The sequence below is a fragment of the Adiantum capillus-veneris genome, chromosome 16, assembly GCF_014529385.1.
Source record: "Adiantum capillus-veneris isolate H3 chromosome 16, ASM1452938v2, whole genome shotgun sequence".
Lineage (NCBI taxonomy): Eukaryota > Viridiplantae > Streptophyta > Polypodiopsida > Polypodiales > Pteridaceae > Adiantum > Adiantum capillus-veneris.
The window spans coordinates 19,206,297-19,278,385 of record NC_140946.1 but is presented as its reverse complement, the minus strand read 5'-3'; the positions used below and the strand labels follow the sequence as shown (position 1 = coordinate 19,278,385).

At 42.8% G+C, this 72,089-nt stretch overlaps 1 pseudogene; it reads left to right on the top strand.

Moving 5' to 3' along the window:
- Nucleotides 1-20,852: 20,852 nt before the first annotated feature.
- On the top strand, nucleotides 20,853-53,168 carry LOC147438661 (uncharacterized; annotated as a pseudogene).
- Nucleotides 53,169-72,089: the final 18,921 nt, after the last annotated feature.

Genomic DNA, 72,089 nt, shown 5'->3' with positions numbered 1-72,089 from the left:
ATTTTCTCACCAATAAATGCATGGAAAGCATCAAAAATCCCAACTATGCTCTCAACTGGTTGCCAATCCGTCCTATTCGATGGATAAATATCTGAAATATACCAAAGATGATATCCACCACTTAACCTTCAAATATAATCATGCACTAAGTGAGATGCTCAAAATAACTTACAGTTGGGTCGATGCCATGGAAAACTTGAAGGAGATGTTTGCAACCTTAAGTCTGCATGCTGGAAAGCATGTTGTATGAGGACCTCTTTCACCTGCTTGCTTTGTGCACACACTTTGAACTCTTTAACTTGTCCCTTGATGAAGACCTCCACAAAATCATTGTGTTTCCTCCTCTTCCTCCTCCTAGTTTGCAGTAGAACCCAGCTTTCGATAGTTATTCGAGATGATATCCATGCTTGATCATCTGTAGTATAGCTCTTAAAAATGCTAACAGAGTCAATGGTAGTGCTAAGTCTTTGAGAAGTAGTCATGGTGTGCACTAGAATACACAGAAAGGTTAGCGCAAATATGAAAAAGGAAAGAAGTTTTGAGAGGAAACTAGAGCTACTCAAAGTCATATTTGGGCAGGAACATAGATACTAGATAGAGTCTTCAATGAAAGTTCTGAAATTCGTCGATACAGAGTTAGTACGACTTATGGCATTTATGCCTTGAAAGCATGAAATTGTACAATTTGATGAACAAAAATAATATTTTCTCCCTTTTCTCTAAAAGAGCTTGGCTCCAAAATGTCGATTCTCAACGTAACATTAGCCTCTTCCTCATTGGTCGAGCGCCACTCTCTCTAGAAGTGAAAGGCCTAAAAGTGAGTCTAACTTTCTTCTAATGAGTCAATACAAATTAAGAGGCATAGTGGATAGTTTTGTGACAAGTGTCTCCCTTTTCCCTTTTGTGAGAGATTTAGATAATTAAAATAATTTATTTAAACTCTCATTGGACCTTTTAGTCTTCTGGCCAATAGGAATCAAGCAAGCCATTGGGTTGCTTGATGCTCATTGGACCCCTTGGTAGACTATCCACAATAGTCTTCTTGGGAAAAATGCAAAAAACTAGCAAAAGTAAATAATTGTAATTATTTACTACTGCTATCCACAGACATCAATTTTGACTTTTGAACTTATGCAGTGTTAGACCAACATAATATAAAGCCACCGGGCAATTTTGGGTTCAATCAGATTAAAACTGATACATGTTCACTTAGTTTCCAGGTTGTAGATTAAACCTTTGATTTTTGCTAAAGTCGGATCTGAAAGTCAATCTTTGACTCCCATAGCTCGATTTGAAGTGATACACATAGACCAATTGTAAGAGTTAGCAAAAATTCTACTGTCTTTATAGAAGAATAGCTAACTTGATCAAATTTGTACAAGAATCAGGTTGCAGAGGAGGAATCAGTGGCTTGACAACATAGATTGCAATTGAATCAAGTGGAAATTGACGACAAGTCAATCCAAAGGTGAGTACTCTATCCAGGGTTTCATAAGCCTATATGAACCTTAGATCTCGTCGTGTACTAGGAAATCAGGGCATACTTGGAGAAACCTCCAGTAGAGTATCCACCAAAGAAAGCGTGAATCAAGGCAATTCCTTATACACAAATCATGAAGAAGTCTCAGATACTTTTTTAGATTCAACATCTGAAATGTCTTCTTACTCGACTCATTCGGAAATCGGAACGACAATGCGCTATAATCATATACTCTCTTTTTACAAGACTAACCGCCATGGAGCCCAGATTTACTTGGACCCTAACAAGGAGTATGCTATGCACATTGATGACCATGGTATTGAGTTTGAAGAAGAGATTACGGAAAATAAACAAGAAAAAATGTACATGGACAGAAACGGAACTCAGTATGTACAAGTAAAAAACCCTGATGTGGTAGACAAATGGGGGTTAGAAGTAAACACCATAATCCCAGATATGTCAGCAAAAGAAGGACCACCAACTTTAGAATTCAAGGGATACGATCAAGTAGATTTGAAGCCTTTGAAACGGCTAAGTACGGATAATCCTAGGATCGGAGTCTATTGTTGGGAAGATAGAAACATAAAAGATCTTCTGTGGACTTTGAATGCCAAACCAAGACAACTAAGGGCCATGAAGAACATCTATATCTTCAAGATCAAGGATAAGGGATCGGCGGACCTACCAACCTACATGTTTAGGGATTATTATAACAACTTTGTTATGATGACTCCTGAGGAGGTAGAACAAACCAAATACCAAGGGTATTACATAAGGGATTGGATATTGGGGCAAGTACCAGAAACAATTCCAAGAGATGAACACCGTGAGAGATCATCTGAGAGTAATGTAAAGAAACCAAAAACCACCTCATCACGAAGAAAACCGGGTGACACTAAGTCCAGTCCAAGGCTACATGAGTCACTATTTCCAACAGACTGTTTTGAAGGACTCGGAATAGGACCAATTGCCAGGAGACCGGGAGCTAAACCAAATAGACGCGTCAGACCAGCTAATTTTTAGAAATGGGTCAAAAAATACAGTGGATCAAGGGATCCATATCACCACTTGGCAAGCTTTAAGCAAGTGCTAAGAGTAGAATGTATATTCGATTTCCATACTCAATTCGAGGGGTTTGGAATGACATTAGAAGGAAAAGCATTGACACGGTTCCAAAATATTCCACCAAGGTCAATTATGAACTTGAACACATTAGCTCAAGGATTTGTAGCTACTTGTTCCAAAACGGGGATCAAACATAATACGGTAGCTCAAATCTACAGCTTTAAATAGAAACATGGTGAGTCTATTAGGGATTGCGCAACTCAAATAAAACAATACATTGCCAGATGCTCAGGGCTAGAGATACCTGCAGAAGAACGACTCGTATCTTTGTTTCTAGAGGGACTGCTAAACAAAGAACTTCATGCTATACTCTATAGTAAAAAGCATACAACCCTAGAAGAGTGTGTGTCAGATGCTATTGACTTAGAAGACAATTGTGATATTTTCAACGAAGAAGATGTCCCTAAGGATAACCAAAGCAAGAAAATAGCATCTACTAAACCAGTACAAGTGGGAACGGCTGCTACAACACCACTTTCAGCCATAGAGACATGCTCAAAGGATGAACGACATGATGAACAACATGCAAAAAGCACCTATGAGGGGACCAGGACAAGGGATACCTCAACAGAGACAACCAATTAGGACACAAAAATGGTGTGCAATTGAGGGTAAGTGGACCAACCATGAGACCCACAAGTGCTACTTCAGACCAAAGTATGATGGGAATGTTCAGTACGTGCCCATGAGGCCACAAGGACAACCCATGTACAGATATCAGCCTAATATGGCCCAAGCTCAAAGACCACCAATGGGTATGGAAAGACCTCAACCTGTGTTGGGACAACAACCTTCGTATCCAGGACATAATGTAGTGCCTGTAAAGTACAGGCACTACAAAGGAGTCATAGATGAACAAGCATTAGTGCATGTTACACCCTATGCGGAGCCTAGTCCATCTACAATAATGGTAGAAGGAGATTGGTATAATTCACATCCACCACCAATGGAAGAAACTGTGAATTATGCTCCACCAGAGCTTGCACCAATGTATTATGTAGCTAATCAAGGTGTTAGACCTCTTATGGCAAGACCCATGATTAAGCCAAGAACAAGAAACTGTCATTGTGGTGTTGATGATTACTGAAAAAATGAATGTCCAAAGCTTGACAAAAACCTCAAGCCAGTTGAAGCCTAGTGCATACAATGGTTCAAAAAGGGAGGACACTTTTCGGAAGATTGTCCCAAAAATCCTTTAAACAAGGGTAAAACAATAATAAACGTAGTCCAAGTGATACCTAGTAGCTCATTAGAGAGTGAACAGATTGTTCCAATCAAGGTAATCACTAGAGCCCAGGCCAAGAAAAAGAAACACAACTCCTATGATGATTTGAAAAATACAAAATTTTCCTCTCAAAGAATCAAAAGAAGCAGAAGTAAAAGATATGAGATGAGAAAACAAAAACAACAGGTTGAAATTGAGGAGAAAGCAAAAAAGCTATTCCAAGAAAAGTGGAAAGAAATTGGAAGTGAAATCAAGGAAACAACCGTGACATCTGGAGGATCCATTCTGGTTGATAAAATTTTTGAGCCTATTAATGCCGCCTTGGAAGCCTACCAAGCAGGATTTAAGCAGACCAGAACATGGAAAACATATGGAAAAACTATCCTTCTCCAGACATGGAAGCAGCTAAGATGGAAGCTGCTTATCAAAATTTGGTAAAAATCACGCAAGAAATGCTGGAAAAACAAAAACCCAAGCTTGAAAGTATTGCAAAACCTAAGGAGCTTGTGGTAAGAGACACTAAAGAAGAGCTTGATGGTGGCAGAACCCCACCTTGAAACAAAAGAACCAGAGCTTATAGTGCCTGATAGCGAAGATGCGTTAGACGGAATTCCATTCGTAGAGGAAGACTGGCCAGGACATTTATGGTAAAAGGTTAGAGAGATCAATGATGGGAGCCTAACTTTAAAGTCAGCTCCTATAGAGAATGTCTGGTTAGATAACCTACCTTCTGATATGAACATGGATGTACAATCCTTGTATGGAGATTGTAGATCTGAAGCTTCAGGAATGTCGAAACCATTGACCTTGAAAACATTACCCTCTTACTTGGGAGATAATGAAGATGAATCCATAGTGTGTAAGACCACTCAAGTAAAAAGAGCTGAACAGACCCTAGAAGTAGACAACTTTCATTCAATCATGTCTACACCCATCCAATGCACTCTTACCTTGCGAGAATTGTTAAAACTCAGACCATACTTATGGAATGATCTACAGAAAACCCTAGAGAAGGTGGGGATAACGGGGCTAATCTCAAAAACTTTGGAAAATTTGAAAAATAAAATGGACAACAAAGAGATTCGATCTGTTCCCATGAACAAAATCGGAGAATATTACAAAGAGGAAGAAGGAAACACCACCCTCCCAATGAAATACAATGACATTGAAACCATGGCGATACTGGAGAGTGGAGCAGGCATAGCCATAGCCACAAAAGGAGTATGGGAATCCTGGGGACAACCATCCATTAGACAAACTTGAATGAAATTGCAATTGGCTGATGGACACATTGAGAGACCATTAGGGCTGCTTGAAAAGGTGATAGTTAATTCCTGTGGAATTCAATATCTACACACTTTTGCCATAGTAGACTTTGGAAAAAAACTCAACTATGAAATCATATTGGGAAGACCTTTCATGCGACAGGTACAACTTATCCAAAATTGGGGAAACAATTATCTGTACTTGAAGAAAGTGCGATCTATAACAAGAGTAAATCTAAAAGATCACACTTATAGAGATGTCTTGAAAACACCCATACAAGAGTTTGATTCAGTCTCGTCGGCTGAAACTAAGCTTCCATCCTGGTTAAACAAGGACACTCCTATTTGGATGTGTGGAGCTTCAAAAAATGGAAGTTTAAAACAAGAAGAATGTATTCTAAAAAGGGACTATACAAACGAAGCCTATGTACCTGAACCCTTTCTAGAGCATTTGTTTGAGCCATTTGAGTGGACTCAAATTTTAGCGACCATGGATGTATGTGTGAATACGTCTATGCCTACTCAATTTTGCAATGAGGATGGCTACGATATAATTCCCATTCAAATGATTTCAATCCTCAACATTGAAGACAAAGATGAGGAACCCAAGGACTTGATGAAAGCTCAACAAGTCTTTTCAAACCTCTATTATGATGCAACTGATGAGTTGGATGAACACTCAACTACCTCAGAAGGTTCGGGGTTAGAAAAAGAAAATATGAGAGCTAAGCTACTCTTGAAAGGAGGGGAGGAAAAGTTTTTTGACTTGCCAAACCAGAAATCAAGAAGACAAAAATGGTATAGACAAAAAAGAGACACCAGAATTGTGAAAACATGACCTATGCCATCAGTCTCCAGTAGAACGCAATTCCTGATGCAGATAGATGCAAATAATCATGTCAAGGACAAAATCATTGGCAGATATCCTTCAAACAAAAATTTAGAAATGTGTCAAACATCGAGAAAAACAAGGAAGGGTACTCAAGAAAACCCACAGGATAAGAAACCACTCATGACCCAAATCGAGTGGAAAAAGAAATATCAAGAGCTGAAAAATGCTCTAAAGGAGATGTATACAACCGAATTGGAAACCACGAAAGAGGATGGTAAGGATGTAATGAGCGTTCCATCCCATTACAAAAAGTATACTCTCCAAGATCAAAAAATTATAATCGGACAACCTGTTAGGGAGCTACGGAAACAAGGCGAGTCTTACGAAGGGCCTGAAAACGCTAAAAAGATAGACTTGGCTGAACTAGGAGAGGAGCTTAGACCTGCTTACATTGAGAATGACCTAACAGAAGAAGAAGAAGAGCTCTTGCTGAGCTTGTTCAAGGAATACTGAGATATCTTTTCTTGGTCTTACAAGGATCTCAAGGGTGTTGATCCAGAAATCTGTCAACATACCATACCCATGAGAGATGATGCGAAACCAAGTAGACAAAGGCCATACACGTATAATGAAGCATTTGCCAGGAAGAATAGTGAGGTGGTTCATCATTCTTCTGGATTTTGATTTCACTGTGGTTGTAAAAAAGGGCACTACACATCAATGAGCAGATCATTTGTCAAGGATTGTTTCAGGAGAATCACCTAAAGGGGTAGACAATGATCTACCAGATGCCTATTTGTTCTCCATGGAAATGATACCTTGATGGTCGGAAAACATTGTATCATTGATGACAATAGATCAAGTGGATTCACAAATACCACTTCCTATCACGATTAGATTAATCGAGAAATCGACTATGTATCAATTACTAGCTGGGAGGCTATATAAAAGAAATCGAGACGGGATATTTCTCTTATACATTAATCCTGAAGAAAAACAATAGTACCTAAGTCAAGCATATGTTACCATATTAGGACTTCACTTTGCGGAAGACCAAACTATACAACAAATCTTGAGACTTGGAGTATTTTGGCCGACTATGAGGAGTGATGTTCGATATTTTGTAAAGGATTTCCCTCAATTGCAAAAAAAAACATTGTTTCAAATGTCACGTGTTCCTAAGTGGAGTAACTATCTAGTTACTTACTTATCAAGCCAAACATTTCCTGAGGATACGAGTAAAAGCCGTCAAAGAGCAATTGAAACTAAAGCAAGAGACTATGCTCTTATTGGGAACCAATTGTATCGAAGGGGTAAAGATCAACATTTGCATCTTTGTGCAAATGAAGACAAGTATATTCCGATTATAGAACAAGCACATGTTGGATTAGCTGGAGGTCACTTTTCTAGTGAGACCACCGCAAGAGCAGTCTTCATGGCAGGCATATGGTGGCCAACACTTTTTGTAGATGCTAAAGAATATGTTCGAAGGTGTGATGCTTGTCAATGAGCAAACCTGCCAACGCTAGTAGATAGCATGCCCTTAAGACCAATGATGGGGGCTAGAGCTTTCGCAAAATGGGGTATAGATTTTGTTGGGCCAATACAGCCACCTGCTTATAGAACCCAAGCTCAGTATATCATTGTAGCTACGGACTATTTGACCAAGTGGACCGAGGCTAAAACAACTCAAAAGAATGATACCAGGACCACTGTTGTATTCTTATATGAGTATGTATTCACGAGATATGGAATACCAATAGAAACTGTCAATGATCGGGGAACTCATTTCCTCAATGAGGTAATCAAGTATTTGCTTAATGAGTTTATGGTCATCCATAACAAATGAGCTCCCTATCACCCACAAGCAAACGGACAAGCTGAGCATACAAAAAAAATTCTTAACTTGGTGCTTACTAAAGTGGTTAGTTGAGGAAGGACAGACTGGGAAATGAATCTCCATGCTGCTCTATGGGCTTATCAAGTTTCATTCAAAACAACTTTAAATGCTACACCCTTTAACCTTGTTTATTGTCTTGATGTCATACCGCCAATAGGATTTCTATTGCCGACATTAAGGGTAGCAAGAAATCTTGAGTGGACTGGACATGAATTGTCAGAAAGACTTGAAGATCTAGAAAGGCTAGATAAGCAAAGGCTAACTATTGTAGCTCACATCTATGCACAAAAGAGGAAACAAAAACAATTTTTTGATTCTCACTTAATCACAAAAATCTTCAAGAAAGGGGACTTAGTTTTAGTCTATTCCCTTAAGCAACACATTCCCAAGTTTAAGAAAAATGGAAATGGACCATTTATCATTGAAGATGTATCTCCAAGTGGAACCGTAAAATTGTCCACCCTAGATGGTGAACCAATGGCTAATTGAATTAATGGATGTCGTTTAAAGAAATACAATTTGCCGCTAATCAATGAATTGCTAGAAAGAATGCATGTAGCCAAGAAAAGAAAGATTAAACGATAGCAGGTTATTGATGAAGCCCAAGAGGAAGCTTGGCTTTGGGTACTCAAACGAAAAGCTTCTCTCAAGAATCAACAGATACCAATTCCCATCAACACTCTAGAAATAGATGATCAACAATGGTAATTACCTAAAGATTCAGTTTCAGCAGATGATGGTTGGTTAGACGGAATGAACCTGTGCATCAAAGTACAGCTCAACAATCATAGCACCAATGCTTTGGTCGACACAGGAGCTAGAGTAAATGCAGTAAGTTATTCCGCGTATAAGAAGGCAACAAGTCAAGCATTGACAGCAAGAATAATGACAATCAAAGGATGCAACAAGAACCCAATCCCAACATTGGGAGTAGTCAACTTGAACTTGATAGTACATGGATGTTCATGTCCTCATCAGTTTGTATGCTTACCATATGAGCACATCAATGAGACGATGATTCTTGGAATTCCCTAGATGCAGACATACAAAGCAGTTATAGATTGGGATAGAAATCAGATAAAGCTATCAGCTAAAGGCGGGCAACTCATTGTTCCAATTGCACCAAGCAAAGAGGAATAGAAAGTAAGCAATCAGTAGACCAAACCACGAAGTAGTCAATTTTCTCCATCCCCTCGACAAGAAAATGCTACAAGTAGCATGCAAGAAGTCAGGCAAATTTGGGTACCAAAAGCACAGCTTAAGGATAAGCTGATTCAAATTTGGGTGCCTAAAACTTCACCGACAAAACAAAAGAAGGTTCCAAGGGTGAAAACACAAAGACGAGCAGCTCCAAGCAAGGAACCTAACAAGAAATTGGTTTGGAAGAAAAAGGAGCACTTATCTTCTCCACAAACCGTAAAACCAATCAAACAATGGTGAGTGAAGTCTCAAAAGACTCCACCATACCATACAACAACGAGCAAATCAAGCTACCAATGGCGAGAAAAAGCTTAACAACAGTCAAACGTGCTACCAACAACTCAAGCAATCAGTGTGCTGAAGCATCCTGATGGTACAATCAAATAGAGAGCACACAAGCTACAAGATTTTCTCTTTGGAAGACATCAGCAACAAACCTTGACATCAGAAACCCTTGAGTTAATTACTCAAGACCCAGCTCTTGCATAGTATAGTGGTTTGAATTGCATTGATCTTCAAAGCATGATAGAGCCAACCATGGCTATGCATAGACACAATGGTTCAACCCATGCACACAGTCGTCCCGGAGTACGCCATCTAGGAGGGGTGGAAGGACACTAAGTACTAAGTAATTAAGGACAATGTTTGAAGAGGGAGGAAAAAAGTTCGATGTTAACGTGTGATTTTTTGCAAAATTACCTAATAATGCCCTTATAATTCATCATCAAGGGAAAATTCATTGATAATATCGATGAGTGTAAATAGTGTATATACTATCAAAAAATCATCAAAAAAATAGTCCTTTTTGCGTATTTTTCGTCATTTTTATTGATAAGGAAATTTAAAAATAGAAAAATCCAACAAAAAGCAATAAAGCTTTGTTTTTCAATGGATTTTCTTAATTATTGGATTTTCACTTTACTTTTTAAGAGCATTTTGCTATTTTCTTTGATTTTTTCAAATAAACAGGTCAAAAATTAATAATAAATAGTAAGGAAGCTCATATGGAAAAATAGAAGACACGATGGTGATAAAAAAGAAAAGGCGGACAAGCATAAAAATTTTCAATGAAATCAAAAGATGGAAGCGGGAAGCCTAAAGTAGGCGGCCAAGCCTACTTTTGCAAAATTCTTGCACAATGAGCTACAGGAATCCGATCAGGAAATATTTTGAGTCTAACATAGATTTCACGGCCTAGTAGGACTAACGGGAGAATCTAAGGAAAATTGGTTCGGGAAGTCCGGGTATAGATATCCAAGATAAGCTAAAACCACATCATTTCCACTTGCAGCCTTTGCAGAGAGAGCTTTCGACCTCTTTCGTGCATCTTTTTCGGAGTCCACTTCAGCGCCATCTCACACGAGACATGAGGGGCAAGTTCTTTACTCCTCAATGATCCATTTTGTACGGCTGGTAGCTAGTCTAAACCCCTAGAAATCGAGCAGTGCACGAAGACCTACGACCAAAAACTGACCATAGCGGCCTATCAGCTCGACCAAATCAGATGGGATTTGAACTGCATCATGCCCTAACATAATAGAACCTTTCTATATCATCAGTTGATCATTCGGCAGGGGTTGAGGGGTTCCCCATTAGAAAAAGCTAGAATTTTGGCAAATGCCAAAATTTCGATCTGACTTCACAGATAGCTTGCCTACGAGGTTCATATACAATGTATATGATTGGTTTAGTGAAATCAATCAAGCAAAGCCCTCGAAAAGCAAAAACGGCTCGAAGGCTACAAAGCGTCAAATTCAACATACGAGGGTCAAACTGACTCCAAATGAGCCAGAGTTGGATGAGTTGCTTCACGACCATGTTGCGAACAATTCCAAAGCCTCGAAGTTGACTGCCCAACCCAACAGGCAGTGTAGTCACAAAAAAAATGGTGATTTCAGAGTCGACATAGCACAAAGTGATGTCGGCATGACCAAACTTGACCAAATTCGATTTAGGACTTGTTTTAGGTGTATAGAATGTGTCTAGGTCAAAAGTTGTAAGTTTTGCAAAAATTTGTCATTGTTGTAAATAATTGCGATTATTTATAACTTTTGCACTATTTTTGCTTAGAAATTGTATCATCACCTCACCTATCATGTGTACACACCTGTTACATGCCAAAAATCAAGTATGAGCCAAAATGGGCACCTATAACTTGGAAAATTGCCAAAAAAACGCAAAGAAGTCTTTGCAAGCCAATTTTTGGTTTATAGACAACATTTCTTGATCCAAATCACCTCATATCTCATACATAGGGTCTATACAATGCATAGAACCAGTTTGTACCAGAAAATGTTGATTTTGGTAGAAATGTTAATAATCGCGATTATTTACTTTCTAGCCAAATTTGGGGAGTTTTGATATTTTGCCATCATACATCCAAAGTACATGATGTGTTAAGCCCACTAGCCAAATTTGAACCAATTTGGAGCTCAAAATCTCAAATTTCCACTATATCTACTGTTTCAGAGACCTAAAGACAAAATCTGGTACCATTTTCACCCTATGCATCCAAATGAGCCCATATCTCACTTAGAGTATGTATTTGGTATATACTTTAAGCCTATGAAGCCAAGTTTGCAAAAAGTTGAAAAAAATACTCAGCTGTAAATAATCGCGAATATTTACTTTGATTGCAAAAAAAAAATTTGACTTTACAGTTTTGTTTCTTGTATGTTTTTATGCATCTATGCTTGTTCAAAAATTGATTTGAAGCAAATTGGACCAAAAGTGTCAGCATTTCAGACTAAAGGACATTTCAGAGAGAATTCCGACAAATTTGCTAACTTTGACACTCTATTCACTGAACAGGAGCCATGCAAGCAGTAGAGAGGGCCAAGAAAAACCTCAACCAGAAGGAAAGGTTACAGGAACTGCCCACAAATCAATTGGATCCAGATTCAGTCAAAGCCGCCAAGGCAGCTTATCTCTCCAAAGAATAGCTAGAAGAGCGTCATACCACAATCTTCACCGGCAGATTCAAGAGTGAAGAGGGACATCAGGTGGAGTTGCAACTCCTACCTAAAGAAGTATATGATTTTGCCGCAAAGCCTGAGACCAAAGAATCCAACCGCAAGCTAGGACTCAGAGATTTCTACGAACAGAGCCTTGCAAAGTGGATTTTCAGAAAGCTTACGAGCTTTTATCCACGATCAAAGAAGATGGAACCGCACAAATTTCTAACACGCAGGGAAATAAGGTTGAAGTGGTATTAACCAAAGATATAGTGGCAGAAGCACTCAGACTGCCCACATAAGGAATGACCATGACAGCAAGGGATAGGAAAACAACAGAAACTTTTACCAAAGAGACTGCTACAGCTACTGACGGGAGCAAAGCGAACCCCGAACCCCCGACGGCCTCTAAAACACCGGGGACCGAATGGCGCGCCTCGAGCCTGTCACGGTAAAGCAAACAGGGGGCACCACCTAGCTTCAGCGGCTAGGACGCAAACAACACACCACTATAACAAAGTTTTCATCCAAGAGAGATGGATGCTTGGGAGTAATGATGAAGAGGAAAGGGAATGAGATCAAGTGAGAGAGAGAGAGAGAGAGAGAGAGAGAGAGAGAGTGAGGGAGGGGGTATAGCGGCTTAGTACTTAGGCACCACAAAAGGATGGCGAATCCGCACACCCTTCACACATACACAAGCTCACTCCAAACACAAGACTAGGTGGCGATTCCGCACACCTCACATGGGAAAAACATTGCAAGAAAACATACTCACAAAACCTCAAGCTTTATTTAGAGAATAAGGCGATGAAATGGGGAGCATAGGGTAGGGGAATGAGAAGGGAGAGCGTGGTAGAGCACATGGCGGATAGGTGGGAGTTGATGGCGAAGACTCGCACGAGGTTTATGGCCATCATCCTTCATTTAGTTGCCCTTCATCTTCCATAGCCAAGAGTGTAGAGGTCATGCTCAAGATGAGCATGGTGATTGCGGTGATGGTGATGGTGTGGGTGTGTGTGTGTGCACTAGGCACACACAGTGCATAGTGTGTTCTTTGGTGATGTTGTGTGTGTATGTTTAGTGTGATGGTGAACCCTCTTTATATAGGGTAGGAGGGGGGAGAAATTCTAGAATTTAGAAATGAAGAAATCATTTTCTACACAGGCCATGTGACTATGGGCCCCACTTGTCTAGCTGTGTGTATATGTGCCAGAACAGCAGTCTCATGAGAGAGAGACTAAGAGAGAGAGATGGGTGAATGGAAAAAAGAGAGGTGACATGGAGAATAAATTAACTACAAGAGGGGAGAGAGGGGAGTGTGTTCAGAGGTGAATCTATGTGCAGATGTGTGTGAACACAAGAAAATCAGGTAACCACTAGGTGGGGATGGGTCTGTGGGCACCTTTTTCAGTGAAACTGAGTGTGTGTGAGTGTGGGGGAGGCCATCTGGCTACAAGACAAGAGAGATTTCGAATTTTAGAGAGAGAGGGGGGTATTTGGATCATGGGAGAGTGTAGGAGAGAGAAAAGGGGGGGTGGGGTATACTGTTTTGGAAGATAGGAGAGGTGGCATGTGAGTTAGGGTGCATTATTGGTAAGGACAGGGGGTGGGGTAGGTTCAGGGGAGAGAGAAAGGAGAAAGGACAAGGGAAAGGGAGAGGGGGTTGACCTTTTGAGTGGAGGAGAGGAAAAGGGACACACGGTGGGACAACAGTGAAGAAAAAGGAGGGAGGGTGGGGATGGGCTGCCCTGCAGGCCCACGGTGGCCCATTTTACCTTTCTCCTTATTTACATACCCATACTTTATTTTTTTTCCTTACTTTCCCAATGTCTTTTATCACTCCCTCCCTAAGAGGGGGTTTCCATGGGGTGGGGAAGAGAGAAGAGGGGTATGGGAGCCTGGCTTGTGAAAATCCCCCATCATTAGCCCTCCCATTTTGGCTAGAGGCATTCATGCTTCTAGCTCTTACTATGATTCTTCTTCCGCTTAGCTGTAGGAGCCGATATCGAGTTGCCTTTTGAACTAGCCATTCCATTTGACCATTGGTGAGATTTCTGGGATATTCATGAATCTGTAATAGGTCCGGGTGATAGCATGTTCCTTGGAATAGTGTCGGTTGATTAAACGGGAAGCCCATGGCTTCCAGAACTTTGTGTCAGTGTCCTCCTGGATCCCAAGTGAAAAATAGGATCATTGTCTGCAGTGTTAGGACAATAAAATTTGCATGCCAAATTGGACCAAATTTGTAACCACCAGTAGCGAGAGGGGAAATGAGCATCTTGGCTCCTGCAAAGACAGAACTAAAAATTATGATTCCCAAGATTGTACCAAGAATCCACCATATATGGCCGCCTTGTTGGTGTGGTGAGCTCAAGTTGTCTTCAGAATCCTACTTACTGCCATGACTGGAAAAAAATGCAAGCATATCATGCTTCTTTTGGGTGTGCTCAAACATGTCAGCTTCCTTTACTGATGCTAATAGCAAGCCACCTACCTTGCGGCTTAAATACAATCGTAAACCACTTACCTTTCTCCAAAGAGAGGATGCACTAATTGTAAAAAATTGTACCAAATTGGGAATGAGGTCTTCATTCTTGAATTCTATCAGCCTTTTGTCTATCCATGGCTCCTTAGCTCTTATCTTCATGCTGATCTTATCTCTATATGTTATAGTGGCTAGCCATATCCATAGGTCTGATGCATCCCATGCAAAAACAATGTTGTGTTGTGGAGGAGTTTGGAACATCCTTAAAAGGTTGGCAGCATATTGATCATCAAACTTACTCTGAACACCCTCACATAAACTGGAGGCATTACCCATCTCCAAGTTTATAACACCCTTCAGTAGACTATAGGAATTACCCATCTCTAAGTCTATAACACTACACAATAAAGTCTTGCTCGGCTGCCAAGCCTCTGGAGCAATAGCCAACTCCAAACCTTCAGTCATACTTACCTCTTCGTTATGGTCCTCAAGTGAAACTACCTTGATGCAAGATTCCTTTAGCTTGCTATACTGTCGTGGGTCCATGCTGGGGCACAGGCTTCCGTTTTCAAAGCCCTCCCCTTTGCTTGATATGTTGCCCACCTTCTGCAAAGCCTTGCTAGCAGGCTGGTTTTCCTCTTCTCTTGTATCTTTCATGCCCTTTGCATTCCTCTTACTCTGACGAGGCCTAATCAACACTTTACACCTTCTTACGCTTACTGCCCAATGCTGTTGATTGATTGCTTTGGTGCCTATTTCATTCAAGGTTAAAGATGTACTCACATTTGTAACACAATTTTCTTGACTTACCTCCCCCACCTGGGTAGAATTTTTTGATTCTTTAACCTCTTGTCCACTGCTTCAGTTCTTTGAATAAACTTCTCGCTTGATCCTTCTTCTGTTACACTCATCTTGACCTCTTCTGCAAGACCAATGATACTTGGTGTGCGGGTACCAATTGGTGGTGGGCGTAGGATGATTGTAAGTAGTGATTGTGGCGGTGGTTGTATTGGTGACTGGCGTTGAACTGGTGTGGCTAGCTGTGGTTGCACCGCTGGTGGTGGGATTTGAACAGGTGGGATTGGTTGCTTGAGTGGCGGTGGTGTTCTTGGTGGAGAGATCTGATTCTGTCTCCCCCCTCTATTGAAATTCTGCCTCCTCGGGTGTGGGCAGTAGTACATTCCACGGCCATCTTCCCCGTAGTTGTAACAATGGTACTCTGAGTTCTGCCTTCGTTGTCCTCTTCCTTGTTCTGGGTTCCTTCCAGGTGTATGCCCTTGCTGCACCAGATGCACAGATAAACTCTCTAGTTGGGTGGTGATGCGACTCAGCAGGTCTTGCTCTTCTGATGCCTCCTGTGGTTGGACTCTATGTTGGCTGTTGCAGTCACTGGGGTTTTTTGGGCCGAGCTTGTTTCCTTTGACTCGTTTACTCTTGCTTGCATGCGTAGCTTCTTGTCTTTAAGGCGGGCTACTTCGACTACCAACTCATATGTTGCAGGAAACCTTCCCTTCACCTTCTCTCTAAGCGGCGACCATAGACCAGCAATGAAACGGTCCTTCTTTAGGAAACTAGGCGCTCCTTCACCTTCCTCCAGCGAGGCAACCCATCTCTCCCATAAGTCCACAAATTTAGACTCGTAGGTGGCATACTCCAATAGGCCTCCCTGCTTTAATTCTGTCAGTAACTGCCATAGCCTCTCCGAGGTTGTGCCTCCACCAAACCTCTTTACAAAAGCAGCCATTAACACATCCCATGCATTCTTGGTGGCCTGGGGCAATGCATTATACCAGGACTTGGCCTCTACTTTCATCAATAGAGGAAAAATTCTAAGTCGTGAAGCGTCGTCATCTTTGTTGGAGACGATACAAGCAATGTCGAAATCATCCAAAAAGTCGGTGGTGAGATCCTCTCCCTTCTTTCCACTGAACGTGGGGAAAGAAACACTTGCCATGGTAGTGACTTAGGAAATTACAAACCTCTGTTTCTTTTTTTTCTTTTTTCTTTTTTTAACATTACATTAACAGTAGCGGCTCATAGCAGCTTTTTACAGGGGTGGGTGGATAGGTTAAAACAAGATAAAGATAGAAACATTAAAGGAATGATGGTAATCTAATATGGGGAGAATAATAGGGTTCAGGGAATTGAGGATTTCTCCTAGTACCGCCACACCGAATAGGTGTACGATCTTCTGTTGGTAGAAGACTTTCCTATCTACATAGATATTCACATGCATATGCTGCAAGAATGTGAACGGGAATGCCGTTGGCCCGTTTTCCATCATGCACAGAGGATGAAATACTTACTTATACTCTTACCGTGCCAGTGTTGATGAGTCGGCACATCCACAAGAGGTCGTCGCCTTTCATGGGCTCTACCTTTCCTTCGTTGCTCAGTACGTACGGGGTGATGGCGACGCATCTGACCACTCCCAGAATCTTGGCTAACAGCAATTGCAGGTAATTTCCGTAGTCGACGTGTTGCATGAATTCTACTCCATTCAGTTGCAACTCGTCCCCAGCCCACTGGGTTTCTCCCGTGGTAGAGAGCTTCTTTAGGATAAGTTGTACAGGGAGAGGAGGAAGATCCTCCACTCTCTTTCCAAAACAGCGAGAGCAGTAGCCGAACCACTCTTCTCTAGGACATGGGAATCTTCTTACCACTTCTTCTTCAGGATTGTTGAAGTGGATTGGTAGCACTCGCATGCGTCGTGCAAATTGGTAGGCGACCTTTCGCCGCTTAGCTTCGGATGACTTCCTCTTTGGCAAACTGGGTACAACCCGGCTTTCTGAGCTTGAAGCACTTGCTTGGCCAGATGCTTCTCCCTTCAGGGTCATGTGTTTCCATACTGGCTTATCTTCTCCTTGTCTTTGGCTCGAGCAGCCCCTTTAGGCCACTTTGGAGTTATAACTTTGACTGTAGTTTCTTTAGGGAAAAGAGGTCTCACCGTTTACTTCCCTTCCTTGATGTGAATGACTTCTTTGCGATGAATGTCGATGTAGATGACTTCAGCCCTTTCGCTGCCTTCGTTGCTGGCACTCATTGACAGTGTGCCTTGGTTGACAACAGTGATGGCACTTCACCGACCTCCCACCTGATGCTCTCAATTTATAGTTAGAATGAGTGACATGAGATGGAGAATTTACCTCTTGAATGCTGACGACACTACAGCCTGGCAGTAGCACCTCAATGAAGGCGGCTAGTGCCTCCTTCGTCTCTTCTTCTTCCGCCCTCAAGTTAAAAAATTCCTTCAACCATTCGTCCATGATTGATAGTGGGCGTCACTTTCAGCATTGTAAACTGAAGGGTCTTAGAAATCCCTCCTCTGTGGGGGCACCAAATGACGGGAGCAAAGCGAACCCCGAACCCCCGACGGCCTCTAAAACACCGGGGACCGAATGGCGCGCCTCGAGCCTGTCACGGTAAAGCAAACAGGGGGCACCACCTAGCTTCAGCGGCTAGGACGCAAACAACACACCACTATAACAAAGTTTTCATCCAAGAGAGATGGATGCTTGGGAGTAATGATGAAGAGGAAAGGGAATGAGATCAAGTGAGAGAGAGAGAGAGAGAGAGAGAGAGAGAGAGAGAGAGAGAGAGAGAGAGAGGGTATAACGTCTTAGTACTTAGGCACCACAAAAGGATGGCGAATCCGCACACCCTTCACACATACACAAGCTCACTCCAAACACAAGACTAGGTGGCGATTCCGCACACCTCACATGGGCAAAACATTGCAAGAAAACATACTGACAAAACCTCAAGCTTTATTTAGAGAATAAGGCGATGAAATGGGGAGCATAGGGTAGGGGAATGAGAAGGGAGAGCGTGGTAGAGCACATGGCGGATAGGTGGGAGTTGATGGCGAAGACTCGCACGAGGTTTATGGCCATCATCCTTCATTTAGTTGCCCTTCATCTTCCATAGCCAAGAGTGTAGAGGTCATGCTCAAGACGAGCATGGTGATTGTGGTGATGGTGATGGTGTGGGTGTGTGTGTGTGCACTAGGCACACACAGTGCATAGTGTGTTCTTTGGTGATGTTGTGTGTGTATGTTTAGTGTGATGGTGAACCCTCTTTATATAGGGTAGGAGGGGGGAGAAATTCTAGAATTTAGAAATGAAGAAATCATTATCTACACAGGCCATGTGACTGTGGGCCCCACTTGTCTGGCTGTGTGTATATGTGCCAGAACAGCAGTCTCATGAGAGAGAGACTAAGAGAGAGAGATGGGTGAATGGAAAAAAGAGAGGTGACATGGAGAATAAATTAACTACAAGAGGGGAGAGAGGGGAGTGTGGTCAGAGGTGAATCTGTGTGCAGATGTGTGTGAACACAAGAAAATCAGGTAACCACTGGGTGGGGATGGGTCTGTGGGCACCTTTTTCAGTGAAACTGAGTGTGTGTGAGTGTGGGGGAGGCCATCTGGCTACAAGACAAGAGAGATTTCGAATTTTAGAGAGAGAGGGGGGTATTTGGATCATGGGAGAGTGTAGGAGAGAGAAAAGGGGGGGTGGGGTATATTGTTTTGGAAGATAGGAGAGGCGGCATGTGAGTTAGGGTGCATTATTGGTAAGGACAAGGGGTGGGGTAGCTTCAGGGGAGAGAGAAAGGAGAAAGGACAAGCGAAAGAGAGAGGGGGTTGACCTTTTGAGTGGAGGAGAGGAAAAGGGACACACGGTGCGGCAACAATGAAGAAAAAGGAGGCAGGGTGGGGATGGGCTGCCCCGCAGGCCCACGGTGGCCCATTTTACCTTTCTCCTTATTTACATACCCATACTTTATTTTTTTTCCTTACTTTTCCAATGTCTTTTATCACTCCCTCCCCAAGAGGGGGTTTCCATGGGGTGGGGAAGAGAGAAGAGGGGTATGGGAGCCTGGCTTGTGAAAAGCCCCCATCACTACCTTTGCAGATTTAATTCACAAGCAAGTGGAAGAGCCAGCCCGGTTATACCACCAACACTTCCACTTCTTGGCAAAAAGGCCACCAAGGTACACTACGCCAAATCACGCATTTGCCACCACTTTTACACAAGTTCTCAAGTCAACAACCAGGCAACCGGTGGACCATGCTCAATACGTCTTGACCACTCTAAAGGGCACGAAGAAAGAAGGGAAAATCACTTACTTGGGTGCACCAAAAGTCTTGACAAGGATTGCGTACCATGCCATCGGCATGGCCAACAACCTACCGCCTGCCCCCGACCAAAACACATGGATATTGGCAACACAACCATCTCCTAGAGCTACAAGATCAGCAAAGAGATCCTACAGATTTGATGAAGAGTCGGCTGAAAGCTCACCAAAAAGGCACACCAGCGAGAGCTTAGATAATGAGGAGAAGAGAGCAGGAAGAGAGGAGATGAAGAGAAAAGCTGTGGCCGCACACCAAGAAGAGCCAGTGCAAAAGGAAGCTCATTTTGAAAGAGAAAAACATGCCTACTAGCACAATCGACAAGCACAAGGGAAGGACCCAGAGAAATGGGTGCCTAGTGGACTTAAAGGCCCAAGGACAAAGAAAGCATCACACTAGAAAGGAAGCTGAAGATCCAACAGAGTCTTTGAAAGAAACGTGCCAAGAAGCAAAAGCCCTCAAGCTGAAAGAAGCCCAAGAAGAGGCAAGGAAAGAAAAAGAGGCGGAGGAACAGAGACAAGCCGAGGAAACGGCAAGGGAAGAAGCACACGACGAAGGTCAAGGGTCTCCTTGACCCACTTCACCATTTACTGAACAACAAGAAAATTCTATGCCAAGCCCACCACCATCACCTATAGGTAAAGACACCACCAAAGATACAAAATCTGAGTCAAAAGAAGCAAAGACAGAACAAGAGAAAGCCGCTGAAGCTACGCAAGATCTTGAGGAGCAAAAGGTAGATGAATCTTCACAAGAGGCTACTGCTACACAAGGGTGGCAACAAGAGAAAGAACGTGAGCCAGAAAAGGAAGTGAGTCCCGCACCAAAAGAGACCACAAAGTCTGTGCAAACACCCTCTACTTCCACACAACAAGAAATTGGTCCTGCACCAAAAGAGATTACAAAGTCGGAGCAAACACCCTCTACTTCCACACAGCAAGAAAAAGCCGAGGGATCCCCAAAGCCTCAGGATGACAAAGAAGAAGAAGGCCATCCCTCTACCTCCACGCAAGAAGAACCAGCAGCCACGACACAGCCAAAAGACACACAAGCGGCTGCAGGCACATCAACTCAACTAGCAAGATAGGAGGACTGGCAGTCTAATGACAAGGTAATCTTGCAAGTAAATGAATATGCAAGGCAAATGCAGGATATGATGGAGAGACTCCGATCAGCAACACTTAGCCGCAACACAAAGGCTAAAGAACTCGAGATGGTGATTGAAACTCTCCAAGGAGAGTTAGAAGACAGAATGAACATCATCACCATTCTTCAAAGGCAAGTGCAGGAAATGAAAGCCGAAGCTGAACAACTTCAGCTAGCAAGAGATCGACAGCAGAAAGAGATGGAAGAGCTAGGTGATCTGCTCACAAAGTTATCAGATGCTTGCAAAGCGAAAGACAAACACCTGACAGACATTACAAACGAGCTTCTGACAACAACCCTGTCAGCTCAGAAAATTCAAGTGCAATTGGATGTCGCAAATGCTTCTTTACAATATTCCGAATAGAGAATAAATGATCAGGCAATCTTCTTACAGCAAATAAGAGAGAATTCAGCCGTGGCCTCCATCAAAGGAACAGATGAAGTCTGCAAAGCATTGGAGAAGAAGAACAAGGACCTCGAGTTGGAGTTAAAGCTGGAGCAATCTCAGTGTAGGGACCTGGCTTTGATGCGGGTCCAGAGGGAAGAAGAGATCCTAAAAGAAATAGCTGAGCTCAAAAGAGTTAACCAGCTCCTGAGAGAAGGAAAGCCGGAAATGCAGGAAGAGGCAGGCACTTCAGAGCTGCCACAAATAGATATACCCTCGATCTCATTTGGTGAATTGGAGACACAGTCCACAGCAGAGCTGAGTGGTGAAGATGATTTTCAAATAAACATTACAGATGCAGACACAGTGCCCATGGTCCAGCTATCAAAAGTTGAAGAAGATGCACTGAAAGAAAAGATCACACAGGAGTTGGATGAGCAATGGAAAGCCGCGATGGATTGGGAGTTGTGAGCTCTTCACTATGTCAATGTCACTCAACTCACTCCCAATCAGATCAATGCGCAATGGCATCAACAATCCTTGCCATACCCCTTGATAAAGGTGAAGTTACTCCAAGTAAAAGAAAGGATGTACGCAGACATGCAAATAGATGGCGCAGATAAAGACCACCCAAATTGGAGGTTGAGCTGGTTGAACAAGAATCCGAGGTATTTGATTCTGTTCACAAGAGCACCTGCAGCCCTGCAAAGAGATCCCACTTTTTGTCCTATACCAAGAGTAAGGACTTGGGAAGAGCATGAGGCACTAACAAAGAAGAGGCCAACCTGGCTGAACTACCCAAGACTACTAGCTCCAGAGAAAGGACAAGCCCCAGAGGAATACATGGTGAAAACCCTAACGGGTGCCATGTCTTTCTTTAAAAGTCTACCGGATCTGTCTTGTGAAATGTTATATAAGATATGCCAAATGTTGCTCACTTGTATTGAAGTATTTCATGAGCCAGAGCAAGTAGGCGCCCCGTGGATACCATTCCTCAAGGGAAATAAAGGGTTATGGTATGATCTCAGTGGTCAGCCTTCTAAAGAGGTCCTCTATGGCTTCTACGCCCGGTGTATGTTCTTACCATCACATAATATGTTGGCATTCGAGGAAGCTTTCTACACGAGATTCTTCACTTGGCGAACGAAGATATTTGCAAATCACGAAAGTGGTTTGGTAGTAATTCAAGAGCCAAGTACTCTAGGGCTACTCCGCTCTTTTTGAAATGCAATTGTCCTCCTTGTAGAGTCCGTTGCAAGGGGAGGTGAAGAGTGCATCATATGTGGCCATCCAAATTACATGGCAATCTAGTTGAGGCCACCAACAAAGCCACCCCTTCCTATCTCATGCGAGTCACCCTAGAGGTGACAAAGGTAACCCCTCGCACCTTGGAGGTTATAAAGACCCCGTTGGTGAGCACTTCAAGTAGAAGCAGCAGAGAATAAAATTGAGCCCGATGTGACCATTGTGAATAGTCTTCTACCCACCTTCTCTCCATCACACACCTTCCTTCCTCCCCTCTCCCCTACTCTTGCTACGATGCTCGCTCTTCTCCATATATGGCTATTGTAGTGGTTGTAGCAGGCAGAAACATGACAGAACTCTCTAAGCTTCTCTCTCTCTCTCTCTCTCTCTCTCTCTCTCTCTCTCTCTCTCTCTCTCACAGTGAATGCAAATGAGATTTACTTGCCCCATTTTGATTATATGTTCCCCACCTACTTGGATTGCCCCATTCATACTTACCTCCATTGCTCATATCTTCCTATTCATGTTACCTGTAGTTCAAACCATTCCTCATTGGGGTATTCAATCAACCAATGGCCTTTAATCTGCAGTTTTGATCCTTCAAAAGTTGGCTCAAAATCTGTTTTGTACCAAACCTTTCCATATTTGCCATGTTTGAATCCCTTGCTTTGAAGATTCAGTGTTTTCTTTCAGAAGTCAATTTCGACTTTTTTTGGCTCACCTTTTTTTAAAATTATTATGCATGGGGTAACAAAATGAGCAAGCATGATAATGAGCCATATTGACACCATTCATGAAAAATAAGATGCCAGGTTGAGAGTATGTGTATATGAGTGATTACAATAATTATGGTAAAATTTTGGCCAATTAATAATAATTATGGGTAATTTTATTTTATTTTTAAAAGCTAAAAAACTAAAAAGGGAAGATATACATGGGGTAACAAAATGCAGTGCAACATGTGGGTTGTGAACTGTATGTTCAGGGGTTGTTGATGGTGAGGTTGGTTTGAAGCTTCGTGGTCCAAAGAAAAGAAGTTAAAGAAGACGTGCCCTGTCTTTGACGGTGAAATCTCAAAGTTGTGACACTGCATCTTCTTTAGATTGATGGCTCTTTTTTGGACTCCACTAAAAATGCTTTGGTGTGGAGTTTGAAGACTGTGAGTTATTCGGCTAGCGAGTTGGTTTTGGTCTCCGTTCCAAGTGACTTTTGTGGGTTGTTGATGATTTGATTGTATTGGCTTTGTGGTCTTAACAAAAGTTGTAGCTTTTTTTGTTTGGGTTTGGTTTGGGTTATTGGGGTTTGGTGGATTGGCATGGGTTGAATTTCAATACAACGTTGTTTGGGTATCCATATTTTCTTTGGATGGGCTTGCATAATGGATTTCTTTACCCATATTTTCCTCATTGCCTTTGTAGAACATTGTGGTATAAGTTCAGGTGCTGGTAGAAGAGGTTCCCATAGGTGATCTTTCTGTGCAAATGGGGTGGCGAAGGATGTGTCATCTGACGTGAGTTGTAAGGTATCATCCTACCAATTGGGTGTGTCTTTATATGTGTGCATCCAAGGCACTCTCAGAATCACTGCCTCATTAAGATCAGTATCCATGGCTACATGAAATTGATGAGGATAAGCATTTCCATCAACATTTATTGATAAATTGACGTGACCCAAGCCATTTTCTCGTGCTCAAGTGTCCACTAATACGCGCTCGGTGGAACCATCATGAAGTCGAAGAAAAATTTGTAGATCTATGCCACCTAACCATGTAGGCTCCATTTGAAGGGATGCAATTAGAGGAGGATGCGTCCTTGATGCTTTGTAGTTATCCTGTTCTTTTCTCTTTAATACTCATAGTTTGGCCTCCTCTTTTGCATGTGACTGAATAGCAGTAATTTGTCATTTCCTCTCATTGGCATCCACTTATTCAATTAGGCATTTCCTCTCATGCTAATGTTGCAAGTTTAATGGCACCGCTTTGTGATATATCATGGATCACAAATGGTCCCTTCCCTCACTTTTTGAGCTTGGTGGAGTGTTGCTTCAGGGTATAAACAAGTACGGAATCCCCTTTCTAAAACTCCTGATCTGGTGGTCATGGAAATAATTCATTTTTTGTTTGTGTGCATAGATCCCTGCGATTGCCTTTAAGCATGTTTCATCAAATTGTTCTAAGATGTTTAACCTTTTTGAAAATTCATGCCCCGTCCAACCTAGTTGGGTTGCAACTCGGAGGGCTGGTATCAAGAATTTCATAGGTAGTATAGCATTTATTTGGAACATAATATTAAATGGAGTGGTTCTAATGGACGTTTTATATGCTACCATGTATGCCCACAATGATGTGTGAAATTGTAGATCCCAATCATTTCTTGAGTCACTAATGATTTTAGTCAACACTGTGGATAATATTTTATTCATACTCTTTGCTTGTCCGTTAGCTTGGGGGTGATAGAAGGAAAATTTTTTATGGATCACCATGAATTCATCTAACAAACTCTCAATGATAGTGTTCAAAAAGTGTGTTCCCCGATCACTTACTATCTCAATAGGTAGGCCATATCTAGTAAAAACGTTTTCAAATAAAATTTGTGTTGTCATGCGTGCATCATTCCTTTGTTTTTCTTTGGCCTCTTCCCATTTGGTCAAATAGTCTGTTGCGACTATAATATATTGAGCATGTGTGCGATATGCGGACAGTATTATAGGGCCCACGAAATCGATGTTCCACTTGGCAAAAGATCGGGCCCCCATAATTGGTCGTAATGGCATTTTGTCCCTACGCATGCGTGTCTTAGGGCGTTGGCACTCATCACACCATTTTACACCGTTTGAGAACAAGGTTGGCCGTCGTTATCCCCGCATGAAGTATCAGCTTGGCTATTTTGTCAGGAGAGAAATGTCCACCTGTCTGGCCTGCATGTGCTTGTTCTAGAATGGAGTAATATTCACCTTCGGTGGCACATAGTCGCAATTGATCGTCTTTTCGTTGTTTGCGTAGTTGATTTGAAATCAGCACATAGTGTGTCGTTTTCTTTTCAAAGTTATTAAGTTGTGCCTTAGACAATCCCCCCCAGGGTTGTTTTGTCTTGTAAATACTCCATAATGAAAACACCCCATTTCTGAGCTACCATTACTCTAAAGAGTGTTCTGTGCTCCACTGGTGGTTGTTTTATACACGTTTCACATGATTTTATGTAATCATAGACTCTTTGTTCCATGTCTGGCCAGTAGACCCCAAGTCTTATTAGGCTTTGGAATGTTTGCACTTTCCCATGATGACATTCCGTGTTTTGTATGTGAGCAAGTCTTACGTATTGATTTTACTTGCTCGATTCTATACATAATCTCATGATATTATCATTTCCTTTCTTGTAAAGTCGTTCACCCAAAAGCTGTAGAGTTCTGATCTGATGAATAATCGAAAATTGCCTATCTGTAATGATCAGAACTTGGAAGTTCATCATCAATACCTATGGGTGCTTCTCCACGGAGCAGCCTTGAAAGGTGATCTACTCTTTGATAGGTTGTTCCTTTCTTGACAAACACTATGAAATCAAACTCAAGCAATATGATGAACCAACAAATGATCCTTCCCGCATTGCAAGGTTTGTTTGCTATTTATAGTAATGCTAGTCTACAAAAAAATTTAAATTTCTTTGCAAGTAGGTAATGTCTAAACTTTGACCTTCCGTTTCCGTAGTGGTATAGTTCTTTTCTGCCTTGTTTAGCTGTCTGTTAGAGTAACAAATGGGAAAATCCATGTTGTTCTCTCTTGGTTGTGCTAATATGCATCCTATGGCATAGGTTGAGGCATCTATATGGACGTGAAAGATCTTATTCCAATCAGGGGCTCGAAAAATTGGAGCAAAAATTAATCCTTGCTTCAATTTTTGAGAAGCCTTTTCACATTCTTCTATCCACTCAAAGTTGGTGATGAGAGTGTAAAGAGGTTTAGCTATAATGATGTACATGCATATGAGTCACCGGTAATATCCGTAGTGTCCCATAAAAGCTTGTACCTCTTTTATTTTGGTTGGTCTCGGAAGTGCCACAATCACTTTTAGTTTATCCTGATTGGTAGAAATTACATTTTTGGAGACAATGTGCCCCAAAATCTTACCTTGCCTTACCATGAAGATACACTTCTCTGGGTTTAAACAAATACGATAAGATTTGCATTTCTCAAAAACACTTTATTTAGGTGTTCTATGTGCTCATTTCTCATTTGAGAGTGGACACACAAATCATCCATGTATATCTCCAAGAATTGTCTAAGGTATTCTTTGAATGCGTGACTCATCAATCACTAGAAGGTGGTTGGTGCATTGGTCAAGTCAAATGGCATCACTTTGTATGCGAATATGTCCCATTCGACTGCAAAATCCATCTTATGTTGGTCTTTTGGTTTTATGGTTAACTGATTGTAGCTAGAAAACCCATGTAGGAAACTATACGCTTCTTTTGCTCTTTCAATCGCATGATCTGTTATTGGTAGGGTATAGTTGTCTCTAATGGCGACTGCATTTACCTGTTTGATATTCACACAGACTCTCAACCTCCCATTTTTCTTGGGTACTACCACAATAGTAGATACCCAATCAGTATGTTCAATCTCATAGATGAATTGTGCATCTTTGAGCTTGTCTATCTCTTCCTCTATTCTTTTGGTAAATGTCTCACTGTATGTGTAGGGACATTGTTTGTGAGGTTTGGAATCAATCTTGAGGGGTACCGTGTATTAACAGATTTTTGGATCTATTCCCTTAAGATCCTTGTAAGTCGAAGAAAACACATCTCTGTATTGTCGGAGCATTGTGATCAACAACTGTTCTTCTTCTTTCATAAGATTTGCGGCAGTATATGCTGGTTTTGGTTCCTCTCCTAGTTTAGCTAGGTCTATACACTTAGCTTTTTCCGTCCCATGGTATGAGGTTCCTCGTTTTTTAGGGTTTCCTTTTGGCATTTGAACTACAATTTTGTTGTCTTGGATTGTGTACCTCTTGTAATGGGATGTCACGTCAAATTTATCATCAGATTATTCTTCAGTCTCAGTTCTGTAGTCCACACTTCTTTCAATGTTCGTTTCAATTCTTTGTATTTTTGTTTGTGGTCCATTTTTTACATCTTCGTTGATTTCTCATAGGCTCTCTTGGATTTTGGTTTTGGTTTGTGTTTCATTATTGGGTCTCCTCCTCTTGTTGAGATATGTTTCTTGAATTTTCTCAAGATTTTGTCGTTAAGACAATCGGTTGCTCCTACCAGCCTTAAGTATTGCATTTTGTCTACTAACAAAGGCATGGGCTTTTTCTTTTCCTTGATTTAGTTTGTTAGCACGTCTTTTTGGTCTTTGTGAGGTTTTTGGTTTGAAAACTCGTAAAAGGTTGCTTGTAGCTCCTTGCACTCGATGTCAGGATCAGAACAACTGGAGCGTTTATCCTCAGTACCTTCCTCCAACGGCTTGTCTTGGGAATCTTGCAAGACTTTATCATCACTCTCACTAAGGTCTCTGATGGATATTTTGTCCCTTATGCGTCTAAAATCTACAACTTCTTTCACTCCAACCTCTTTTAACCTTGGTTTTGAACTCATAACGACACTCCTCATCCGAAAGGGAGTTAAGTCATTTCCTTCTTCTTCACATAATTTTGTTAATGTCACCTCATTCACGGATGGACCCAGAGTGGTAGAAATTTGTTGTCATCCAAATGGTTTGAACATTTCTTCAAGAAAAGGTTCTGGAATATAGTCTGTGTCCTCCACATATCAATCGAGAATACAACCCTCCTTCCTCAGACTTACACTCTAGGGAGCTTCGTACATCCAAATATTTGCTTTGTCTTGCAGCTCGGCCAATATTTTCTCTTCTTAATCTGTAGTAAAGTTTAGTTCTTCTCCCGGGGTTTGTTCAACATCTCTATAACTATGATATTTGACAGTGATTTTTGTAGTGATTTCCTTGTGTCTTAAGTAGATATAGTCATAGGCCCAATCTTGTAGCATTTTGAGATGCCGCATAAACGGTCTGCCCAATATGATATTGAAGTTGCTACTCTTGTCAAAATTCATTATGGCAAAGGTGTGTTTATACACAATGCCACAAGAGGATACAATGATTTGTTCTAATATTCCATTCAGTTTCTCCATGTATCCATATGCTAATTACAGTTTCATTCAAGCTTTTCTTAGAGTAGGCTTTCCCCATTTTACCCACATTGCCTTGGTTGCTATGGAGATTCTAGGACCTCTATCCAATATAGCCATGGTCTTGATCCTTTCCTATTCCACAGGCAAGGTTGTATTTCCCTCCTCCCCCTCATAGTAGTCTCCAACTTTGTTTACAGGTACATGTTCTAGTGTTTGGGAGTTTGATTCTTTTAATGAGTTTAGTTGTTGAGGGACTTGCAGTCCTAGTTTCTCTAAATTTTCTCCCACCTCTTCCCAAAGATGTAGCCTAATTTGCAGTAACTCGGATAGAGTTAACATACATTGTATGGGAGATGACATCAACTCATGAAGAATCTGAGTATCCATCATTTTAGGATTAGATTTCCATTGGGATGGTACTTTTTCTATTTTTGATCTTGTTTTATGGTCACCAATGAATGAAGGCAAGGTTTTTAGAGTCCCAAGTTTGTTGTCCTCTGATACCTCTTTCCCTACATTACCATATAGTGATTGATTATAGCCAAGGTAGAACTCATGGTCTAAGTTTATCTCAAGGATAGGTGTTGATTTAAGAGTTGCACTACCGTCTTTTTTGGATTTGATGTCTTCCCATAGATCTTGTGGAAGCTGCTCTTCCACTTTCGGAATTGGCATCACTGCTTGTGAACCCATTCCAGCTGTGGTGTTAGCTACTCCCTCATGTCTAATGGTGTCTCAACTTGTGGACCTTCCTTGTCTTTGTTTTCTATCCTGGTTCGTTATTTCTTGGATCTTCTTGTGGATTAGGAATTTTTGTCTTTGGATCATCTGGAACTTGTGGTTCCACAAGGTCTTGGGTTGCCTGGATAAGATCTTTGCACATTAGTAACCTCTCTTTTTCATACCCTGGATGGGTATACATCAACCATCTATGCTCTTGGGTTTGATTGGATTCAAAATATGGATTTGAAAGCCTTTAAAATACCATCTAGAGGGCCTTAATGCTTGTCCACCAACACCGACCCTCTCGAAGGTATTTCAGATGTTTTTTTTGCATTTTTTGTTACGTTGTTTCAACTTCAAATTCTGTTCCATTTGTTGTAGTTTGGTTTCTAAGGTTGATTTCTCTTTCATTCTTTTGGCTTTTATCTTGTCCCCTTTTACCTTCCAAGATTTTCTAGGGTTTCTAATAGACAAGCTTTCTATTTCAATTTGACATGATGAAGCATTTTAGTCTCCCATGAGCTTATTTCTTTCTGCTTCATGAGCTTGTGCTTTGGTCATTGCTTTCACCGGAATGGTTGGTTTAGTTTTTGATTCACTTGAGCTAGGTATGATTTTGATTTTGTTTAAGGGGGCTTTTCCTTTGTTATCTGGGATTTTTGGACATTGGGGAACCAAATGGTTAACTGCGCATCCTTCATAACATCTAAAGATCTTGATGTATGCTCCCTTGTGCAGACAACTTCTTGCCCAATGATCACCTCCACACTCATAGCAAGGTCCTATTGGTAGTGGAGAAGCTTCACGAGCTCCCATAGTTGGTCCTATTCTAGGAGGATATCCCCTCGATTTGTAGTATTGGTTTGCTATGAACATGAGCATATTTTCATCGACGATGTAATGGCTTTTTTTGGGTTGTGCTATGTAAGATGGTTTGGCCATTTCTTTAGAATCTATCCAGGGGGTTTGCTCTCTTGTTGTTTAAACAAGAGAGCTATGTAAGATGGTTTGGCCATTTCTTTAGAATCTATCCAGGGGGTTTGCTCTCTTGTTGTTTAAACAGTGATGTCTATCCCTCTCTCATAGGTGTCGTCCGACTCTTCAAAGTAAGTGGCCATCGGCATCATTCTAAATGATCCAATGGTGCCTCTATTGGTTGCAAGATTCTCACCATAGCCCTATTTTCTTGTGGTAAGAGAGGTTGTTGTCCTAACATTGGTTGAGGTTTTTCTCCCCATTGGGCTGCATTATTTTTCCATATTGGGTATCTTGGAGGTGATGGCAACTGTTGTGCTCCCTGAGGCTAATAATGTCCTTCCCTAGCATAGTTTTTGTTATAGAAACACTCGTGGGTCTCATGCTTTGTCCATTTTTTCTCGATAGAACACCACTTCAATAAATGAGGTATATTTGTTCCTGGTCTTGGTTGCATGTTGCACCAATGAGTAGGATGATCTCCTCCACAAGTATCACATTTTTATGGGGCCGGTTGTCGTAAGTTTGGTTCCGGTATGTTACCTTTGTTCGTCCTTTTGATCACTTCCTTGATCATTTGATCAACGTTTGGAAAAGTTGGGCTTTGGCCCCCCATTTTCAATGTGGATTCACTAGCGGTCGAAGAGTTGCTACTTGTCCCTTGGTCAGTGTCCTCAGATACCTCCCTATACGCCTTGCAGTTGTCTACTAGGTACAATGCTTCCTTAGTGACTTGCTCAAAGGTAACACCTGCCTTTAAGTGAAGATTCTTTTTTAGGGGGTCATTCCACAATCCTTGTATGAAACGAATAGATGGTCTCTCATCTTGAGGTAGTTCTTGGGCAGGACATCTTTTGATATATTGCTTGAATTGAAGTGAGGCCTCCTTCACCTTTTCCTTCTCCTTTTGCCTAAATGCATAGATTTGGGAGACAATATTATGCTTGATTCCTCTCTTTGAGAACTCCTCCAAAAATTCTCGTAGAAGTTATTATATATTTGGGAAATCTCGGCTATGTAATGGTTGGAACCAGGTCAAAGCTATTCCTTCCAAAGTCAGTCCAAATCCTTCATACTGAGTATGGAAATCCGTCATTTGTTCTGTCCTCAACACTTGTTTGAAGATCGAAACATGTGCATATGGATCCCCCGACCCACTATACTTCTTTGGTACACACTTGGCTACTTGAGATGGTTGCATGCGTCTTGTCTCGACCACAATCCTAGACATTCTCATTCCTCCTGATAGAGTCTCTCTTACTTCGTATTCTCTCCTTGGTGCTACAGACGGTGTCCTCTCTATTGCTCGTTCATCTAATCATACCGTTAGGTCTCATGCAAACAAATCAGGCACTTCACTGTCCCTGTGGCATTTAGTGAAACTCTAGAGCCCAAGTATCTCATGGTATCTGCATTAAAAAATCATTGGTGATCAATTGGATTTTCCATTCTCATTTTTACTGGACTCATATATCTGGTTTCTTGTCTAGTTTGAGACATCGAGGGTCTAGCTTGCTCAGGGTTTACATAATATTGATGGAGTGGTCCACCAAAATATGTGTAATGTTCTAACTCCTTGCAATCTATAGGAGAGTATTTGTGGCCATACTTATCCATCATGACCACCTGAATGCTCCTCCCCTTGGTGTATGTAAATACATACAGCCTCTTGTGGTCCATCAGCTCCTCTATGCGAGGTTCATCAAATCTATATTAGAGTATTTGTTCTCCATTATTGTATTTATACAGCCCCACATAAGAGTTTTCTGTATTGACCCGTTCTGTCTCGTTTATGTGCCTGAGCATAACATTTTTCTTGTTCGCTTGGGTGGTTCATCTACTAATTCCTCATCCACCTTGTCCTTGGTGCCAGTCAATACCCATTTGTGCACAATGAAGGGGTTGTGCACAACTAGATACATCATTCCTTCTTGGTCAAAGTATCTTCCTTCCCGGTCAGTCCCCATCATAGTCTATATATACAAGGTCTTTGAGCTCGCTTATTTTACTATCCAACTTAACACAGTAGCGGTCCATACCATCCTTATAGATTTTGACTTTTAACTCCTTTTCCAATTGGAATTTTAAATGCAATAGCTTGACATCAGTTGTCGATTGTGAAGGACCTGTCCCGCTCAAGGTTCTGTCATTAAATATCTAATATCTAAACAAACGAAACGATTTTCTCATATTAAACTGATCTTTTAATATGGGATAATAAACGGGAACAAGGGTTAGAATATAGACATGTGCTTACGAATCTATCTCAACATGGGGCCAATGGTAAAGGGGCCCAAATGAGAGATGGTCTGTCAAAGAGCAAGGTTAACTAATGAAGCTTAAAATACCTTAGGGTTAGCTTCATTAAAGACCTCCAATGGTTAGAGCTAGAAGTCCTTTGATCTTAAGAAAATTAGGGCTGAGCTTGAGGCCCGGGGGATTCACCATGGAAAACTTATCGCACCACGTAAGTGCAAGGGAGGGTTTTTTTTTTATAAGTTACATAAGCATATAAGTTAGGGGAAGGCCCCCAATAATTTATCTCCCAAGATTAAAAAAAAGAGAGGGGGGGTATCATATTTATGGGGGGGGGGGGGGGGGGGGGGGGGGGGGGGAACGTAACCCGGGTCGATTACTTGTAATGATTGGTCACCGGTGTGCCCTAGAACTTGGATGAATTTTGGAAAAGTTTTTTATTAGGTCACACATCAAATTTGCATCAATCCAATCATACAAGGTTGATTTACACCAGCTTTGGATGGGTCAGAATTGGATGAGTAGCTAGAGTGCAGACTGATCGGGCACATAAATTGAAAGTCAAACTAAGACACATTGAAGGTACATCTAGTTATCAATAGAAGTGGTTCCTTAGTACATTTCTAGTCACTATGCTACACACTCTTTGATTAGTTTTAATTAGTTAAATAATGTGAGACCTATATTGTATATGTAAGATAGGGGTATGATAATTTTCTTCATTGATTGTTGTATAAGCATAGAAAGGGGGGACATATTCCCTAATATGAATTGTATATAGGGGTTTTATCAAAGTTGTTTGCTCGCAGGTGGAATCCCATTTTGTATATAGAGTGAATCCCCCGGGGCTTGAGGTGGGAACCCGACCTAAACTTAAGCAAGCTAGGGCTGTGCTTGAGGTGGGAACCTGACCTAAACTTAAGCAAGCTAGGGATGTGCTTGAGGTGGGAACTCCACCTAAGGTGCTTGTCATGCTTGATGACTAAGGTACTTGAGGTACTTGTCACATTTAATGAGGAAGTTGCTTGAGAAGCATCCTGTGCATGGGGGGTAAGATGCTTGAGTCAAAAAGAGAACCTACACACTTAATGAGGAAGTTGGTTGAGAAACTTCCTATGCATAAAAATCTCAAAGTTAGGGGAATTCTAAAAGAGAACATGGGACACATGTCACTAAGCTTAACCACATGGTGTGCTTGAATGCTATTGGTTGGGCTAAAGAGGGGTCCAATGAGCTTCTACTTCCATCCAAAAAATATCTAGATATTTTCAAGCTCTCTCTCTCTAAGGGGTAAGGAGGACACTTGTCAAAAGACTACCCATGTACTTGACTGCATGCTGCATGTGATTGGCTAGGGGGAGAGGGGTCCAATGAGCTTGTAGAATGTAGAAATTTTGCCCAAAGCAAGGAAGGGGGGTGCTAGGGGAAAATACTCCACACACACACTCATTTGCAAAGACATCCTCACTTGGTGAAAGTTGAGGAACACCACCTTCTTCGCCAAGCTTGTGAGAAGTGAGAGGCTACATCAACACTCTTGGCTATGAAATGCAAATCCAACCAGGAGCCATACTTTAGTGCTTAAGCTTGTCATCTTCTCCATCTCCATTACTATGCTATTATGTATGCTAGCAAGAAGAGTAATGATAAGTGAGAAAATGTTTCTTTCTCCTATGGAATGTTTCTTCTTCCTCTTCCCTACCCTCATTCCCCGCTAGCTCTCTCCACCTTTGAAGGTGTTTGAGGCCTTGGGACTGAGGCTTGGGATAGTTAATGCTTTCTATACAGTTTATGTTATGCTTGTGATGCATGAAGCTTTCCATCTTCATTGCATCACCTAAGTCACAAGGAACACAAAGATTGTATTGTACCAAGTCTCTCTTGATGGGGGAAACTATAATACAAATGCCTATTGGAGGGGGGACTGGCTCCATATGAATCCGGTCCTCAACTATTGTCATGTTCTCTAAACTCTCTCTCTTGCAAAAGTATTGTTCATGCCAAGTTAACGGAGTACCATGTTTATGTTGCTACCATCAATTAAGTTCACCCGCTATACTCACAAAGTAATCTCTCAAAAGTGCTTCGCCTAATTTCCTAATTTCGCTACTCTCAAAGATCATAGGCCATTTCCATTACAGGTTCCCTCTTTGAAATCTCACCCTGTTAATTTTTTAACCATTATAGTATAGGATCTTTCTGATGAAGGATTAGATAGACTCTCCTCTACAATGGTCTTTAGTGGATACTGTGGCCCTTGATTCACACTCTGGTCTGTTGAATTGTTGCTTACTTGGTCTTTTACACAAGGGTTTCTATTCTGGTACAATCTTCCAGATTGTAAATACATGAAGAAATGATTTGCAAAACCCTAACCTTGTTACCTCATTGATCGTTTCCTGTTATTCCGTTTTGAATTGCTCGGCACACCACACGTTCTTGCACATGTACCCTGTACAAAATAGTTGATGGCTATGAGTTTACAGTCGCTTGGTTAGCCAAGGCCCATAGCTGACTAAATTTATTTCTTACTCTCTCCAACCACAATTCTCCTTATAATTCCTTCACCCTAAGTCCAAATTCAGTTTTTGAAAGTCCACAAGGGTTTTGGTGACTATCCTTAGACTTGGTCCAGTCCTCGAATAAATTTGTCTCAAAGGAACATGGATTGCGATCCATGTACCTTGGTGCAATTTCGGAAACATTTTGCTTTCCCACCTTGCCCTATGTCTATTGGTCCCAAGGATATGCTTTTTGTGAGGTTTGAGTCTCACTTCAGTGATCAAAAGCTATTCATTTGGTCTGTGTTGGCACTTTGTTTGTCCAGGCACCTTTTTTGACCTCTTTATGAGTTTCTTTTCACTTCCTTAATTTGGAACTTTTGTTCAGTATGATATGAACTCCTTATTGGCCCAAGGTTTGTGCAAAATTTCAATATAGGTACATGGATCGCGATCCATGTTTGGAAGCCACAAGGAGTTTTGATGATACAATTGGGATCAGTAGGTTTAATAGGTGCTATGGTATCAAGGATTTTTTATTTGACTCAATTTTTATCATCCAAAAGTAAATTCTTGAGTCTATTTTGGTGGTTTTCGGATATACTATTCTTGGTCTTTTAGCCCTCTCCTTTCAGCTTTCCTTATCTTGATTCGTTTGGGTAATGTGTTCCAAATTGTATCAGCTATCCATTGGGCAGTGTTTTTGTCAAATTTGTTGAATAGGTACATGGATCGCGATCCATGTTTGGCATCAATTTGGCATGGAAGTTGGTCAATATCCTTAGTTATGTTAAGATGACCCTACTCCCTTAATCTTTTTGAATTTGGATCACTTATGCCCACTCAAAGCCAAGATTTTGTGTCTGATTTGTAATTTTTGGGGCAATAAGGAAGAAATATTGTTTTTTGATCAATTATTTACACTTTTTTGCTAAGATCTCTTTTGGAAAAGTTGCTACCTCAATTCTCAAGAGTATATTTGTCAATTATCATGTCCAAATGTCAACTTGGTACATGGATCGCGATCCATGTTTGGAAGCATCTGGTCATGAAATTTGTCCTGCTGATTCCAGTCTCACCCCTTTTTGAATTTGGACAACTACAAGTTTGGTTCCCCCAAATTTTACTTAATTTTCAAGGTTTTGTACAAATTGGCCCAATTTCTTATTTTGGATGGTCTTTTAGCAATCTATTTTTGGCCATACTCAAATAGCTATGTGTCACTAACATAATGTCAATACACAAGGAAGCGACTCGGGATGGGGCATGAAGATTCAATGAGTTTGTCAATCTCAAAGAAGTGAACTTGAAGAATTTCTCATGCATCTACAATAGTAAATCAAATTTTGAATGCAATGAAACTTAAGGAGGGGTGTGATAACACCTAAAGACATAATCCTACCAAGTTTTGCAATAATCTGGGAAGGTACAAAAATCACAATCTATCCCAAAAAGTGTATAGAAAATTGAAACAGAACTACATGAAAAGGTTCCCTTTAGTCTTAGAAACACTCTTCCAAGGTCAAAACATAAAAAAATAATCATTTGAACTCTCAAATCAACACATTTAGTTCACAAACAAGATATCCTGAACGAAAACAGGATTGAGAATGATTACACTTAGATTAAAGAGCAAGAGACAAGGAACAAAATATGCTATTCGGAATTGAATTCTGATTACCAAACAAGGAGAAAGGTTGATTACAAATTGTAGCAAAAGTGCAGCTCTCTGTCGGCGTGCAAAAACGCTCTAAAGATAATGATCATGTCACTTTGAAAACTAAGGGTTTTGACAAAAAGGCTTGGGACCCTTTCCCATGGTCATTGGACATTTACAAGGCTTTGTGGGTTTTGTAGTAGAATACAAGGACTAAAGGACTTTATGATTATATTTCTCAACCAATCACTCTATGATTACAAGGTTTCCTCTGAAACCCAAAAAAAGATAGAATATGGGGGTTGTAATGTGTCGTCATCTTCCTTGGTCACGCTTCTCCTGTTTTCCTCCAAACAACCCCTTGGAGTTTTTATTCTAAAAAATGCACATTTTTAAGGCCCTCGTTATGAGAAAAATCCATTGTATGTGAAAAAAATCACTCGCTAGAGAACCAAAAATTCATGCATAGTCGAGAGCTTGTCAAAATATTCTTTCTTGTTGGAATATCATGGCCGAAAAATGGCCAAAAAATGATCGGTCGATGGCCGATAGCTAATGGCTGGTTGGCCGGTGGTCTGTGGTGGAAGTCTATGGCTAGTGGCGGAATTCAATGGCCCATGTTCAACGAGAAGTGGCCGAGTTTTAGGTGGACTTGTCTACCTAGAGACAGCTACACATGGGCACATGGGTGAGTTCTACTTGGACTTGATTGTTAGGGTTAGCCTAACTTGGGTGGACAACTAGCATGTGAACATATTGTAAAGATTTAGAAGGCCTTAAACTTAATGAAGAATCTCTCTTTTTATTTTTCTCCAATCCTCCCTTATCTAATCTCTCTTTGTCTCTCGTTTGTGCTTCCTCTCCTTGCCATGTCAATCCGAGAAGCAATCACTTATCCCACCGTACAACTGGTATTAGAGCCAAGGGTATAGTCCTTGGAAGTCATTCACAGAGGGTAGAGAAAAATAATCATCAGCATTTTGAAACGCTGCCATATTTATAGGCGACGGAGCAATTTTTCCAGGTGGTGGAGTAGGCAGTGCAGTAGAATGTTTCAAAATGTTGACCTATATAGTGGACAAAGCAGAGGCATTCCTTGGTGGCTAGCTACATTTCAATCAACATCTTGGGATGTAGGGTCTTGCAAGTGGCATTGGAAGGCATAATATTCATACAACATCTTGATAAGCTGTCATGTTGTAGGTAGCAGAAGCAATGGCATTGGAAGGCATAATATTCATACAACATCTTGATAAGCTGTCATGTTTGTAGGCAGCAGAAGCAATGGCATTTTCAAATGCAAACCTTTCAACAACATATATTTTATAGTGCGCCTCATTTTTCACAAGAGGGAGAAAGTCAAAGTCCTTTATAGGGCCCATTTGAGAGTCCAAAATTTTCCTAATGTGAATGTTTCAAAAACAAATATGTTTCAATGTTACCTCCTACAACCAAGAACCATGTCAACACAAGGGAAAAGAGTGGTTTTCTTGTCCACATATTTTGGATGGTTGCTCCTTCCCATGGAAAGCATGCTAGACATCATGTCTTATCTAGCTCATAGGCATACCAGAGATTTTCATCTTTTATGTATGCCACTATTTGTATGTTAATTACCCCACATTCATCCCATGTTGCTCTTAAAATTTGTACGGGATTAGACACAGCCCTGGATAAGGAAATAAGAGACTGGAGGTACGACCTTCCCTTATGAACGATATGATTTGTATTTCCTTAAGACTACCTTGTGAGCCTAGGATGAGTACTCTTGTGAACCACACGTGATGAATCCACAATGAAAAACACCATGACGTATCAAGTATTGCACCTAGATGTATCATTAGAGCCTAGGAGTACACATACGATGATAATTATGCCAAGTTTGGTTGAAGGGGGCGAAATTGTTAGGGTCAAGCCAACTTGGGTGGACAACTAGTATGTGAACATGTTGTAAAAATTTAAAAGGCCTAAAACTCAATAAAGAATCTCTCTTTTTATTTTGCTCCAATCGTGTCTTATCCTTTTTCTCTCTGTCTCTCATCTGTGCTCATTCTCCTTGCCATGTCGATCCGAGAAGCAATTGTTTATCCTAGCCTACATTGACTACACAAGGGTGGCACACATGGTTGACTCTCATGAGAGAGGGAAACCCATAGATGCTCCTTTTGGCCTATAAAAGGAGGCCTTGTCTACACACAAAACAATGTAAGGTGAGGTATAGTATGTGTGAGGTGGTGTAAGGAAGTGAAGCAAGACACGAGTTCCATAAAGGGACATTGTAATTACTTTTAGTTTGAAGTGCAAAGCCATTGAGTGGCTGCTTTCTCGTGGATGTAGCTCACACTTGGGTGAACCATGTATATCATGTGTGGTCTGTCTGTGTGTGTGTGTGTGTGTGTGTGTGTGTGTGTGTGTGTGTGGTGTGAAAATTATCTCTCTACATTAAGTAAACCACTATAATCTCTATATAGCTATTCACTTTATTCCTAACATAACGCTCATTACAAATCTTTGGGGCAACTTCCTTTGTGGGTGGATCATATTCCATAGGGCATGACACTTCCGTATAGATTATTGTTAGCTTGTGTTCACTCCATCAGCTCCAAAGGGGATCTGCTAACATGCTATGATATTGATGTATCTGAACACACTTTATCTCTACCAATACACTTTTACCCCTCACAACAGAAACTTATTTCCTTGGTTAGGGTATCAAAAGCTTGTCTTTGTCTTGGTACAAAAAGTAATACTATTTCCTCTATTGTGTGCCCTCATTGTCCAAGTTGTGTGTGTGCATTTGTGCAACACTAGATCCAACAAAACTCTTACGATCATTCCAATGAAAATGGCCATGAATTGTTTGGCCGACAGAGTACATCTTGTGACCATGGAAGGGAAATCTTCAAGCCTCTCACATATCTAGGTCTTGAGCATAAGTTTCTCTGTTCAAAATCCAGAAGTAGTGGTTAGAATGTTATTTGACCTTAAACTTCTAGGTGGGAGGTATCCTTGGGGTGGGTTCTCATGACAATAGAGCAAAATCATAAGCTGACATTTAGAGGTAGTTGCTTACTTTTGGTTCGCTTGAAAGTTGGGAGCTTACTTGATCACAATGCTCACAAAAGAACCTTTTTTCTAACCACATAATTTATGTGCTTCTATGGAGGATGGCCGGCTTGAGGCTTTCTTAACCGGTTTGTAAAGACAACAAATCCAAGTGGCTAGTGCTAGTGGTGTATGCGTTTTCATAAAGACTCAGATTTAATTCTTGGAGGCATAAATTTTCAATTTTCCAATAACATAAAAGTATACAATAACAATAATCACCTCGCTATCTAATGGGATAGGTAGTTTTTTAGGGTTTTCTCTTCGAGGGCAAGGTTTTACCCGAGTTGATTTTCTCAAAGATTGGCAAGTATATCGGGCATATAGTTCACTTGGAGATCACTTTCTACACTTTAAATGGGACCGCAACGAGATTAATCTAGGATCGGACGGTGGAGTCAATTCCTAGGATGTGGTCGCCTAATTGGGACCATCGATTCGAGGTGACGGTGTCAAATAGTGGTACCAAGATCAAACTTGGCAAAAATGTGAGAGAGAAATCATAACTTATTATAGGCCTAACGAATACAAGAAGAATGCATGCCACAAGACATTCAAGACAATTCAAGAAATCGTACTCAAGAGAAACGGACAACATCATAGGCTCCAGGAAGGTATAAGAGACTCCGCCGAGAGCAAGAGGATTTATAAGGTAATGTGAGTCTGTGATCTTCCATACCTTGACGTCTTTCTTCAACTTATTGCAGAAATCGCAGCTATGGCAATTTCTCCATCCTCATCTCTACTTGTTTTTTTTTTTTCGAGAAAAATATCCTTCTATTAGTTAATGAAAACTGCCCATAGGGCTACAACCACCTCTGCAAGAGAGGACTACAACAAGCATGATGGGGAGACTCTCCCAATGAAAAAACAACATATATACAATGAGGCTAAATCAAGAGATGGGAGGAGGGAAGAGCCACACAGGTGGACAGTAGTTCCATCTGAGTACCCCCTCGACTATGGTGTAGAAAGGCCCAAGGCGCCAGAGTCAAAGGAAAGCCTCGCGGCGCTCCCGCATGCGGTCGGAGATGCCCTGTAGTCCCTCAAGTTTTCCTCTAAGAGTATGGATCAGCTCTAGCCAAAAGTCACGAACAGTCTCTGCTAGTGGAACAGGGCGAGCCTCAAAGATGCGGAAACAGTGGGCCTGCCAGATGAACCAAAGTGTCAGGCCACTGATGAGCTCCCAACACTCCTCTCTCTCACTGCACCACTCATGTGGAGTAAGCTCTGTAGGTAGCATGCTGGAGTGTAGGTCGCCCCCCCTGCATCACTATCATCCTGCTGGTGGAAGATAGCTCAAACTGAAGTGCCGGGCCCGTGAGGGTGGACCAAGCCGCTGCCCCCCAAGTGTACTGTCAAGCCGTGGAGAGAGCAGGCATTAGCCAAAGAACTCGTAGCCACACCTGCTAGGCCGAGGGACAGTCCCAAAGATAGTGACGCTGACTCTCCACCAAATGGTCACAAGCTACACATGTGGCCGAGAGACCACTATGCACTAGCCAACTCCCTACTACTATGGCTCTGTGTGCGACCAGCCACTGAAACAAGGTGACTCGCCTCGGCTTTCTGGAGTCCCACAACCTCTCCCAAAAGTCTGCCAAGAAATCGACTGTGAGACCCTCCTCCTGCCAATGACGTGCTGCAGCGGGGAGGGCCTCTCTCTGTGCTGCTAGTATATGACGTCTCAGTCGAATAGTGTACTGAAAGAACGGGACTCCTGGGTGGTCTGCAGAAGAGAAGGGGTCCCTCCATAGCCACTCACCAGGATCCCATTGTACTCGTGCCAACTGACAACACTCCCAAGCCCATAGCCTCTAGTGTCTTGTCTCAAGAACTACTGGGTCAAGGTCTATGACGCAGGTCCGCCCACTGATGCCCACTACTCGGATCCTCTGAAAACAGCACTCTGCTACCTACGGGGTCTCTACTGCAACTCGCTGTAGTCGTCCCCCACCCTGAAGCTCAAAGAACAGGGCTGAGACAGACTCTAAGAAGGCCCTGACTGAAATGAGAACCTCCAGTCGTGTGAAGGCTCCCATCCACCGGGGTGCTACTGGCTTGAGAGGCATGAGCCACTCAGCTGGAACTGACTCTGAGATGTCCTGACACATGCTCTGCACCCCTCTCATGCCCTATAGCTGGAAACCCTGCACCTCCTCTGACAAACCTGTGAACTCTAGCCAGTCACCTAGAGAGAGTGTTGGACCTGCTGCCATGGGACCCCAAGAAACATGAGTCGACTACCAACCAAGTGGCCTCTCTGAGTGCTAACCATGGGGTTCTAGACGAGGGGCTGCCGTAGGCGCTCCTCCATGCACGTTGGCTGTCTCTGCTCTAGTCCATGCCGTAAGAGCTCCCAAGATCGAAGCAAACTCACAGCGAAGCAGTCCTCCAGTCTCCTGCTCAAACCAACTCGGCGCATCTCTGTAAAGATCCATCTGGTCGAAGGTTGCCAAGGGCCTCCTGACTGAGGCACCCTAGCATGAAGCCTCTGTAGCAAGAACTCCTTCCAGGGCTACTCTCCTGGAAGAAGTCCTCTGACTACGAACTTCCCAAGAAGGGCTCTGCTCTGCTGTGCTGGATCAATGATCCCAAGCCCTCCCTGAGAACAAGGAAGTGTGATGACCGACCAAGCCACCTTGGCTCGGGCAATCTGAGTGTCACGTCTTGACCAAAGGAAGTTCCTGATCAGCCTCTCTACCTTGCTGATACAAGAACTCGAAAAGATCCAACAAGAAATGATGTACCACATAGTCGCCAACAACACCTGGTTGGCAACTACTACTCTACCAGCCAGCGAAAGTCGTGTTGAACTCCAACGTAGTAGCTTTCTCCTGATGGATAGGAGAAGAGGAGCAATCTGCTGCTCGGGGGATAAGTCCAAACCAACCTGACAACCCAAGTACCGAACTGCAGTCCCTGGGGGAATCCACCTAAAACCCTCTCCTGGCATCCAATCTGGCACAAGAGCACTGCCAACCAAGAAAGCCACTGTCTTTCTCCAGTTGATCAGTGCGCCCGATGCACAACAGAAGGTCTCCAAAGCCTGCTCACATCTGTGCAGATTGGCCTCCGTGGCCCTCTAAGTACAAGGCTGAGTCATCGGCAAACTCAGCGTCTAGTAGCTCATCTCCCCGAATAGGGAGTGCTAAGCCCCTCAGACCAACCTGTTGTGACACCGAAAATCTGCTCATCGCCTTCGCATAGAACAGAAAGAGAAAGGGGGCAAGAGGAAAACCCTGTCTGACCAAGTGTGTGAGTATGAAGCGCTCACCTCTACCTCCTGCCAAAAGCACCTGACTGTGAGCCGGTCTGTACAAAGCTGACACCCCTCTGATCCAAGCATCTGAGAAGCCCATCCTGGTAGAGTGCCCTCTAGAAAGTCCAAGTCAACTCTGTCATATGCCTTCTCAAAATCGAGAAGAAGAATCACAAGGTCCTCCCCACGGAGCCGTGCCAGGGCAGAAGCCTCCCAGAAAGTGAAGATGTTGTCAAGGTTACTGCGTTCCTTGACAAAACCTGTCTGAGTCCCATGTATAAGGCTCTCCAAAAGTGGTTGAATCCTCAAACTCAGAGCCTTGGCAACAATTTTGTAGGCTGAGTTGGGGATGGTGATGGGGCGCCACTGTCGAATCTCATCCAAGGAGCCACCCTCCTTTGGAATGAGGTAAATCAGGCCCTCACTCATGCTATCAGGCATCACTCCTGTGTGCAAAATGTACTGAAAGGCACTACACAGATTTGGGCCAAGCAGGTCCCAGTACTCCAAGAAAAAGCTGGGAGTCAGCCCATCCTCACCTGGACAGCTACCACGAGGGAGGGCCATAAGAGCCGTGTGTAGCTCCTCAAGCTGAAGTGGCATCTCTAGCCTCTGGCGCATCTCCTCAGTCACAAGACAAGGCATCTGTGCCCAAACCTGCTCCCTGCATGCATCCTATCGCTCTGACTGGGGCTCAGCCTATAGTAACTCACGGTAAAAGTCAGTAGCAACTGCACGCATCTCCTCGGACTCACAAACAACTGACCCATCGGGTCTCCTCAATTGATTGACCTTGGCATGCGAGTGTCGATGTCCCACTGTCTCAAAAAAAGCACATGTCACTCTATCACCCACCTGAGTCCACTAAGATGCCTGTCGGTGAAAGGCAAACTCATGACGCCTCTCCTCTGTGCTAGCAAGCTCCTGTCGAGCCTGCTGTAACTGCTCCTCCAACCATGGACTGTCTGGATGTTCCTCCTGCATCCTCTGTAATGAAGTAATTCCTCGTCTGAGACGCTGCTCCTCCTCTCTCGCTGCAGCCCGACGAGCTAGAGACTGCTGGAGAAAAAAGTGGCTAAGTTGAGCTAGGCCTAAGGCCACTCTGTCTGCAGGTAGAACCTGTCTGTCCATGCCCTATGTCCAGAGAGCCTCTACCCTCTCTCTGAGTGCTTAGTCGAACAAGACCCGCTCTGGGATGCGAAGCATCGTGCTCCCACTCCTCTGCCTGTCTGCCACTGTGAGGATCACTGGTGCATGGTGTTGGGATTAAAGCCCAAGTGGCCTCTTATGCGGATATGGCCGGCCGCCCGCCTAACTCACTTACCTCTGACTCTTTGTATATACTAACATATTCTTTGTGAATACTAAGGATTGGGAGATAACCCTTCTAACAGATCTCTGCGTACTGTGTACTGTGTAAGCTCACTGTGTGTGTGTGTGAGAGAGAGAGTCGACCCACGCTATCGACATCGACATACATCACTTATTCGTCTTCAGAGCATCATCTATAGACCAGGTACACATATATATCATCAGATATATATATTGCAGTCTGCATTGCTACTTCTTGTGCTTGCCAGGTTCCAGGGGAGGTGTGGCCATACGACGGCTTGACACCACTGGCATGTATTGCAGATTGATGTACTGTGATTGTGGGTCTGCTAGTTGTGAGTCACGCTAGCAGACAGACCGCCGCAGCGGTCATAGGACAGTGATTGGTCTATTATAGGATGTATGCTAGTTCTGGGCAGTTTGCTGAGCCATCTGAGAGGGTCGTGTGTGAGGTTTTTTGAAGCCAAGCACTGGGGGCTGGGTTACCCAGTGTGAGGTGGATTAGGTTGCTGGAGTTCCCCTCTACACGCATCCTCTTCGGCGACTTTTATCCCTTAGGATGTATGACTTTGTGTAGACACTGGATTGCATCTTATGCGTCAGGCCGTTGAGGCATTGTTCAGGGCTCAGTCTTGAGACAGATACAGGTTCTGTCATCGCCCAGAGAGGAGACAGTGTATGCTTACAGGACAGCATATTACAGGGATTTTTTAGATTTGTCATTGGTCAGCTATTTATGATTGTTTTTTGAGCTATCTTTTGGTTCCCAGAGCTCAGTTTACAGGGGAGACTCTGTCAAAAATTTTCAAAAATACTGACAGTTCCTGAGGAGAGGTGTTCAGCTTGTTGATTACAGCTTGTTTACTGTGTACAGAGGCCAGTTTACAGGGGAAACTCTACCGGATTTTTCTCAGGAGTAAACAGTTTGGCAGATATGGCATCTTCTCACAGTGAGACTCTTTACAACATAAAGAAGCTGGATGGCACAAACTTTCCATTCTGGAAGAAGCAGATTTGGCAGGTTTTGGTGCAGAAAAAACAAGTGAAGCCACTGAAGCTCAAAGGGGAGAGACCAGAATTTATGGCTGAAGATGAGTGGGAAGAGCTTGACGAGTTAGCTTGTTCCACAATCATGCTGACACTGGCAGAAAATGTTTACTTCAATGTAGCAGAAGAGACTACAGCGTATGGCGTATGGCAAAAGCTATGTGGTATGTACGAGAAACAAAGTGCTGCTTCTCAGATTTACTGGCTCAAGAAATTGGTGGATTTGAAGATGAAGGAAGGGACAGCCATGTCAAATCATCTGAATGAATTTCACTCAATTTTCAGCCAGTTAACAGCACAGGAGATAGTCTTTCCAGATTCAGTGAAGGCTATGTTTCTCTTAATCACTTTGCCAGACAGTTGGGATACTTTTCGTACAGCGTTAAGTAATTCTGTCGCGCCAGAAGGTCTTACAAGTGCCAATGTAGAAGGCAGCTTGCTCACAGAGGAAGTGAACAGGAAGAACATTGACAAAGGCAAAGGCAATAGCGCTTTGGTCGTTCGAGGGAGACAACAGTTTAAAGAGAAGAAGGGTAAGAAGGCACAAAACCGAAGTAAGTCTCGTGATTCGAAGTCAAAGGATGACATAGAATGCTACCATTGTGGCAAGAAGGGTCACATGAAGTGAGACTGTACGAAGTGGAAACAAGAAAAAGGCAAAACAAAGAGTTTTGAGCAAGATGAAAAGAAGAGTTCAGTGAAGATTGAAGAGGTGAATGTCACAGGATCTGGTTCAGACAGTGATTCTGGTATAGCAGCTGGTGACATCTTCCTTACAAGCAATCTTGATTCTGTTTTCTTGACTGCAGAGGATGGACATGCTATGAGTGATTGGATTATCGACTCAGGGGCATCTTTACATGTTTCTCCGCACAAAGAGTGGTTTACATCATATGTGGCTACTAAAGACTATGTCAGACTTGGCAATGAGCAGGTTTGTGACATACTTGGAGTGGGAGATGTGCAGTTGAAGTTTCAGAATGGCTCTTCTTTATGGCTCAAGAATGTCAGACATGTTCCAGCAATCCGAAAGAGCTTGATTAGTACAGGGAAGTTGGATGATGCGGGTTATGTGACAGTTTTTGGGAACAGCGCTTGGAAGATCTCCAAAGGTTCGATGACTGTAGCACATGGCAGCAAGTCAGGAACTCTGTACACTTTACATGTTTCAGAGGTTAAAAACCATGTAATTAATGTGATTGAGCAGCCAAGTGTGTCACTGTGGCATCGTAGGTTGGGACATATGTCAAAAAGAGGAATGGAAATACTTTCTCATTATGGTTATTTGCCTGGCTTTTCATTTCAAGATTTCGAGTTTTGTGAGCATTGTGTTTATGGTAAGCAAACACAGGAACCGCACAGATCAAAGAGGAATCGTAGGGACGAACAGTTAGCTCTTGTACACAGTGACCTATGCGGACCAATGCCTAGTTTGTCACTAGGGGGAGCAGCGTACTTTTGTACATTCATAGATGACTATTCTCGCAAAGTATGGGTTTACTTCTTGAAGCACAAGGATGAGGTGCTCAAGGTCTTTAAGACATTCTTGCAGCTGGTGGAGAATCAGAGTGGTCAGAAGCTGAAGTGCTTAAGAACTGACAATGGTGGAGAGTACGTTTCCAAAGCTTTTCAAGACTTTTGTGAAGCAAAAGGGATTAAGCGGGAACTTACTGCACCATATAATCCTTCACAGAATGGGGTTGCAGAACGTATGAATAGGACCATACAAGAGAAGGTCAGAAGCATGTTGTCAAATGCTGAGTTGCCTGATGGATTTTGGGCGGAAGCAGTGGCTACAGCAGTCCATTTGATCAACAGGTCTCCTAGTAGGGTTCTGGATAAGAGTGCAGTGGCCGAGATGCTATGGACAGGCAAGGCACCTTCATATAAGCATCTCAGAGTCTTTGGTTGTGAAGCTTATAGCCATATTCCTAAGGAGTTCAGAAATAAGTTAGAACCAAAGAGCAAGAAGTGTATATTTCTTGGCTACGGAGAATCGGGCGAGATGGGTTACCGGCTTTGGGATCCTGAGTCCAGAAAGCTTATTCGTAGCAATGATGTGCATTTCAATGAAGCCAAGTTTCACGCTAAGCCAGAGAAGACAGAGGAGATCAGAAGAGTTGTCTTCAGGGAAGATGGACCTAGTGCTAGCACATCAAGACAGCATGGTCAGGCTCAGGAACAGCCTATAGTGGCTAGAGAGGCAGAATCAGTTGTGGTGAGACGTTCTGAGCGTGTCTCCAAACCACCTGATCGTTATGTGCCATCTCTAAATTATGTCATGCTCACAGATTGCGGAGAACCATCTTGTTACAAGGAAGCATTACAAGTGGTTGACTCGAAAAAATGGCAGTTGGCCATGCAGTCAGAGATGACAGCTCTGCATAAAAACCAGACATGGAAGTTGGTTAAATTACCACAGGGCAAAAAGGCTCTACCTTGTAAATGGGTTTACAGGTATAAGATCACCGCTCATGATAGTCAGCCAAAGTACAAAGCAAGGCTTGTTGCCAAGGGCTTTAAGCAAGAACAAGGCATTGACTTTGATGAAGTCTTCTCTCCAGTGGTCAAGATGACTACATTGAGATGCTTTCTTGCATTGGTTGCTATATTGGATTTGGTGTTGCACCAAATGGATGTCAAGACAGCGTTCTTGCATGGTGATTTAGATGTGGAAATTTACATGCAGCAGCCAGAAGGGTTTGTTGAGAAAGGCATGGAACATTTGGTATGCCAGTTGTTAAAGAGTCTTTATGGCTTAAAACAATCACCGAGGGCATGGTACCATAAGTTTCACCAGTTTATGCTTTCTCAAGGCTACAAACGTAGTGAGTTCGATCACTGTCTATATACAAAGAAGGCTAAGGATGGCAGTTGGCTGATCCTTATTTTGTATGTGGATGACATGTTGATTGCTGGCAAACACTTGGAAGAAATTTCAGCTTTGAAGTCAAAGATGGCAAAATCGTTTGACATGAAAGACATGGGTGAGGCAAGTCATATACTTGGTATGCGCATTGAGAGAGACAGATCAAAGAAGTTGATTTGGTTATCTCAAACAGAGTATATTGACAAGGTTTTGCAACGTTTCAATATGGAGAAGGGAAAGGCATTGAGTGTTCCATTGCCACCATATGTGAAACTTAGCAAACAAGATTGTCCTGTGTCTGAGGAAGAAAAGGCTGAAATGGATAAGATTCCATATGCGTCTGCAGTGGGTAGTTTGATGTATGCAATGATTGCTACACGTCCGGATATTGCATTTGCAGTGGGAGTGGTTAGCAGATATATGTCAAATCCCGGCAAGAAACATTGGGAGGCAGTGAAAGGTATCATGAGATACTTAAAACATACAAAGAGTATGCGCATATGCTATGGTAGTCAGGATTTGAGTGTCAGAGGATACACTGACTCAGATTATGCAGGAGACTTGGATAAGAGGAGATCTACATCAGGCTATGTCTTTACATTGGCTGGAGGTGCCATATCATGGCGATCTCGATTACAAGATTGTGTTACGCAGTCTACTACAGAAGCTGAGTATGTTGCAGCAAATGAGGCATGCAAAGAAGCTATTTGGCTTGGTAGATTGGTTGCAGACTTGGGAATCAATGCAGATATGCCAGAGTTATATTGTGATAGTCAAAGTGCTATACAATTGGCAAAGAATCCAGTGTTCCATTCGAAGACTAAGCATATTGATGTCAAATATCACTTCATTAGGGAAGTACTTGAAGACAAGCAGATACAGCTGCTGAAGATCCACACCAAGGACAATCCTGCTGATCTACTCACAAAGGGACTTCCAGGAGAGGGCTTTGTGCATTGTCGTGAGTTATTGGGCATTGGATAGATGGCAGCCATGTAAATCTTTGTACATTTATGTTCATAGATTTACAGTTACTTAAAGTGCCACATTGGACTTTAAGTGGGAGGTTGTTGGGATTAAAGCCCAAGTGGCCTCTTATGCGGATATGGCCGGCCGCCCGCCTAACTCACTTACCTCTGACTCTTTGTATATACTAACATATTCTTTGTGAATACTAAGGATTGGGAGATAACCCTTCTAACAGATCTCTGCGTACTGTGTACTGTGTAAGCTCACTGTGTGTGTGTGTGAGAGAGAGAGTCGACCCACGCTCCGCTCCGCGACTTCACATGGTCCGAGAAGGATGTCCCTGCCAGGATGCCCACTGATCCCCCCAAGTCACTGAAGTGGTCACTAGTGTAGAAGTGATCTATCCTCGATATCACTCCTCCCACTCTGCAGTCCGATCTAGAGAAGGCAAGACTAGCTAGAGGCCTCACAAAGCCAGAGTGCTGTCATGTATCTGAGACCCTCAAAGTCATACACAACCTCTCCCAAGCTGCTAACTTGACTCCATGCACAGTAGCATGGCTGCCTCCTATCCTGCCAGAAGGGTCCTCCAACATGTTGAAGTCCCCTCCTACACACCAATGGTCAGCCTGCAGCAGAGACTCAACAATCTGTGACCAAAACTCTGCACGAGCACTTGCCACATTGGGCGCATAGATGTTCAGGAAGCCCACAATGCCACCCTCAACCTGCATAGTAATCCACTGAGCCCTGCCTGGTACAATAATCCCTCTGCCCACAATGGCCTGCTGCAATGAATCCGCAATAGTCATACATACCCCACCCTGGATGCCTCCACGTCCAAAAGCAGCTGACCAAAAGGTATCATATCGTCCACGCAAAATCTGACCACATCGCCGAATGTGGCTCTCACACAGATGGTGCTCCTGAAGCATAAGGAGATCAATCTCTCCTCCCACAAGGCAACGCTGAAGCTCCTGACGCAATCGGCCCCGCTGTCGCTGAAACTGGGGCCCACCTAGTCCCTGCACGTTCCACGAGACGATCCTCATGGGGAGCGAGAGAGAACAGATGCTGCCGCTGCAGCAAGACGGGCTATCTTCGAGGCTGGCTTGGATGGGGAGTAATCCGCATCCGAGCGTCCTCTAGATAGGCGAGACTGTAGTGAGTGCCTATCCCAAGCCCAAGCTGAGCGAGCCGTGTGTAAAGCAATCTCCTCTGTCCAGGAGTCCTCATGAATGTATACATAGCAAGGCAAACACTGCGTATCATCAAAGAAGTACACCACAATGTGCCTACATCCTACTGAGTCTGGGGGTGTCACCGCAAACTTGGCCAGTGGCCACAAAGTCTGTAGCAAATCTGTAACTCCAAATTCTCCCATGTCATGAGAGAACTCGAGAACCTGTGTATGTAACCATCGCACAACTGAGTCGAGGGACCACTCTGTCTCGGCCCCACCACAGAGGGGGAAGGAGAAACCAAATGCTCAGTCCAAGGCCTCTGTCCCCCTAGCGGCGAGGAACAAAGCATGGACCTTGAAGCAGGTTGCCTCGTGGTCTACTGCGAAATCGCCGAGAAAGCGAGTGAACCTGTAGTCGAAGAAGTCCTAGAGGCATCGGAGGTCAATGCTCGTCAGACCACGAGGGATAGCTGGAAGGGAAGATGTCTGAATCTGCAGAGGGGGCCGCAAGAAGGGCTGACCCTCTCTCGCTAGGCAACTTGTGGCAAAGGCGCTGCCAAGAGATCTCCTAGCCGCCGGCGAGGGACCAGTCTCCTAAGTCGACTGTGGAACTGGAGCAGGAGGGGGGGGGAGAAGGAGCTGGGGGGAGCGGGGGAGAAGAGGAGCGGGGTGGGGCGACAGAGGTAGAGGGGCAAGGTGGAGAGGTGACGGGAGCAGAGGGCGGGGGGGGATCTCTCTACCTCTGCGGCAAGGCTCACTTGCTCTGTAGGCGAGAGAGCAAGTCGAATGGTGGGCTCAGCGGGGTCGGGCGAGGGGGCTTCTCGCGATTCCCTCTGTGGCGAAGCTGGAGCCTCCATCTGTGTCTACTATTGTGGCGTAAGAAAGGGACGATGGGATGGCGTTGCAATTGGGCGTGTCAACACTGCTCCAAGAAATTGAAGCACTGCCGAAAGTGCCGAACTGCAAGGAGTAACCGAGGAAAGGACCCCAGCAGACGGACGAACGGGCCAAGGCGGGGGGGGGGATTTCTCTTTTTCTTTTTTATGGCGGGCTATTGCAAGCGGGTATGTAGTGCACAAAAGGTGGGGCTGAGGGCGGGTGGCAGCAATTGGGGCTGAGGGTGGGGGCGGCAGCAGGGGCTAAAGGCGGGAGGACAAGGGCAGCGCGAGGGGGGGCAGCGGGGGTTGAGGCAGGCGAGAGCAGCCAGCTGGGAGGCCAGCAGCGACGGGCAGTGCTGAGGGGGGGGGGGGGGGGGGGGGGGGGGGGGGGGGGGGGTAGCGATGGGGAGCGAAGAGGCACAACAGAAGTGAGCGTGCAGTTTTTCCAGTTTCGGTGGATTTATCGGGCCTCACCTCTACTTGTTGCCTCTTTCAGTGTCATCCTTCTGCTGATCTACAGTGCAACCGGCACAAAATTGTACGCCCAGGCGCTCAGTAATGACAACGGCACACCCGTCGAAAATATCTTTGAGAATGAAAAAATAGATCACGTGACATTGAATAATATCCCTCATGCCTCCTCGCAATATTATGGCAACCTCTCTAGTAATGTCTTGATCTTCCAGACATCTATTTCTATTGCCTAAGCCACTACAAAGGTGATCCTCCCTCCCGCCGACCATGAGCCCCCGGTCCAAACCATCATCACTACTCCCATCTGGAATGGCACGTATCTTGTCATCCTCTTCAAACATGGCTTTAGCCTTGCCAATTGCTTCTACACTCAACTCTTTGAGTATCTGGCTTTCTTGGGCTACATTATTGTGGCACCTCGGTCCATATTGTTTTGCTCACCTTCAACTAATTCATCTTCATATCAAACCCCCCAGGGAGGTCACCTAATAAAAATGTAACTTATCACATGAGTTCAACAAAAGGGTATTTAAAGTTCCTGAAACTTACAGAAATATATGTATAGAAGGGCATTATTTTTTCAAATTTGAAAAAAAACTTACAGATTTAAAAAGAAAAGGGTATATTATATTCCTAAGAAAATTCACAGATAAGGGGTTGTACAAACATGTCTTGAATGCACGTGATATGGTAGTTTTACACATAGTGAATCCCCCAAGTCAGACCCTTTGGCATTTGTGTGTGTGTGTGTGTGTGTGTGTGTGTGTGAGAGAGAGAGAGAGAGAGAGAGAGAGAGTGCTTTCTTATTATCTGCATGTTCTTTGCAAATGCATAATCCTAGCCTTGAATGCATTTCTTTATTCTATATTGCCTGGTAAAGAAGCTGCATATGCTTTTGTTTATCAGACCCTCATGTTTGATGCCAAATGCATGGAGGAGATTAATGAGACGATAGAGGTGGCAAACTCGATCCCCAAGAGCTTGGAAACACTACTGAATGCGTTGATCCCAACTGGGGATGCCATCATCCCCGATGTGTCAAAACTGGTGATGGTAGCCGAGGAGGCAAAGTTGCATTTGCTTTGGCACTGGGGAAGGCCAATGTGATGGAGATCCCAATATTTTCTGCGCTTGCAACCCTCAACCCTGTGGATGGCAATGGGCTAGACTCTGAGTTCATACCCAAGATGGTTAGAGGAGGGTGCAATCACACAAAAAATGCATTGTCAATTCTTGCTCTCATTCTTGAATGGGGTATGGGAGTAAGTGCAGCGGTCCCTTGGGAGTAATGCCTCCTTGCGCACCAGCATACTGTAGCCATGCGGGCTATTTTGAATGCTCATCCTCTCCCCTCATTTATCACTTTGTTGCTTGCATCTCTTGCAAGGAATTCCTTCATGATGGAAACTCGTAGAGTTTTACATGTCTTTGGGGCTTCTCTGTTTCCATGAAGGCTAGCCCACCATTGACGAGTGGATTTTTGGAAGTGCATAGCTACATGGTGTAGCTTGGAGGACTCTGTGAAGCCCTCATCTCCAAAGGCCGCATCAAATTGTTGGATGAAGGCCATGTTAGGTAAAGGCGATGTGCCTCACCGTGCTTTGCCCGTGTTTATCGGCCAGTGTCCGGCCACCCACATTTATCTCCTTATTCTTTATACATACAAAGAATAAGGAGCTCTCACTCATTCTCACATTGTGCTCATACAATGAGATTTGGGAGCTCCACCCACATCATGTGTACTCTCTCTCTCTCTCTCTCTCTCTCTCTCTCTCTCTGTGCACACGCACCGCATTCGCACACTCACAATTGGTATTAGAATGATTGCAATTTATTGTTGAGTTTTTGCTCCAGTTATAGAGGAGACTCTGTCAGATATGAATGCCTATTATAGAGGCTAGTGAGCTTGACCGTTCGCTCACCTTCTTTGCTTGAGAAAATGGTTTTCTCTAGGGTGGGAGAGTTTCGTGTTCTTGAGCATTGTTTGCCATAGTTTTGGCATGGATATGAAGACACTTCAGGCTAGAGGTGGTTCTTGCTCACAATCGTGACTGACATGTTGGCATTGCGGCCACGATGGGCATATTAGGCACCATTGCTTCAGGCGTATGAGGCAGCGGAAGAGGTAGATGCATGGTGCTACTATGAGGACAAATGCTAGAGAGTATGCATATGACATGCATGTCACTTTTGAGTCTAGCTTGCCTTCAGACTACTTTGCGTCTTGGGATAGTACATTGTCTATGCGTTTTCTACTAGACGAGCATGCAATTTTTCACGTGATGCCATGTCGTGATTTGTTTTTCTCTTTCTCTAATGGGAGACTTGGTTGTGTGCAGTGTGATGATGGTTCAACATACGACATAGAGGGTGGTAGAGATGTATGCATGTCCTTGCCTAACGGTGCATTGCTTACGCTACGAGATGTACGTTATGTACCAGGACTCAGCTAGAGTGTCATTTTAGTGCGTCAGTTGCAGAGTAGTGGACATTGTATACTTCTTAGAGAGTGGTCATTTTAGATGCATAGGGGATCATTGGTGATATCCATAGGTGCTAGGAGTGGTCTGGTATACCCTTTGCATATTTTTGACACACGAGGCGGTGTAGTCTTTGTGTATTTACAGCCATGTTTGGAGCGAGAGACGAGGCGTGTCTCTTTTGAGGATGTGTTGCATGGAGAGCAGGTTGTGCATTTGTCTTGTGGTGACGTTCATGTAGACAGTGGTATCTCTGGGGATGCACAACTTGGTCAGTCATCAATTGAGGTGCCATCAATTGAGCCAGAGGACGAGGCATTGTTCTATGATGTGTCTGATATGTTTTGAGGGTGATTGTGTCCTTCAAACAGCTCTCTGTGATTACAGTGGTGCTGATTTTTTTGTTTTCTCAGCAGATATGCCTTTGCGAGACGATGCTGACATGGTGATGCATAGTCAAGTAGTTCCTGATGAGGATGCATATGGCACTAAGTTTGCTGACAAGGATAGGTTGGCACACATAGTGCATGTTTTGTCAGCTTTCAAGTCTCTCATGTATGACCTTTTGGTCTCGAGACCTGATCTTGCTTATGCGGTTGGTGCATTTGCAGTGGGAGTTGTTAGTCGTGCGATGACCAACACTGGCATTGCGCATTATGGAGCCATGCAGGTCATCACTCAATACCTGCATCAGGAGTGTCATCATAGCTCTAGCCCTAGTGATATGCATGTTGCATCTACACTAGAGCGTGTTTGAAGTGAGCCAATGGGCATAAGTTGAGAGCCGTCTTCTCTCACCTCTTGTATATACTAGTTGTAGGCTAGTCTTCTTGCCACTTATTGGCACATAGCCTTTAGTGGGAGAATGCTAGGTAAAGGCGGTGTCCTCATCGTGCTTTGCCTATGTCTACCGGTCAATTTTCGTGGCCGCCCACATTTATCTCCTTATTCTTTATACATACAAAGAATAAGGAGCTCTCACTCATTCTCACATTGTGCTCATACAATGAGATTTGGGAGCTCCACCCACATCCTATGTACTCTCTCTCTCCCCTTCTCACTCTCCGCACACGCATCGCATTCGCAAACTCACAGGCCAATACTTTGTCGGTGGCACCAAAGGTGCCATCATAGGTGAGAAAAGAGATACTCTTTCCTCCCTCTTTGAACTTCTTGAGCTTTTGTGCCCTTCGCCATGCAAGGTACGTTTTGCCATGTCCTCCCCTCTTGTATTCTTTAGGAGAATAGCCATAGCTTTCATCGGAAGAAGAGGAAGGTGAAGAAGAAAGAGAAGAGGGTGAACTCTTTCTTTCCCTTTTCTTCCCTTTTGGAGTGACAAGGAGAAGGATTGTGGATTGAACGTTTCCTCCTGGGAGAGTTGGCGATCGTCTAGACCACTGTCTTCATGGAGCCACATCTTCAGAGGAACTTAAAGTTTCATTGTTTTCTTGCTCTTTGGATTCCTCCTCTAGTATGGGACAAAGTCTTGTTTTGGGAGTCTCTTCAAGAGGCCTTCTAAGATCTCTTTCCTCTTGGAGAGGAAGGGAAATCCCATAAGCGCAAAGTAACTTTGGGTTGCAAAGCAGGGTTGCCCATATCTTGTTGCAACCTAGTAACAAGATAATTGACAAACATGGGGGCATCATCGTTAGCACCTTCATGTGAAAATTCAAAGCTATCAATGTTCATTCTACTCTCTTGGTTATTGTCATCCATGTCAACAAAATTTGTGTACTTACTTAGTGTATGCTTTGGCAATTCAAAACCTTAGTTGCCACTCCTCTTAGCCTTTGAAAATTGGCACTTAAGTATCTACACCCACCGCTCGAAGTGGTTAATTATAGAGAGTAGTGGAGTGGGTCAAATATTGCAAAATTGGTGAGGGCTAGATCCTTTCAGACAATGGCAAGGGCTAGCTTCTTATGGCTCAACAATGGTATAGCCGTAGGCAATTCTAAAAAGACCCCATTATTAAGTCCAAAACTCCCTAGGTGTGCACTATATCCCACATAGTGGGCTCAACAAAACTAATAATGGATCCCAGTCCCAATTACCCTAATATAATTAACAAAATCAACCATTTATAGGCTACTTAAGGACCTCTCTTCTTAAGAGCGTTTTCTTTGCATCTAGTGAAATCATCGCAGTGCTTCCTTTGCCACATCCATGTATAGAGAGGTCTTTTCTTTGCATGTTAAAAGAACCTAGAGCTTCTTTGCCACCACAGCCATGTTGGGCATATCCAGCAGTCAAGGTGCTCCAAAAGACATCCCAGAAAGGATGCCCATCAAGAACTTATGTGGTTTTGGGAAACCCATGACTAGCAAACTCATCATGAAGATTGAACAAGAGTATACATCTGCAAGAAGAAAATAAGAGAGCGTAGGAAAGAGAAAGAGAAAGCTTGTTATCATTAATCAAAGCATGGTACCCTAGTTTTTAATTGGTACTGTCTCTAGTGTGTTACGATCAGAACGCTCCATTTTTTATCCATGTACCTCGCAAAAGAACCATAAGAGGGTTAGAATTTATAGAAATTGATGATAAAGATTATTTGAAATATGTTTACTTTTAGATATTGTTCCCTTTTTGTGTTTGGAAAAAAAAGAACACATCGCAAGTCTCCTTGCATGGGGGAGATTACACAGTCCTCCCCAAGTTTTATACTAGAGGCAACGTGCCATTCCAACAACAGCGTGCAATTTTTAGTGCATTCATTTCGAAGTGTTCTCAGTGATCAAGAGTAAAATGTGGTAGTTCTTACTTACCGCACACTCAAATATCTCGTGTTTGTAAATGTACAAGAGTTTTTTCCAGGCTTCTTTACACGTTGACTGCAATGAAACATAATAACATTAGGAAGGTGTAACATTTAATGGTCTAGTAACTTGTGTGTAGCGGAAAATAGCATGAACATAGTGAGCATTTCATTAGAATAGATTCCTAATGAGAATAACAAGAGTGGTTGGGTGGAGAGAGCAACAAAAAGCATAACACCTAGTTAGATAGCATGAATGATACTTCAAAAGAGAGAGAAATTAAGCAATTGACAACAGTTGAGGACTGGATTTTCATGGAGCCGGTCCCCCCTCCAAAAGGCTTTGTAATATGGTTTCTCCCATCAAGAGAGACATTTTTCAACACAATCTCTCGTGTTCCTTCAATACTAGATAGTGCAATGAAGATGGAAACTTCATGCTCTATGCCAAACACTTATCAAACACAACATCTATTCCCTCACGGTCTCAGACCCAAGACCTTACACACCTTCAAAGATGGTGAGAGCTAGCGGGGTATGAGAGGAGATTGAGAGGAAGAAGGAGTATTCTTACGAGAAAGATGTACATCTCCTCACATAATCACTCATATTATCATATCTTAGCTTAGTAAGTAGCATGGTAGAGGAGACGAGCATGCATTGAAGCTTGGCTCTTGGTTGGATTTGCATCACAAAGCCAAGAGTTGTTGGTGTAGGCCTCCCTTCTCACAAGCTTGGAGTAGGTGGTAAGCTTTCCATTAAAACTTGAGAAGGAGAGAGAGTCTTCTTTACTTGACACATGAGCTAGTGTGACTGTGTAGGTGATAATGCCTTTGAAAAATCAGCCCCATCTCTCTCTTGGTAGGCCCCTCTTGCTATTTGCTCTTGCTAGCATCTTATTGGACCTCCCCAGGCTTAGCCAATGGTAATTAAGCAGCATAAGTGATAGCCTTCTGACATGTGCCCCCCTTTCCCCTTTTGTGAGAGATTTAGGTAATTAATAAATGCTACTAAACTCTCATTGGACCCCTTTGCCTCCTGGCCAATAGGAATCACGCAAGGCATTGGGATGTTGAATGCTCATTGGACACCTTGGGAGACTGTCCAATATTCTTCTAGAGAGATTAATTCCCATTGGTTCTTTTATTTCAGTGTTTTTAAATTAATTAAACTAGATTTACTATACCCTAATTCTCATTGGTCCACCTCCAAGGCCATCCAATAGGAATTGGGTACACCTTGTGGGCATCTGGGCTAGGGAGCTAACATGTGTCCCTCATTCCCTTTGTGTAAAGGCAGCTTGTGTGTGTGTGTGAGTTTCTCTCTCATCCCCTACTTGCAAGGCTCGCCCCCTCCTATGTAGGGCTTCACCAATATTCTAGCTTTTTCTCCCCTGGCACTTTCCCATATTAAATGATCAGTTTAACATGAGAAAATCATTTAGGAAAACTAGATATTAATTATTATGAAATTACCTTAGCGGGTAGAGGATCCCTATGTTACCCTACGACATCGTTCCAGAATGGATGACTAGTCCATTGGGCACTTGAGAGCCTAAGCTGCCGCAAGCATATCTGCACGTTAGTCCTATCATCTTCCATAGTAGAGTGACAAGCTCTACTTGGTGTTCGGGAGACTTCATCTCTGCAAACTTCATCTAAGCATGCATACTACCTAATTTTTGTGCACAATAAAGAAAAAGAGAGTCTTATAAGACAAAAAATTTGTTCATTTTTAACATTTGTACATTTGCTTACTCTTGGGAAGCATTGTAAGCATTGACAAGGTTTAGGTTATCCTTTAATTGTATGCCTTGCATCCATCTGGCATCTTCAAAAGGATAATTCTTAAACTTAATAAGATATCTTCGGATAGTCTTACCGCCTCTTAGTACCTTGTCTTCATGTCGAAGAATGGACTTGGGCTGCAGCACCTCTTCTTGGTCCTCGATCTCCGGTGGGTCTTCAATAGTTGGTTCTTTAGGTGGTTCTCCTTTGTAAGGCTTTGGTAGGCTCACATGGAAAGCATTGTGTATGAGCCAATAGTTGGGCAACTTGAGTTGATAGGCCATCTCATTGATTGGCCTAAGAATCTAAAAGGGACCATAGTACCTTTTTTCTAACTTAGCAAAGTACTTTTGGTGTCCCGTAGGATTCTTGCCTGTCGTGTGCCTTAATCGGGCCTTGGAAAATTTGAGTAAGACCCAATCATTTTCTTTAAAGGCTTGGGCTCTTATGTGCTTGTCAGCAACAGCCTTTTGCCTTTGCTGTGAGATAGAGATAGCATCCTTAATCTTTTGGAAAGATTCTTGTAGGTCTCGGCTATACTCATCTGCAGTGAAGATCTTCCCGTGTACCTTAAGTAGCAAGGGACTTTTTGATCTTCCCTCAATTACCTCAAAAGGTGCTTTTCCCAGTTGAAGTATGTACATTGTTATTGTAGGCATACTCCACTAAGGGTAAGTACTTCTCCCATTGGGATCTTTGATCTACTTCTATTACATAGGCTTTTAGTAGATCGAGAATTGTTAGGTTAGCTATTTCACTTTCGTCATCCGTTTGTGGGTGATAGGCCAAAGAGAAGTTTAGCCCGGTTCCTACATTCTCAAAGAGACCCTTCCAGAAATTACTGGTCATTCTAGGATCTCTATCCAACACTATGGACATTGGAAAACCATGGTACTTGAAGATTTGTGAAATGAAGAGGGTTGCCATTTGATGGGCTTTGATAGTCTTTTTGACAGGTATAAAATGAGCTTATTTATTGAACCTGTCTACTATCGTCCATATTCCCGTATTCCCATGGATAGACTTGAGCAATCCAAAGATAAAATCCATGGATATTCTCTCCCATGGTGAATTAGGGATTGGCAAAGGTTGAAGCAATCCAAGTTGCTTCCCTCTATCAAACTTCGTCTTTTGGCATACCACACATTTAGAAACATACTCTTGTATGTTTGCTTTCATGGTAGGCCAATAGAAATATGTTTCAATCCCCTTTAGGGTAGACTGAATCCCTCTATGCCCTGCATAAGGAGGAGCATGAGATTCATACATTACTTTCTCACGTAGTGAGCTAGTAACGCATAGTCTATTTCCATAGAGAAGATAACCATCTTGTAAAGTAAATGGTTTCTCTTTCTTCCCTAGTGCAAGTGCTGAAATCACATCTCTAAAATCAGGATCAATAGCATACTCATCTATCATCAAAGATAGACCATTGTGATTTGCTATGGAAACCGCATTCACTCTCGGCCGTCTTGAGAGTGCATCGGCTACTTGATTATGCTTGCCAGCAATGTGAGCAATATGAAAATTTTCCCACCTCATTTGTTTGTTGGAGAGCTTGGTCTGCATCATGACGTACTTAAGACTTTGGTGATCCATTCGCAGAATGACAGGAGTCCCCAATAAATAGTGCTTCCATGAATCTAAGGCATGTAGAACTGCGAGGAGTTCCTTTTCATATATGCCTAGAGCTTGCTCAACACGGTCGAGCCTTCGACTTTCATAGCCTATGGCGTGCCCTTCTTGAAGAAAAATAGCTCCAAGTCACCACAAGCGTCACATTGGACCTCAAATGGCTTTGAGAGATCCAGTAGTGTAAGCACAGGTTAAGAGATAAGCTTTTTGAAAGCATTGTTCTCCTTGGCAGACCATGTGTACCTAGCGTTTTTCTTTGTTAGGTCATGTAATGGTCCTGATATTAGTGAGAACTTTTCTATGAAGCGTCTATAGTATGCGCGCATACCTATAAAGCTTCTTAATTCATGAAGATTCCTTGGTTTAGGCCGTCCTTTTATTACCTCTAACTTTGATGGATCCATTTGAATGCCATCTTGAGAGATAATGTGACCTAAATATTGAATCTCTTGTAAGAAAAATTCACTTTTCTTTCGATTAACATAAAGTTTATTCTCTCTTAGAACTTGAAATATTACCTGGAGGTGTTGCTTGTGTTCGTCTAATGAATTAGAGTAGATAATGATATAATCAAAGAACACTCCAGTAAAGGTTTGGTGAGGCCAAGCGGTTGAATGTGGCTAGTGCATTGGTCAAGCCAAAAGGCATGACAATGTATTCATAAAGATCAAACGTAGTGCGAAATGCGGTCTTTACAATATCTTCATCAACTATCCTTATTTGATAATAGCCACTTTTTAGGTCAATTCTACTGAATTAGGTGGACCCTTGTAGCTTATCAAATCGGTCTTCTACCCGTGGAACGGGAGACCTATTCTTGATAGTGATCCTATTTAGTGCTCTATAGTCGACACACATACTATATGTGCCGTCTTTCTTTTGCACTAGTAGCACAAGAGAACAAAATGGAGATGAACTAGGCCTAACCATGCCCTTCTCAACTAATTCATGCACTTGCCGCATAATCTCCTCTTGTTGAGCTTGAGAAACTCTATAAGGAGGTTTGTTAGGCGGTGAAATTCCTGGAAGAAGTTCAATTGCATGGTCATCATTACCTCGTTTAGGAGGTAGCTCACAAGGGATGTCATCAATAAAGACATCTTGAAACCCCTTGAGAAAATTGGATAACTCTAATTCCTTTTGATTGTTTTGCTAAAACATTAGGTTTATTCTTTATTGACTTGTTGAAAGCTTGTGTATGTACAATGGGTGTAGTGTTACCAATTTCCTTAGCATCTATATACATATCTTTTTCCCTGAACTTAAAGGAGATTCTCCTTTCAGGGAATTTAACATTGGCAACCATGCGATCAAACCATGGTGCCCCTAGAATTACATCCTCATGCTTGAGAGGAGAGATAAAGAAGTCCTCTTTGTCCACACAGCTTTGGACATGGAGCCTCAGTTTCCCGATTTAAGGGAGTGACTAAATCTTCTTGCCCCTTGAGAGCGCCGTTTGCGGGTAGGACATCTCCCATCTCATAGGTTTGTATGCCTAGCTTGGTGGACAACTCTATAGATATAAAATTATGAGTAGAACCGGGGTCAAAGAGAATAAAAGCATCATATTCTCTTACCTTTCTCCAAGCATGGCATAGAGGAGATCCTTTGTGGTGAGTTTCCTCCTCTTGGATTTCAACCAAGGTTGCTCTAGCAGGATCATGGTGGTTGTTTTGTTGGAGACAAGCGTGGTACGCATGCCCTTGTTTGCCACACTTGAATCACCGGTTATCCTTGCGATAACGCTCAAGATCTTCAGGTGAGAGTTTATTTTTGCCTTTGTAAACTCCCTTCTCCTTAGCTTTGTTGGAATTGCCCTTAGGAGACTTTTGGACATTGTCCTTCCCCTTAGGCTCATTGGAACCCTTGTATTCAGGGGGCTTAGAATTTCTCTTAGCCCCTGTTTGGAAATTGATTCGAGAGGCCACCATAGTATGATGTATTACCGCCGATATGGTGTGTGGCCTTTGGGAATTGACCTACTCTTCCATTTCTTCCGTTAAGCCCGCACAAAATTGCTACTTTTGCTCTCCAAAATCCAACTTTTTGAAGACAGTGGCTTTGAGTTGTAGGTCCCAAACTTGTCTACATATTTGTGGATGGATTCATAGGGAGAGAGCTTCAAGCTTCGCCATTTGGTGAGTGCTTTGTCTTTGGCATTGGTGGCCAAAAACTGCTTCATAATGGAAGCTCTTAAAGGTTTCCATGTTTGTGGAGCTTCACCATTGGCCCGTAGGCTAGACCACCATTGTCTGGCGGACTTTTGAAAGTGCATAGCTACATGGCATAGCTTAGAGGACTCCATGAATCCCTCATCTCCGAACGCCGCATCAAATTGTTGGATAAAGGCCAAGACTTTGTCCGTAGTACCAAAAGTTCCATCATAGGTAAGGAAAGGATGCTCTTCCCTCCCTCTTTGAATTTCTTGAGCTTGGACAACCTCTTCCACGTGGCATAGGATTTCCTATGGCCTCTTCTTTTTGATGGTTCAAAGGTTGCACCATTTCTTTCTTCAGAAGATGAAGAATTTGAGGAAGATGGAGAAGAGGGTGACCTCTTTCTTGCCTTTTTCTTTCCTTGATCTTCTTTGTCTTCACCATCACTTTCATAAGAGGAAGAGGATGAAAAAGATGGAGAAGAGGGTGTCCTCTTTCTCGCCTTTTTCTTCTCTTGCTTTTTGTCATCCCTCTTTGAAGTATGGTGCGGAGAAGTATGAGATAGTCTTCTCCGTTTTGGAGGTGATGGAGAGCGTTTAGCCCGTCGTCTTTGTGGAACCATCTCCACCGAGGTGGTGGGAGACTCACTTCTTTCGCGTTCCTTTGGTGGAGGCTCTTGAGTTCTCCTTTGAGAAGGAGATGCGTCATCAAGGAGCAAATTTTTGAGCCCTTCATAGGGGTCCTCTTCTTCTTCCTGAATCGAAGAGAGACCTCTTTTGGAAGTCTCGCAAGGAGGCTTCCTAGGTGTTCTGTCGTCATGGTGGGGAGCTTGGAGAATCCCATGAGCATGAAGTTGTCATTGCACTTCACTTTGGAGGGATGGATTGCCCATGGCTTGTTGAAGCCTAGAAACAAGATAGTTAACAAGTATCGGGGCATCATTAGTAGCTTGCTCATTAGCAAAATCAAAGTTATCAACATTAATTTCACTCTCTTTACTATTGTCAGCTATTTTAACAACTTTTAGGTGTAAACTTTTTAGGTGTACTTTGGCACTTCAAGCCCTAGTTGGTACTCCACTTTACCCCTTTAGAAAAAGCAATCAAGCTACTGTACTTGTGGCTCGAATACCATTAATTGCAAGGAATAGAAGAGAGGGTCGTTCACACCAAAACAACACCGGCTCCTGTCAAACTTCTAATAGCTCAATAGTGGTTAAGCCGTAGGCAAGCCCCATAATACTCCACTATTAAGACCATAGCTCTTGACGGTGATTCCCCGTTAACTGCATAAAGACAGGCACACTGCAAGGCTGAAAAATACTTATTCTACTTACTCACATGTAATTAATAGTACCAACCATTTATAGCTAGCTTGAGGACCTCGCTTCTTGAGCAAGAAAAGAGAAACCTTGTGCTCTGATACCAATGTAACATTTAATGGTCTAGTAACTTGTGTGTAGCGGAAAATAGCATGAACATAGTGAGCATTTCATTAGAATAGATTCCTAATGAGAATAACAAGAGTGGTTGGGTGGAGAGAGCAACAAAAAGCATAACACCTAGTTAGATAGCATGAATGATACTTCAAAAGAGAGAGAAATTAAGCAATTGACAACAGTTGAGGACTGGATTTTCATGGAGCCGGTCCCCCCTCCAAAAGGCTTTGTAATATGGTTTCTCCCATCAAGAGAGACATTTTTCAACACAATCTCTCGTGTTCCTTCAATACTAGATAGTGCAATGAAGATGGAAACTTCATGCTCTATGCCAAACACTTATCAAACACAACATCTATTCCCTCACGGTCTCAGACCCAAGACCTTACACACCTTCAAAGATGGTGAGAGCTAGCGGGGTATGAGAGTAGATTGAGAGGAAGAAGGAGTATTCTTACGAGAAAGATGTACATCTCCTCACATAATCACTCATATTAGCATATCTTAGCTTAGTAAGTAGCATGGTAGAGGAGACGAGCATGCATTGAAGCTTGGCTCTTGGTTGGATTTGCATCACAAAGCCAAGAGTTGTTGGTGTAGGCCTCCCTTCTCACAAGCTTGGAGTAGGTGGTAAGCTTTCCATTAAAGCTTGAGAAGGAGAGAGTCTCTTCTTTACTTGACACATGAGCTAGTGTGAGTGTGTAGGTGATAATTCCTTTGAAAAATCAGCCCCCTCTTTCTCTTGGTCGACCCCTCTTGCTGTTTTCTCTTGCCATCATCCTATTGGACCTCCCCAGGCTTAGCCAATGGTAATTAAACAGCATAAGTGATAGACTTCTGACATGTGTCCCCCTTTCCCCTTTTGTGATAGCTTTAGGTAATTAAGAAATGCAACTAAACTCTCATTGGACCCTTTTGCCTCCTGGCCAACAAGAATCAGGCAAGCTATTGGGCTGATGAATGCTCATTGGACACCTTGGGAGACTGCCCAATAGTCTTCTAGAGAGCTTAATTCCCATTGGTTATTTTATTAAGTTTTTTTAAATTAATTAAACTAGATCTACTCTAGCCTAATTCTCATTGGTCCACCTCCAAGGCCATCCAATAGGAATTGGGTACACCTTGTGGGCATCTGAGCTAGGGAGCTGACATGTGTCCCTCATTCCCTTTGTGTAAAGGTGTGTGTGTGTGTGTGAGTTTCTCTCTCATCCCCTACTTGCAAGGCTCGCCCCCTCCTATGGAGGGATTGATAAAGACTTTTGGGACACACACAAAGCATCCAATTCTCCCAATGTTTGACCTTTGGACACAACCTTTGAATTTTGGAAGTCTTAATGGGCTGAACCTTAGGGTCTTTTAAGCCCATTGTTGCGCATAGCTCTTTTGCAGATGGCCCCCCCTTTGGATCCCTATTTTCCCTCCTTTGGATCCCTACTATGGCCGGTCTGCTAGCTTAACCAATATTCTAGCTTTTTCTCCCCTGGCACTTCCCCATATTAAATGATCAGTTTAACATGAGAAAATCATTTAGGAGAATTAGATATTGATTATTATGACAAAAGGTCTGACATTTAAGTAAGAAGCATGAAACATTTTTCCTAACTTTGGATGTTTTACACTTAAAAATAAAAATCAAAACAATATATGAGTATTTGCACCAATCCAAGTGCAATGCTATTTCACAACAAAGCTTTGTCGGTTTTCATAACGGACTAAATATCAACGGCAAAACTCTAAATTTGTATCAAAGCTTTCTTGCAATAACGGAGTTGGATATATCCTAGAATCAATGTACGCAATTAGCAATCTTATCGTGAATTTTCCTTGCGTGGCTTTGAGTCCAACACTACTCATTTGCAATGGCCATGGAGAAGCTGTGGGATACTAAGTGGCCATTGGGATGCATGATCGAGGTCCATCGTTTTCAACACTACAAACGACCTATTCACCATGGGATCGGATGAAAAAACCAACCAATGATCTATGATCTTGGCATACATGTCGATCAAGGCCAAGCAGGACGTTCTATTTCAACAGTCCTTGTCTAACAATATCATTGTTGCCAATATTGGAGTCCTATGCAGTGTCACGTGCCTTCAAAGTTTAAGGTGCAAGCATAGGTGATCTCTGGAGAAATGACCTCAATTTGCATCCATTGAAAACTTGGGAATATCTCGCAATCAGTGCATTACAAGAGACGACATTCCGGATAGGAAACTCATCAAGCACTTTTCTGAGCTTCTGAAGTAAACCACATTTGGCGTATATGTCAACCAAGGCATTTCCAAGCTTGAATTATTTTCTCAACAGCCCTTGACTAAAAATAAAATCATGAATTCTCTTGCCCATATCGGCGTCTTGTGTAGTGCCACATGCCTTCAAAATGTGAGTGCAGGTGATTGCATTTGGCGAGATGCAATCTCTTTGTATCTGTTGTATGCAGCCCATAGGTTTTCGGCCATGTCCCTGTTGGGCATATTCTACAATCAATGCACTCCAAGAAATGACAAACACTTCTTCTTTTTTCATGAAATCCAATATCTAACCAACCCAAATGATTTTCTCATACTAAACTGATCATTTAATGTGGGAGAATAAACGGGAACAAGGGTTAGAATATAGACATGTGCTTACAGATCTATCTCAATATGGGGCCAATGGTAAAGGGGTCCAAATGAGAGATGGTCTATCAAAGAGCAAGGCTAACCAATGAAGCTTAAAATAACTTAGGGTTAGCTTCATTAAAGACCTCCAATAGTTAGTGTTAAAAGTCCTTTGACCTTAGGTAAGATAGGGTTGTGCTTGAGGTGGGAACCCGGCCCAATCTTGAGGTGCTTGTCGTGCCTAATGGTTGAGATGCATGAAGTGCTTGATGATTGGGATCCTTGAGGTGCTTGTCATGCTTGAGATGCTAGGGTTGTACTTGAGGTGGGAACCCAACCTAATCTTGAGGGGCTTAAGGGCTGTGCTTGTGGTGAAAATTGGGCCCAAGGTTGAGGGGCTTGAGGTGTCACAAAAGTCAAAGCATATACCTACAAGGAGGGGACGAGCCATGCAAGAAGGGGGGGTGATTTCTTGACCACTCTCTCTCTCAAAGGGCGCCCCTTGCCCAAGAGGCAAGTAGGGCACATGTCAAGCCCCTAGCTAGGTTACCCTCAAGGAGTGCCCTAAGCCTATTGGTTGGCCTCCCAAGGGGTCCAATGATAATTAAGTAGATTTAATTAATATTTTTTTCATTTATCAAGTCCTCTCTCTCAAAGGGGAAAGGGGGACACTTGTCCCAAGGCTAACATGCTTGCTTGGTATGCATCCTGCATGTGATTGGCCAGGCTTGTAGAGGTCCAGTGAGCTTTAAGCGTGTGCTAGAAGAGGGGGTCGACCAAAGCAAGTAGGGGGCATGCTTAAGGGGTATAATCTCCCACACACACTCTCATTGTGTATTGTGCAAAGTGTAAGAGTTCCCTCTCCTTCTCCAAGCAAGTAGAGAGGTTGAGAGACTACACCAACACTCTTGGCTATGGAATGCAAATCCAACCAAGAGCCATGCTTCAATGCTTAAGCTTGCCATCTTATCCACCTTCATTACTATGCTATTATGTATGCTAGCAAGAAGAATGATGATAAAAGTGAGGAACCAATTCTTTCTCTTATGAAATGTTTCTTCTTCCTCTTCCCTACCCTCCTTCCCTGCTAGCTCTTTCCACCTTCGAAGGTGTTTGAGGTCTTGGGACCGAGGGTTGGATAGTTAATGCTTTCCACAAAGTTTATGTTATGCTCATGATGCATGAAGCTTTACATATTCATTGCATCACCTAGGTCACAAGGAACACAAATATTGTATTGTAACAAGTCTCTCTTGATGGCAGAAACTATAATACAAATTCCTATTGAAGGGGAGACCGGCTCCATATAAATCTGGTCCTCAACTGTTGTCATGTTCTCGAAACTCTCTCTCTTGCAAAAGTATTGTTCTCTAAACTCTCTCTCTTGCAAAAGTATTGTTCATGCCAAGTTAGCTAAATTCTATGTTTATGTTGCTACCATCAATTAAGTTCACCAGCTATGCTCACAAAGTTAGCTAAATTCTATGTTTATGTTGCTACCATCAATTAAGTTCACCAGCTATGCTCACAAAGTAATTTCACAAAAGTACTTTCTCTAATTTTCGCTACTCTAAAAGTTAATAGGCCATTTCCATTACATTGGTATCAGAGTATTTAGTTTCTCTTTTCGAGCGAGTCATCGATCACTACGCTTTTTGCTTTGGATGCCCTTTAGCAGACGACTAAAGGGTTTGACAATACGAGTGTAGTCCTTGATGAACTTCCGAAAGAAGCCAATAATACCCAAAAAGGATTTCACTTGCCTAATCGTGTGAAGAATGGGCCAATCCAGTACAACATGTATATTTCTGGGGTCAATGTGAATGCCATCAACCGAGATGACATGACCTATATACAGAAATTTCATGCGGAAAAACTCGCCCTTGGTTTGCTTTGCATACAACTTTTCTCGTCTCAAAACACGTAAGACGACACGAAGGTGTTGTAGGTGCTCCTCGAGTGTTTTATTGTAAATTAAGATATCATCGAGGAACACAACCCACTTTCCCAAACACGGACGAAAGAGAAAAAAAGTGGTAGGAGCATTGGTCAACCCAAAGGGTAAAACCAAAAACTGGTACGCAGCCAGGCTCTCTTGGGGGGCTGTTGGAAGATTGCAATGTACCAAGTATAGCACACTGACAGTAAGCGCAATCTCTCTCTCTCTCTCTCTCTCTCTCTCTCTCTCTCTCTCTCTCTCTCTCTCTCTCTCTCTCTCTCTCTCTCCAAGAAATAGATATGTCATACAAAACTAGACCTATTAGTCTAACTCGTATTGTCATCTTCTACGCACTATATACTACAATGCAGCTAACGAAGCACTCTAGTTGCGACGACGTGTGAATTGAGAGGCTAGAATTTGTTTAGGTGGATGCAGTAAAGACTCAAATTCAATTCTTGGACGCATAAATTTTCAAGAAAACATACAGAATGTGTTTCCCAATAACATGAAAGAATACAATAATAGTAATCACCTCGCTACCTAATGGCATATATGGTTTTGTAAGGGTTTTCTCTAGTTTTATGACTGGTACTCTTTTAAGGGCAAGCTTTTACCCGAGCTGATTTTTTGAAAGACACGCGAGTACATCAGTCTCGTGACTATTTGATACCCCCTTTTCAGGCGAAATCAAAGGTGCAACATCATCGAGCAATATAGGCTGTTCGATTAGATGGAGGAAAAAACAAAATGGGCACTCAATTTTGGACCGAGGTCTCAAACACACCATGTTCTACTATCAACGCACTTACCCAACCATTTAGCAATCATGCATTCATTGATATGTAAGTGGGAGTATAAACTAATATGGTAAAAAAAGTAGAATGAAGTTTACATGCTGCTGGCTTTGCATTGACACTTTGCTTTGAATGTTTTCACATCATGTTCACTTTGGAATAAGTGTGTTCACATGGTATTTCATAGCTCACAAGATTCTCACAAGATGTTCATGGTACTCTTGGCAACCACAGATCCCACATGACAAGGGGAGTGCCAATTAGTCACGAAGGTCTTGGAGATCACATCCAACACTTTAAATGGGATCACAAACAATGAGTTTGATGTACGATCGGACGGTGGGTACAATTCCTACGATGTGGTTGTCTAAGGGCATGGTCACGCGAGGCTTAGTTATCACTTGTAATGGAATTTGCCTATTCAATTTGAGAGTAGCGGAATTTAATGAGAGTACTTTCAAGAAATGATTTTGTGAGCATAGCGGGTAGACATAATTGAAGATAGCAACATAATCATAGCAATTAGTTAACTTGGCATAGACAATACTTTTGCAAGAGAGAGAATTTAGAGAACATGACAACAGTTGAGGACCGGATTTATGTGGAGCCGGTCCCCCCTCCAATAGGGATTTGTATTATGATTTCTCCCATAAACAGAGACTTGTTACAATACATTCTTTGTGTTCCTTGTGACCTAGGTGAAGCAATAAAGATGGAAAGCTTCATGCATCATCATCATAGCATAACCTAAACTTGAAGAAAGCTTTAACTATACCAAGCCTCAGTTCCAAGACCTCAAACACCTTCGAAGGTGGAGAGAGCTAGCAGGGAATGAGGGTAGGGAAGAGGAAGAAGAAACATTTCATACGAGAAAGAGCTAGTTCCTCACTTATCATAACTCTTGTGCTAGCATACATAATAGCATAGTAATGAAGAAGAAATAGATGGCAAGCTCAAGCATTGAAGCATGGCTCTTGGATGGATTTGCACTCCATAGCCAAGAGTGTTGGTGTAGGCTCTCAACCTCTACTTGCTTGAAGAAAGAGAGGGAGCTCTTTCACTTTGCATAGTACACAATGAGAGTGTTTGTGAGTGTGTGTGGGTGAGTATACCCCCTAAGCACCCCCCTAGCTTGCTTGGGTTGACCCCCCCTTGTAGCTCATGCTTGAAGATCATTGGACCCCTCCAGGCCTAGCCAATAGCAGGAGCCATTACAAGAAACAGGGATAGCCTTGGAACAAGTGTCCCCCTTTCCCCTTTGAGAGAGAGGACTTGATAAATGCAAAATCAATTAATTAAATATCCTTTATTATCATTGGACCCCTTGGGTGGCCAACCAATAGGTTTCAGGCACACCATGAGGGCAACATGAGGAGGAACTTGACAAGTGTCCTTGCTACCTCTTCAAGCTGGGGCTTCCCTTGTGTGTGTGTGTGTGTGTGTGTGTGTGTGTGTGTGTGTGTGTGTGTGTGTGTGTGGTGTGTGTGTGTGTGTGTGTGTGTTCTCTCTCATCCCCCCCCCCCCCCCCCCCCCCCCCCCCCCCTTGTAGGCTCGCCCCCCTCCTTGTAGGGATCTTTTTGGACTTTGGATGAGCAAGCCCCTTAGTCATCAAGCATGACTAAGCACTTGAAGTAGGGGGTGTTCCCACAAGCATCTCAGGCAAGCTTCTCAAGGCACCTCAAGCACCTTAATCATGCACCAAGTCAATCACCTCAAGCATGGAGCCAATCAAGCACCTCAAGCATGACAAGCACCTTGAGTTTGGGCCGGGTTCCCACCTCAAGCTCAGCCCTAGCTTACCTAAGGTCAAAGGACTTTTACACACATTATTGGAGGTCTTCAATGAAGCTAACCCTAAGGTCTTATGCTCCATTGGTTAGCCTTGCTCTTGATAGACCATCTCCCATTTGGGCCCCTTTACTATTGGCCCCGTGTTGAGATAGATCTATAGGCACATATCTATATCTTAACACTTGTTCCCGTTTATTCTCCCACATTAAGTGATCAATTTAATATGAGAAAATCATTTGGGTTGGTTAGATATTAGATTTTATGACATTACCTCTCTCTTGAAATCATAGTCGTACTCGACTATGAGGTAGAAGAGATAAAGCGTTAGTCATTAGTCAATCGTACTTAGCGGGTAGAGGATCCCTTTTTTACCCTACGACATCTTTCCAAGATGGATGACTAATCCATTTGGTGCTTGGGAGACATAGCTTCCGCAAGCATGTGTGCTCTTTAGTCCATTTCATTCTCCCAAAGTAGAGTGACAAATTCTACTTGGTGTTTGAGAGACGTCGTCATCACAAACATGATTCTAAGCATGCATACTAGTTAAATTTGTGCACGATTAAAAAGAGGACTAGTCTTATAAGACAAAAACATGAGTCATTTAAAAGAAATTTGTACATTTGCTTACTCTAATGTAGCATTGTAAGCATTGACAAGGTTCATACTATCCTTAAGTTGTACTCCTTGAATCCATCTAGCATCTTCAAAAGGATAATTTTTGAACTTAATAAGATACCGTCGGATTATCTTACCATGTCGTAGTACCTTGTCTTCATACTGAAGGACATCTTCGGGTTGTAGCACCTCTTCTTGGTCTTCAACTTCGGGAGGGTCTTCAATAATTGGTTCAGTTGGTGGCTCTCCTTTGTAGGGCTTAAGTAGGCTTACATGAAAGGCATTGTGTATAAGCCAATGGTTGGTCAACTTGAGTTGATAAGCCGTCTCATG